The sequence below is a fragment of the Ixodes scapularis genome, unplaced genomic scaffold (assembly GCF_016920785.2).
Source record: "Ixodes scapularis isolate PalLabHiFi unplaced genomic scaffold, ASM1692078v2 PGA_scaffold13__105_contigs__length_92229423, whole genome shotgun sequence".
In the NCBI taxonomy this organism is placed as follows: domain Eukaryota; kingdom Metazoa; phylum Arthropoda; class Arachnida; order Ixodida; family Ixodidae; genus Ixodes; species Ixodes scapularis.
Window position 1 is genome coordinate 5,268,372 of NW_024609839.1, and position 71,388 is coordinate 5,339,759.

General features: G+C 47.2%; 2 protein-coding genes and 1 pseudogene across 2 annotated transcripts; 2 read left to right on the forward strand and 1 right to left on the reverse strand.

Moving 5' to 3' along the window:
- Positions 1-8,504: 8,504 nt before the first annotated feature.
- Positions 8,505-29,481, reverse strand: LOC120836044 (cysteine-rich hydrophobic domain-containing protein 2-like). Its single transcript, XM_040211847.3, has 6 exons — positions 29,314-29,481; positions 26,393-26,447; positions 22,785-22,940; positions 15,274-15,330; positions 10,958-11,017; positions 8,505-8,766 (listed from the first exon to the last, which is right to left on the reverse strand). Exons 1-6 carry the CDS (start codon positions 29,430-29,432, stop codon positions 8,716-8,718), a joined length of 498 nt encoding a protein of 165 aa, XP_040067781.1. The 5' UTR covers positions 29,433-29,481; the 3' UTR covers positions 8,505-8,715.
- A 732-nt stretch (positions 29,482-30,213) lies between these two features.
- On the forward strand, positions 30,214-30,894 carry LOC115325766 (annotated as a pseudogene).
- Positions 30,895-32,208: 1,314 nt separating this feature from the next.
- LOC115325794 (G2/mitotic-specific cyclin-A-like) lies at positions 32,209-54,370 on the forward strand. Its single transcript, XM_040211844.2, has 8 exons — positions 32,209-32,561; positions 36,117-36,363; positions 37,574-37,698; positions 40,180-40,403; positions 43,168-43,372; positions 45,672-45,785; positions 51,330-51,463; positions 54,322-54,370. Exons 1-8 carry the CDS (start codon positions 32,343-32,345, stop codon positions 54,368-54,370), a joined length of 1,317 nt encoding a protein of 438 aa, XP_040067778.1. The 5' UTR covers positions 32,209-32,342.
- The last annotated feature ends 17,018 nt before the right edge of the window (positions 54,371-71,388 follow it).

Consider the following 71,388-nt stretch of genomic DNA (forward strand, 5'->3'; position numbering starts at 1 on the left):
CTATGCTAGAATAGTCATGCGTTCTAACATTTCTCTAGGCTGCCATATCTCATCGCGAGACTGCTCTAAATACTGCACAAATTTACAATTGGGACATCTATGGCTAGTGTCGCGAACATCGCATTTCACCTGAAAGCTGAACTGTTTGGCATGGTATGCACGTGACGTCATCACACTATAGGCTGGTGGTCATTCTGATTTCTTCTTGCTGGAAAAGTCGAATTCGACGGTGCAAAAGGCACGCTGCAGGAGGCGCAAGCTTAGTGAAAGCCAAGTATTTGAAAGGCACGTATTATCATTCTTAGTGCACCGTCGTGAGGAACGGCGCGAGCGTCTGGCACGACAAAAACGTGCTTTTTGGCAAGAGAATTTTTCCAATCAAAGTAGTTTCCGGGGTCACGCCTTTTGGTCTGCGCCAAAGATGCAGGGAAGAGGAGCCTTTACAACACAGTATGTTTTTAAAACTCCCCCCTCCCCCCCGGCCCCACACACAGACGCACTTCTTTATACAGCGGTGCTGTTAAGGGCTAGTTCCCCCAGTGCCGTGTCCGTCAGCAAACAAATGATGACACTAAACTCTGGAGAGCTACCGCTATCTATAAATGACGACGGCAACCAGACAACCGGCTTGCCAGTTGTCTGGTTGCCGCCGTCGCTCTTAGATGGCGGCAACCTTTCCAGCCTTTCAACTCTGGGTTGCCCGACTTGCGGCTATAGTGTTAACAGTGCATGGGAAAGCCAAAACGACAGGTTCCTTGAAGAGTGCAAAAGCTGGAGACAACGCTTCACTATACGATTCGAACTGCTATTCGCACACCCCTAGTCTTTAGTCATTGGGTACGCGGGAATATTTTGTTTGCCTGTCTGGTCTTTTTTGTTCAAAACCCCTTATTATATTTTAGATTGCGTGTTTTCGTTGTTTACCATTAAAGTTTCCCTCTTTGAACATTGAACGAGCGAGATGTGGCAAAAAATATTGATTTTCTGTCTTTTTTAGAGACAGGAAAATAGTAACTAAAATAGTGATAGTGTAATTTATTTTTCTCTCTTTTTTGCATTTTGAATTGGTTGAGCAAGGAAAAACACGCGCCGGAAAAATTCCCTGGCTACGCCACTGCTATGTAGAACAAGTAACGAGCCCGCCAGTGCCTTGCCAGGCCACGTCGCGTGTCGTTTCCGCGGCTGAACAGTGAACATAGCGAGTAGTCGTCGGAAAGTTTAGTCGGATTCTCAAGTTCGAGCAGTGGCCATTTTGAACGGCAGGCCGTCTCCGACGAATCGTTCCAGAGATACGAGTCCATCTTCCGCTCGTCAATTTGGAGGGATTCCCACGAAGCGGATTTTCGCCTCTTTCACGGATTTCGAGAAGCGTTCCGGATCTGCCAGGGGGATTCACCGTTAGTTTATGGAAAAACGCAGGTGCTTTCTGTACTTATTTCGTACATTGAATGTAATCCCTTTAATGAGCCTAGGCATCAAGATATGAAGCGAAATGGTACGACAGTATGAGGACATGAAGAGACATAAGAGACATGGGTCCAGATTTAAAAAAAGCTAAAACTATATTTCGGCTTCGGCCAAATAGGAAGATCACGTATTCGCTCAGGCCACTTGACTAAGCGTATCCGGTTCTGCGCTCGCAGAACTCGCTTTTTCGTATTGGGGAGCGGTGGCGACTGCTTTTTCTAAGACTTCGATGGTTCAAGCTCGACACAATGTCGGGGAAGCCAACGTGATAATCCCAAGAGTGAACACTTCGACGCTGTCGCCGGGCACCGCCATGTTTCCGTGGATTTTGCCTACTATTGGTGAGCTGCTAGCGACGATAGTGCGCTCTTATTGGCACTTTAGTGCGATTGACTGCTTGTTAGCGCAACTGTGTGTACAAGCTCTGAGCAAGCGCTCTTCGTAACAGAACGGTGTCCGCTTGCCGCTACGGAACGCACCGCACTCAAACGCAAATGTGCGTAGAACCTCTTCTCGCGGCTTGCTTTGCAAACGCAGCCCACAAACCATGTGGCCCCGATCTAGCAGTTGGAAGCACTCAAATAAAGGCGCGCTAAGATTGAACACGAAGGGACTCCGAGCGTCGAGAGCGGCAACTAGAATCTGCGCAGTGGATGGATGCTTCAAAACACTACACCTGTCGGTCTCAACCACGCAGGAAAGAAGGGTCATTGGGTCGTCTTTTTTTCTAGATTTGGAGTCCAGATACTGTAAGTGAATTAATTTTTGCAAATACCTAATCCTCCTTTTGGCGAATATGTGCTGACCCCTAGACATGCGACTGGGTTCAAGACTATGTGGCTAGAAAACAATTCACACGAAGGCCTCTCCCACCCGTTATCAAAACCTCGGCCCCATCCTGTTCGCCCATTAAGCCACTGTGGCCTAGATACGGCTCCCCCAAACTCGCCTTAGTCCCCATCGTGGGTTATCGTCTGCCCAAAAGTCGACACAAAGCAACCATCTTCCCTCTCTATTTGGCCTGAAGGAAGAGAGAGAGGTTACTAGAAACATTTACTCTCGAACCAACGTTTCTACAAAAGGTCCATTTTCGCGAATCACCTACAATTCGCGAAATGTAGGTTCCCTTTGAGCAATGGACCTTTTATAGAAACATTGGTTTGAGAGTAAATGGTTTTAGCACCCTCTCTTCCTTCTGGCCGAGTAGAAAGGGAAGATGGTTGCTTTGTGTCGACTTGAGGCATAAGATAACCCGCGATGAGGGCAAAGGCGAGTTTGGGGCAGCCGTATCTAGGTCACAGCAGTTCAATGGGCAAACTGGATGGGGCTGAGATTTTGGGTGTCGAAAGGGTGGGAGAGGGTTTGCGCGCGCATTGTTTTCTAGCCACTTAGTCTCGAACCCAGTCGTGTGCTTAGGTGGCAGCACATGTTCGCCAAAAGGTGGATTCCGGTAAAATGTAAACACATTGGAATCTATATTGAGATCCCACCGCGTCGCGAAAATTAGAACCAGCGAATTATTCCAAAACTTCAGCTGTGATCTAAATCGGAAAAAACTGAACCCAAAAAAAGTATTTTTTTTTTTTTCTGGAATGATGAAACATGTTTTGTTTAAAAAGAAATCTGCACGTCCAACATGTTCCCAAACGTCTCATTAAATTTTCCGTTACTGCTTGCAGGTTGAGGCTACTAGTCCGTGGAGCGGAGGATACCAAGCGTTTTCGTCACATCAGCGGCAGTCGCCAGTTGTTTGTGAAGCACGTGTTGCTTTGTAATTATCTTCCCGATAGTGGTATAGTCTAGTTTAAACCTGTTGTTTCTTGCTGGAGTTGTGAGGAATGGCTAGAAGTTGATTTGCGCAGAATTATTTTGCAAACATGTTGCATTGTTGATGCAACATGTTTGTTGCATCAACGCCTGAAGTTAAAATAATATAACTATGAATGCTTTCACCGTTTATATATTTCTTATCTAATGTTAAGGTACACATTGTGTAGGCAGACCCCATTGAACTGTCAAATCTGAAGTTTAGATAAATATTTGTTTTGCTGGGACTACAGTACGTGATGCGAGAATGTCCTTATCATTGATAAGTTTGCTTTCTAAGACTATTTAAGCTCCTTTCCTGCGTATAAGTACTACTCTTGTCATCGAAAAATAAGGTGCCATCTGGGGACAATAAAAGGCCTGGACCTACCTGTTCAACTGTTTTGCTGGAACTAGGGTCTGATGTGAGAATGTCTTGATTGTTGAATAGTTGGCTTTCTAAAAACTTGAATACTTATCTTGCTATCAAGAAATGATTTGCTGTGTGTCCACAGTAAAAGGCCTGAACCCGTGTGCTTATCTCCTTTGCTGAAACTACAGTCTGATGCGAGAACGTCTTATCAGTGAAGATGGTTTTCAGAGACTATATAGGCTCATTTCTAAAAGAATATTGTTGTTGTAGGTCTACAATGAACAAACTTTCTGGATGTGTGTTGCCCAGTAAATGGCAAGAGTGCATTGCAAACTATCGGGACTTTTTTGTCTATCAAACAGTCACTACTGCCAAACCTAATGCAGTGATGTGATTGGCCTAAGCCATTTTGGAGCATCTCTTGGAGCAGCCAAAACAGTGTTTCGCAGCAGCAAAAGTGGTTTTTGAAATGAAAATTCTTAGAACATTTTTTTCTTTGAAGTGCTGGACTAACGAAGGGCGGTTTGTGCTGTGTCGTTACAGAACTTGCTTTTTGTGTTCCCGACGTGCCAGATTTTCGTCAAAAGTAAGCAAACATAAAACAATAATTTGCAAGAGTCCCTGCTGGTGCCTCTGCCGTGTAGTCATGTTCACATGCACGTGAGGGCAACATCAGCATGCTTTCACTGGTACGTGCTTCGTCGCGCAAGCGGAGGCAACGGCTGTTCAATCGAAATCGGAACAATGCCACTCCGCTCCATCGCCAACTGGTTCCCAAAATAGTATGCAAAATGTAACTGTCCAGCATACGACAAAACAACACTCCAGTGGCGCGTGCTTGCCAGACCGGCAGGTGAGATACAAGCTAAACACACAGGAGAAAAGAACTTGAGCGCATCGATGCAAGACATCGCGAGCCAGGGTAAAAAATTTGGAGCGCTTTGTGCAAAGACTAAACTCGAGAGAAGCAACCACGATGTGCGGGTGCAGCGTGCAGACATTGCCTTTTTCGCTTTAGCTCTCTCCCCTTCACCAACTTTCTTTTGCTGCAAATGTTTTATGTACCAATGTCCCTCTCAAAAGGAAGCCCACCGAGAGGAACCTAGGTAATCGTTATTTCGACAAGCAGTCTTTGAATTAAAGGGACACTTTAACAAAATTTGATAAATAGCAGTCGTGTTCAGAAACAGGTTGAATATGATCTTCAATACCCGTAAATGATAACTGCACGTCGGTATTTTGAGCCTGATCACTGTATTTTTGGTTATTAACGGCCCACTCTGGCAAGCGCTTGGAGAGCAGCCAGCGGAGAGCACGTGGCATTCACCGCAATCGTGACGTAGTTCATCTCGGAACGAGCAAAGCCTCGGCGAGGCTGATGCCGCGATGTCCTAACGGTTCCAGAAACCGAAGCGGCTGCTTTTGTATGAATTTTGAGTGACAGGTTAATCTTCTATAATCTTGTAGGGGGACAATAGCGAGTTCTGGGAGACACAAAGGATATTCACAGGGGGAGGGGAGCCCCTCCTTCCCCTTTTCTCTCGTGGTGGCCGGAGGCGAGGCAGTCATATTCACTAGCTCTCAAGGTTCCTAGACGGGCATTACAAACGAGGCGTTAGAGACATCCACCAGGTGCTCTTTGCTAATCGTTTAAAGGGGGATATTACCCAGAAAAAACAATTTCAGAAAAAAAAGTTGAGTTTGAAAAAATGCCATATTTACTTCCACCAACATCTAGACAATGTTCGCAGAATGTTTCATTAGCTTACACTGCATAGTGAATTTTTTATAAATTATTTTCGGTCCTCCGATGCTAAAGGAAAGCCAGGGGTTGGAACACTTTAAACACATTTTTCCCCGTTCCACTTTTTGGCATAAATTTCACTTTAGGAAAACTATCCTTTTCTTATTACGTAACTTGGATTAATTTTTATGAGTTCTTCTGGAGTTAAATTTAAAGGGGAAGATAGCTATCAGCTTGTATTTTTTATTTTTGTCATTTTCATGGTCAAGAATGAAAATCTTGGACAAAGAATGGAAATCTAAACAACAGTATTTGAGTTTATGTGGCCTTTTTGTCATGAAAGATGGTATAATATAGAAATATGGCTCGACTGTCCTAAAGGAATATAACACGTGAAAACGACAAATTTATAAGTATTTTCGAAACAATAGTTTTCCTACGCAGACACGCCCACTATCTTCTTTAAACATTTGCAATTTTTTTGTACTTTACCCAGGTTAAAAAGATTTGGCAGAAATATTCTCAACGTCAACAAAAATAAGCCCTGTAAATGTTATTTAAATCAGACAATTGGTTCAAAAATTCACTTTTTTGGGTAGTGTCCCCCCTTAGTTCGTTTTAAAATTCCTTTTCGTGCCTTTTTCAACAAGAGATTGATGTTGTCAGCAAAGCAACTCTCGTCGCGCAAAAACGTGGTTTTGTTTCACACCATGACGGCATGTCTGGCACCCGGCACACTAGCGTCGGGGCGTTCGCACACGCCCGCGCCTGTCGTTGAAGAAGTTTAAAAAAGACGCCAGACGAGATTCCCGAGACGACGAGGCACGGAACGCGAGACGGCGGCAAAAACCATGCAAGACCGGATGGATGCAGGGCACTTTGTGTCGGGCGGCCGCTTGCGCCACATAGCTCACGCATGCTCAATTACGTTCTTAGTTTAGGTTCGGTTTTGAAAGGCGACCAAAATTAATCCTTTGGAGCAGGCTTGGCGCAGAACACCCGTATTTTGTCAAAATGTAGCAGGGTTAGCCCCTTCGCGCAGTTTGGCACAGCAATCACATCACTGCTAATGTACACTTTCTATTAACTCAATTTAAAACTCTTGTCACCAGCATTTTACAACCAGTTCTAATTGAAAGCTGCAAGGTTTCCATATGTTATAAAAGACTATCCAGCGTAATTTTCTATGATCATGCCACGAAAAAAAAGTCAACCATTCTGTGGAATGCAATGTTTTTAAGTACAAGTTTTCCTTTTAATGTCCCACACTTCAGAGGTACACGACGTTACGCTGCCATTAATTAGGTGCACTTGTTTTTTTTACCTTTTGTGATATGCTTAGGTCAAAATGCGAGAGTTCGTAGCCAAAATAAATATGCCAATAATTCAGAACAAAAAAAAAACGTTTTAACATTTTGTACAGGTGCCTCGGGTTACAAGAATAATATATATGCGCCTCCAAGTACTGTCATCACAAAGGCTACCTACCCAACCGAACAAAAGCAATGTATGCACTTTTCAACCGTATTTAGATGTATGATACATGGCTCCCTCAAAAAAAAAGAAACGAAACAAAACTATATTTACTGGCCGACGAAATAAGTTTGAAGGGAGAGCACGTTTGTATTTTGCTTTTTCTTACCAAGGGCACCTGAAGGCAATGTAGTTATTCAAGCTGAGTTTGCATTCGTCGGCTGGTAGCGGCTACAGGCTTCCTAAGCTCTTGCACGGTGCTTTGCCAATTCCATATGTGGCGCACTTCAAACAACTACCAACTGCCTACTGTCACTTGACACGATACTGTACTCGCTGTGCAACATTGGTTTGCAAGGTTGCTTTCGTCAGCAGTAATAGTAGAGTAATAAAACGTGTGAACCTAGTTTGCTATTTATAATTCCGACAATACTTGTCCGCCGTTGGGGGCACTAGCCTCCCGCCATCTTGAAGTTTTCTTTCGAGCGTCGGTGCAGAAGAAATAGAAACCTCGACGAAGGTGTGCAGCGAAATTCTGTGGCCACCGCAGTATATTTTTGTTCTCATGGTGGTCGTGCATTGAGTTTCCTTATGTCATGGCACGTGTATGATACACAAAAAGAAGGTTTGTACAACAAACAATAGTCGAGATGAGGCGGAAACTCTGAAAGAAAATACTCTTTGAAACGAGTGCACAACCACAACAAAACATTAGGATATCGAGACATCTCAGAAAACAGACAATAAGAATCGCTCGGAACATTGCCATGTGCAGCTACATGCTCTCGGTATCGCAAAACTGAAGTCACCATTTTCCCGTTGGTAAGGAAATACATGCCCACCCTCTATTACAAAACGACTCTCATCTTTGGCCTCTCAAAGTTCACCATTCATATTGCATTGCCTTCCTCTCTGCAAGAAAAAAACAACAAAAAAAGGAGAAGAAAAAATTTCCTGGCTAGGGACTTCTGATGCGTCGCAAGAACAAGGAGAATGTACAATACTCGAGGTTTTCAAACACACTCTTCGTGGCATCCTTCTCTTACAGTTGGCTCGTATTCGTGAAAAGCGAACAATTGGCGCCGATTTGCAAAGCTCCGAGACACACAATGTCAAGTTTTGATGTGTGTACCCTTTCCTAACGTTTCTGAAACTGATTGCCCGGTTAAAAGGGTTTAGCCAACACAATCCAAGCCGACGATCATGATCAATGGCACGCCATAAAGTTCTAAACTTTGTCGGCAGTCAACGAGGAAGCAGTCTCAAATGCCAGGTGCACTCGTTACGGAGTTGATGACGCTAATTGTACGAGCACACTTGTCAACAACATTTGCGTATTTTAGATCGGAGCGCCCGCTAACAACTTTATTCCTACTGCTTCCGAGTTTACGCTCAGACAGCTTGCAACTGCTGAAATCTAAAAAGGATTGATAGCATCGAACAAGCAACAGGTCTTTGACGCTGCTTCCAGCAAACTCCAGTTTGTTAAGTCTAAGCGCGTCCTACGTACGTTTAAACACGGTAAATTAAAGGCACCTGTGCAATTCTCTTCTGTTTTTTGTTTGCGACCTATCTCTGGTCGCGCGTTTCTTTTAAACGACATATCAGATCTCTTGCGTCTCCACTTGGTACAGCAGTCTTGTGGTGTCGGCTAAGAACTCTTGCCTTGCGCCGTTTTCTTGTCTGTAAGACGGTCTCCAAAGAGACGCAGCAAATGCTCAGGGCGGGGCTGTCTTCGTTCCGCCGTGACAGAGATTCGCTGCGCTCTGGTCGTCCTCGAGAGCCCTCTTGCCGCCTCATTGGTCCGAGCGCCGCGGCAACACTTGAGAAAGGGGGACTGGCTCGTCGGCCTTTAGTCGGGCCGATGGATGGCCAACTTGGGGATGAATTCAATGAGCAGCAGCTGGTTTCAGAACCAGTGGTAAGGGACCGTCATAATTAGCAAACTTAACTATTTTTGTTTGTAAAAAAAATGGTTAGATAACAAGTCAAACAGTGAGCATAAGCAAAATTACATTGTTAATTTTGTCTTGCAAGAAAAGCCACTCTTTGAAAGTTGTGTACATTGATTGCAGAAACATTTCATCACGAAAACTGCAGCAATGGCTGTCGGCTACAGTTTGGCTTACTAAGAAAGCCAATAGCCGACACTGAACAATGGCTAACACAGTAAGAATGTGTAATGGCTAACACAGTAAGAATGTGTAAGCTTCAGACCATTTCATTCGTAATAAAAAGATTGATGTAATTGCCGTTAGACGAGAAGTATGTACATCCACAACGCATTGGTGTTTCTCGCTTTTTTTACTAACAAAAAAAGTTTTTATATTCGCGGTCCTCTGGTACGGTATGTCGTATAACATAAGCTATTAAAGAGACAGATATCTTTTGGCTATGTGAACATTTAAAATATTCCTCTTAGATGATCGTAACTACCACATAAAACAGTCGATTCCTCCCCTAAATAGCATATTTTCACACTAGATTAAAATCACAAATAAAATGATCCCTTAGGAGATTTATGTGCCTCTCTTAGCGTTATAAGCAGTAAACACATCTCTTACTTTTCTAGTTTCTGGAAAGTAATGTTTATTATTGTTTTGTAGCCCAAAGCGCGTGCTCAATCATGCCACGTCTTTTTTCTTTTTTCATTCGAGGCTCCGCTATACCATTTTTATTTTTTATCAGAGCCAAACACGTGTGTATAACGCCAGACCTTAAGTATAGTACATCAAATTAAACTAACTTCCTTAAAAAAGTGTCGTTCGGCGTTGTAAAATTTAATTTTCGTGGCGTAGGGGTCAGATTCTCAAATCTTGGACTGCAAATTTTGGTCACGGCATTGTTTTTTCTTTCGCGTTTTCGCGATAAAACACGTCAGCCTTGCCATGTGGGATCAAATACGCCAGCGTCGGCGGTCATTTACGAAGGATTGATCAACGCAAACATTTCCACTCGCTACACATGAATCGCCGCAGCTCGTCGGAATCTCAATCACAGTGAAAAAGGCAAAAAAAAATTAGAACGATGCCGGTCGGTAAACGGAAGTTCCCGGGGCTCGTCAGCCTGCGAACAGCAAAGCGCCGAGGCCGGCCAGTCACTGAACTTCCATGTAAATACTGCCCATCAAAGAAAGCAAAATACCGATGCCGCCCAGTTACGGAACTTCCATGTAAATACTGGCCATCAAAGACAGCAAAATACCGGTGCCGGTCAGTTACTGAACTTCCGTAAATACCGGTCATCAAAGACAGCAAAATACCGATGCCGGCCAGTTACTGGAACCTCGATGGAAAGACTAGCCAGCAAAGACAGCAAAAACCCGATGCCTGCCAGTCATTGTAACTTCTACGGCTGGACTGGCCAATGAGCAAGACGAAACCCGACGCCGGCCGGGGCCGGTAGCTCCCCGGTGCCCATGGCCAGGCGCTGCCATCCTGTTACCATTGGCGGGCCGGCGTAGTCCCGATGTCCCGATACCGGCCGAAGCGGAGTGCTACCTGTATCTGCATGTTGACTGGCACCATATAGTGCCATATACAGGAGTATCAGGCATCCTATACTGCTATATATAGCAGCCACTGGCACCATATATGACTTTATCTGGCATTATATGTTTTCATATATGGTGTTGCCTTACCATATCTGCCCTGATTTCAGCCCTTATATGGCGATATATGACCGTATATGACTAGTTATATGCCCATATACGGCCCTATATTAAACATATCTGCGCCATATATGACATTTCTGTAAGGGTTGTGTCGGATCAAAAGCCACTCTTGGAAATATATACAAGTTAATTAAAGAAACATTTGGTCGAGAAAACGGCAACAACAGCTGCCATTTCTTGACCATCGCCACGTTTGGCACCGGGCAATAGCGACATTCAGTGATCTCGCCAACTTTGCTGCCAACCTGCGCAACAGAAGCCTGAGAAACGGAAGAAGTGTCTCTACGTCTTCACTTTCTTATTTATAAGCTTTTTCTCTGAGCACTGCACAAGCTGTGCTAGCCTCGTAGCTGTAGCACGAACAAGCTGACGTAGAGTAGTTTCAATAACTGGAGCCCATTTTCGATAGGACGGTACTTACGTATTCCATCGTGCTGTTGGAATCGCACCACTTCTTTCCAAGCTTCCAATTTAGACCGAGCTGAAACAAAGCAACACGCTCGTTAACCGTTGAATAATCTGCAAGAGTTTGAGCAACAGTCCTGTGCCCCCCATGGGGGGTTTACGCCTAGGCTAAATAAATATGGCAGAAGCTTTTTTGGGTGGAACTTTCACGGGCGGTTTTTTATAGATATGCAACTGAAACTTCACCGTACCTTCAGAGTGGTCTTCTAGTCATACGATGGGTGGAATTCCCGTCAAGAGGGAGAGGCTTGTGTGATGACTCGGATTTCAGTATAAAGAGATTGTACTCTAGCATGAATCGCCTTGATATGATGATGACATGACATACTGATAATACATCATATCATCATATGATATGACGACTCTACAACCTGCTATCAGGTTGTGCGATTGCCGAAGGTGTATAGTGTGGATGCAAGACTGTCTGCAGCACTTACTTGCTGCAACGGAGCAAGCGTTTGCACAAAATTTCTCTACGTTTCTGAAAATCGGAGCAGTCAGCAGATGATGTTCCTGCTGTCATGACGAAACGAATGCAGTGTAGTGGACACCTCCCCCCCCCCCCTTTTGAATATTAAAAGGTGGAAGAAACCAAAATGACAGAAAAATGTTCACACTGTGGTGTCTCTAGTAATAGGTCGGCATTTTTATGAACAAAACCCGCACACTCACTTCCTCACCAAGAACTTGGAGGTTAATTGTTTGCACAAAATTAACGAGGCAAAGATCTGATTTAGAAAAAGGAGTGAAACCGCCGGAATGTTGAGCGTGATGTTCACATGGTCAGAACCTTGGCACAGATCACATTTTCTGCACTCCCTCTCTAAATCAGAGTGGCTAACTGTATGTGCTTGATGTGCAAAGCAGGCACGTCGAAGATGCGCGAGCCTTTCTATTAGAAGTCTACCCATTATCGAGTAAAGCCAGCACGAAGAAAGTGTGGCTCGGTTGACTACAGTGCAATCCACTTATAACGATAATGAAAAACCCCAAAATTCATTCGTCATAACTGATTATCGTTGTATCTGGACTAAAAGCTGGGCGTTTCTAGTCTTGAAACTCTAGAAACTGACCGTTATAAGCAGTACATCGTTATATCTGGTGTCGTTAGAAGTGGATTGCACTGTACTACACAGATTCTCCTACCTATTGCCTTTGTTTGCTGAACAGGAATTTGATGTTCGTTTGATTACAGAACGCATTTTTGCAGCCGAACTCTTAGGAGAAAACCGTCGTGAAGAGCAGTCATGAAGAAGTGTCACAAAGGACTGTGACGTCACCTGACGCCATGGCATGGTGATATCAAGACGGCGTCATTCTGTCACAGCTCGTAGCCTTTTGTGCCTACCCAGTCCTTGTCGGCATAATAAAGATATTCATTGTTTCACCTCAAGTGCAGACACATCCGACACTTTGGGCTGACGTGACCGATAAGGCAGTGTCAGACGCGCACCGTCATGGTGCTTCTCTTGTTTATGTGTGCGTTCTATCATCGCTGAACCAATTGCAGACAGACTAGTTCATCTTGTGGTTTTAAAGTTGCTTGATTGGTCCCAACTACCTTGTAGCAGCTTTCAAGTATCCTCATGGGTGCTGACAGAAAGTTTCACTCCCTTAACTGAAGTATTTTTTTCTGCAATAAATTACTTCCGACATGCAGGTGCCACCTGAAGTGTGGGTTTCTGAACTTTCAAACACAATTATCTCAGTTTCACTTTTCAGCATCAAATCTTGTTTCAGGAAAGCTACCATTTGATAATGAAATGATGTGTGGATCCAATTTCTGAAATTTCTGTACTGAAACTTTTGTAAAGAACATACTTTTCTATGAGCTTACTTTTTGCATTTTCATGGTCCTTTGTTATAAAAAAACTGCAATAACTTAAACCGAATGCAGGTAAAGAATTTTTTTAATTTTCACATTTTTACTTTTAATAGAAATGGTGTTTTGTCATTTCTTTACATAGCCGTGTGACAGAGATGTTATACTGCATGCTTGTTCAAAAGAACTGGCCATTATCATCTCCTTTTCGAAACGAGTTTTTCTGGGGGGGGGGGGGGGGGGGGGAGTGCATGTTCATTTTATGTACATTTATGTAACTTAAAAAAAATACTTATACTTTTAAAATTTAGCTTGTCATCCTCTTTACCAACTACCAATATGTTCTGCAAATTTTATACGACAAAGACTAACGATTAAAAAGTTTGCTTTCCTGAGTAGTATCCACTCTTAAATAAAAACACTAAACCTATGAAAAAAAACGTTTTTTATTTGGAAGGACAGGACCTCTCAAAATAAATACATCTCTCAAAATAAATGCATATAAAAATTTTTTTTGTTTTGTTTTGTACAGGGTGATTTAAGGAGACGCTCTTTAAATGAGCCACAAAATTCGGTTTCTTAACCTATCACGCTACGACTTTGTGCAGCGTTGCCCACAGATGGTGCATTTTTTTTTTGAATATTTGCAAAGACCGAAATTACCTGGGAAAAAAGTAAAGAAAGAAAAAGTCTTAGCTCCTATGGAAATGCAGCGAAGCCACCGGTCTTCAAACAACACGGCGCCGTTTCGCACTGGACACAAGAGATGGCGCAACGGACGAGCATACGGCGCCCAGAGCCGGCGTTTTTAGCAGAGAATCTTCTCGACTCAAAAGCGGCGCGCATTCCGCTGTCGGCGACAGTCGCAAAAGCAAAAACAGGCGCGGTAACAACAAAAAAACTGCAGTTTCTCGTCTGCTAAAGACGCCGGCTCTCAGCGTCGTATGCTCGTTTGTTGGCGGCAGTTGGCGTCGCGACCGCTTGCGCCATCTCTTGTCTCCCGTGCGAAACGGCGCCATGTTGTTTGAAGACCGGTGGCTTCGCTGCATTTCCATAGGAGCTAAGCCTTTTTCTTTCTTTACTTTTTCCTCAAGTAAGTTCGCTCTTTGCAAATTTTACAAAAAATGTACCATCTGTGAGCAACGCTGCACAAAGTCGTAGCGTGATAGGTTAAGAAACCGAATTTTGTGGCTGATCTAGAGAGCCTGGCGTCTCCTTGAATCACCCTGTTGTATTGATGATGCAGTACAAATTTTTCGATATGCGGTCAATACCAAACTGTACTCTAGGCCAGGTTTGTACGAAACTATTTATTGTCCATTCCAACTGAAGAAAGTTTTTGCTAATCTGGGGATAAAGAAAATATATAAATATTACAAATATAGACTTGCCATGAAATATAAACAAGAATATACCAAGAGTAAGAGATTTTTATTTGACTTGGCTTCCGTCAGAAAAAAACCGCAAACGCATACCCTTCGTCACCCTGACCCTCTGATAATAGATAGATACATCGCGTATACTGACTACGGCCTTCAGACGATTAGAAGAGCCCTGCCTCCGTTGCTCAACACTTTCTCGCATTCCAATGTTGATATAGTATATTTAACCCCACGTGACATCCATGAATATTTTCTTTGAAATAATGTCGTGTTAACTTTTTGTATTTTGCAAGTCCATTTCCTTCATTGTTGTGTGTGGCTGATATCTAGTTGGCATTTTCGGCCCAGTGTTTTGATTTTCTTCCCTTTGTTTTCTTATTCCTGTTTTGCATTGGTAGACTTCTTTGCTTTGTACAATTTTTGACACCGCTGTGTTCCTGTGAGGGGGCTGGGGACCAGTCAAGCTCTTTGTAAGCTTTCTTCCCCAGCTTTCACCATATAGCATACATGTATATGGTAAATAAACTATTATTATTATAAAAAAAAAAGTAGAGCGAGGGAAACGAGGGCTGGGGAGGAGGAGGCAGACGAAACGCAAAAGAAAGGAGGAAGTTTCCCCCTCTCCTCTCCAGCATACCGTCTGCTTGCTCCTCCCCAGCCTTCCTTCCCCTCGCCCCAACTTCTTGAGTTGAAATGGGCTATAGTGTTCGCTCGGAGGCAACTCGGAGGTCCAGCAAACTCAGAGCGGACACTAGTTGGTTACAAACGCTATCATTATCATCCCACAGGGGTACAGTTTCGGTTTCGTCTGCAAACCAAAACGTTTGTATTGTAGCATAAATATTAGTAAAAAAAAATGTTCTTTGTGACAGACAAATTTTGAGACATTCCTGTTCTCAAAAGATAGGGTACTAGGTGCAACGTTTTTTAAAGTTGAAATGAAGTAGAATAGTGTAATTTCGTGTTTGACTTCAGCCCAATCTTAGAATGAGACAGCCCTCTAACGGTTGCCTGCAGAAATGCGATGGGCACAAAAACAGGACCGCATGGCGTTAAAGGCACACTTACCTTGTGGTAAAGGTGACAACTCTCCCAGTCCAGGACTTTCTCTATCGAATGCCGCGTCTGCAAATAAGATAGATTCCAGTTTTCTATCCCGTTCCGACACAGTCTTCGAAGGTCTGTAGCCGTCTATACACGTTCAAAAGTGTACATTGGCGCTTTAGTATTTGCAAGATGCAATCATAAATGTGACGTTGCAGCGTCCAATTGTGTACAAGTTGTGGTCATACACCGAGCGTCTGTCAGCACCTGTTCTAGTGTGCTAACAAAAACAACAAAACAAATGTACAGCAGGGGCTTCAGAGTCTTCCCAAAATGATAAGCATGTAGTTCTTTCAGATTTGTTTCAAACAATGTGGAAAACACGACCGAAGGATACTTGATTTTTCTTGCCACGGGCACTAGTCGAAACTTGAAAGCTACAGTGGCCAGATTCACGAAGACTTTCTCAGGCTACGCAACTTAGCTATGTTCGCAAGTTGCACACATCGTACGAAGTGCGAAAGTTAATATTTACGAACTGAAGTTCTAGTCTTTTGGTGCCCTGCAAGCTCCCGATGCCAGCGAGAGCGTGGCTGTTGCTATGGCGTTAGTCCTTTCGGCAACACAAACAACCTATCAGGGCTCAACCCGCTTCGGAGCACGTGGATTCTGAATTACAACAAGCGCAGGTGGACTTTCCGCCAATGCTTGTCTGGAGATTGTTTCCGCGCAGTGAAATGACGACGCTATGATTTACATGGGCCCTAATATCGAGAGAGAATGCCGAAATAACTGCCTCGGTCGACTGCTGTAAACTCAATCACTACGAAGTCAACACAACTACCATCGTTGCTAAAAGAAGACGGCTTGCACTGTTCGTCTGCAAAAGCGGCGAACAGGGGAAAAAATTGCTGCAGCGTTTTTTCGCGGCCTCGGGGCTGTAGGAGCGAGCAGTCGTCCAAGAACATACATGTGAACTACAAAAGTGTCGGCAAGAGCCATGTCAATACCTATTTAATACACTAGAAGGGCACATGCGCCTGTTTGATCGAATCCCTGGAACAGCGCTGTTGGACTGCATCTCGGTCAGCGCCTCGGGACCAATCTTCTATTTATTTATTTATTTACTGAAATACCTTAAAGATCCACTGAAAATAAATGTTTTTAAACAGTCTGGTTGAAACACGCGTGTCAAAAAACTAACTTTGCGCAAAACCAAAATAAGTTTTAGAGCAATATTGACGGCGTGAGACGCGATTTAGTCGGTAGTAACCTCCTTTTTACTTGTTTTCTCTCTCGGCATTTCGGGTGCACGGAGGAGAGGTGGATCGGCTTGGCCCTCACGTTGAGGTGGCGAGAGTGTATGACCATTCTGTGACGTCATGGACATTCCACGCAGAAGTTTAAATAAATCTCGAGCCTTCAAAACTGCTCCAAAAATGTATTTTTTCGCGTAAAATTTATTTTTTGAGACGCGTGTCCCAACCAAACTGTTCAAAAAAACTTTTTTTTTTCGGTGGCCCTTTAAAGGTCTTCTCAACTGGATTACATAAAAGAAAAGGCACACACCTTACGAGAAAAAACTAACTAGAAACAACCAAAAGAATCGAAGCAAAAAAAAAGAATAAATAACTAAAGCAAGTCACACAGCCACCACTATTTTAAACAAGAAATGATAGAAGAGAAATCAGAACATTTCTAAATAAAAGAAATAAGAGTCTAAAAACATTTGGGGTTAGTTTTGGTGACAAAGGAATCGGAAAGGGCTTTCCACCAAACAACATATTTTTGAAAAGAAAAAAGGAAAGAAAAAGGAAGAGGTTTTTCAGGTGTAGTGATCAAGTTAGCACAAGTGGTGAACATGAGGCGATACATTGAGAAAGTGATTTTTGCGGGCCTTTGCGGCCCTTGGCCAAGACTCTCGGACGGACGGCGGCAAGGCGACGCCTGGAAGTAGTCGTTCTACCGCACACAAGTCTTCGTCGAAACCTGCCGTTACTGTGGTCTCCTCCGCACTGCCAGTCCAGGTGACGGACGAGGTAGCACTGAAAGACGCTGATGGATTTACGCCCGTCCAACGGAAGAAACACGTCAAGCCTTCTTCTGGAACTTGTGCAAGCAGTAAGCTGTCGTCAGTCCCTAGACGACCGAGGCTCGAGGCACTTTTTGTTTCCCGCCTTAGTCCAGACACTTCGTGCGATGATGTAGGAGCAGCTCTTACTGCCCTTCTGGAAGGGAAACCTTTTACCGGCATCCAGTTGAAAACAAAGCATGATAGCTACTCTTCTTTCCACATACCTGTGAATGAGGAAGACTTCAACAAAATTAATGTGGCGGACGTCTGGCCAATGGGCTCTCTTTTCAGACCATTTTTTTGGAGCGGTACGGGGTAATGATGATCGTGACACAATTACGACGAATTAGATCGCAGCATAAATTGTTCACTCTTTTACCAAAATGTACGCGGGTTGCGCGCAAAAGCTAATATATTTTTAACAACGTCGTTCTAAGTGATTTCGATATTATTTCACTAACTGAAATTTGGTTGAACAGCTCCTTCGCAACAAATGATTACTTTCCCCCCGAATACACAGTCTTCTGGCGGGACAGAGATTATGAAAATTTGACTGTAAACTTCGGTGGCGGAGTCCTCATTGCAGTTAAAAATCACTTGCATGCGGTTCGCAGGTTCGATTTTGAGTCAGACTGCGAATCCGTTTGGATTGAAATAACTCTCCGTGATAAGACTAGCCTTCTAATCGGCACATTTTATTTTCCTCCTAAATTTAATGCATCTATGCTTTCTGATCAGTTAGATACAGTCGGAGATAAGTTAGATGTAGACCGACACAGTATACTCATACTTGGTGATTTCAACATTCCTGATATAAATTGGAGCCCAGAACACTCAGCTCTGCCCACTCGTAATGCCTCACCAAAGGCAAATATCATTTTGTCTTTTATTAACTTTCAGGGACTGAACCAATGGAATAGTCTTAAAAACCATGCAGGAAAAATCCTAGATCTTGCTCTATCTAACTTTGCCATCGACAGCCTAGTGTGTGTCCTTAACCCATTGGTATCACCCGAAGTTTTGCACGTCCCATTCCTTGTCTCCCTTAAGCTTTTTGTGGGGAACGTGAAGCAAAAAACAAATCCTGTCTCGTTCTCCTTTTCAAGAGGCGATCTTTGGTCTCTTTCAATATTTGGATAACGTAAACTGGGCACACATATACAACATGACTGATGTAAACTGTGCGGTAGCAGCGTTTACTAAACATATCGTATCTGCACTTGAGCGCTTCGTTCCTAAGAAACGTCTCCAAACAACTCGGTATCCTCACTGGTATTCTTTCGAGCTGCGATCAGCCTTAAGATCCAAATTGCATTATCATATGAAATATAAGGCTTCTGACTCAGCGTTTTGGTACGCCAAGTTTTCCGAATCACGTGCGCAGGCAAAGTCGTTGTTGCAGCGCGATAAGAGAGTGCACCATGAGTCTGCAGAGCGCCGTTTATATCGTGACCCATTGCAGTTCTGGAGGCACGTCAAGAACCGTACAGCCACAACTGCATCGACAACAAACATCGCTGACTCATCTGGAATTCCGATAAGTGAACCCGAAGAAGTAGCGAACGTTTTTGCGAGCTATTTTGCCTCTGTATATTCTTGCAGCCGGAATGGTTTATCTGCGCCTGACGTTGGTGACAGTGGTAGCGATTGCCTATCAGTCCCATTATTTGAAATTGCTGACATTAAACTTGCAATCCAAAACTAAAACCTAAGTTATCGGTCGCATTTGACGGTATCCCGAGTTTTATTGTCAAAGGATGTTCTTCCATTTTCACACCCATTCTAACGCATATTTTTAACTTTTCTTTATCGACTTGCACTTATTCTTCGATTTGGAAAAACGCGATAACGGTGCCGATGCATAAGAAAGGAAGAACAGATGACCTAACAAAGTATAGACACATTTCATTATTATGTCCATTTGCAAAGGTTTACAAAACAGTACTTTCGGGACATATTTCGAGCTTTTTTAAACATAAAATCCTGCCCTCACAACACGGTTTTGTGCGCGGAAGATCAGTATAATCAAACTTGGTGTCTTTTCTTAATTTCGTTTCGCCTATCGTGTGTCAGCAGGGTCAGGTTGACAGTGTATATTTTGACATGTCCAAGGCATTTGATTTGGTTGACCACTCGTTACTTTCACAAAAGGTGATATCGTACGGTATGAGTACTACACTATGCACATTGCTTCACAATTATTTCTCCGATAGATAGAACTTTGTACGTATTCTCGGTCATCTCTCCCGGCCTTTTGTCACCCTGTCTGGTGTTCCCCTGGGGTACATTCTTGAACCAATGCTTTTTATTGTTTTCATAAACGACCTTCGTACACGTGTTCTACATTCAGAAATCCTGCAATACGCCGATGACATCAAGTTATTTAGGCAGATAGTATCTGTAGAGGACTGTGTGAAACTAATGGATGATGTAAAATCAGTGAGCGATTGGTGTAGTCTCAACAGGGTGACACTTAATCCCAATAAGACTGTTGTTATGTCATTTGCTAAGAAGCTAAGGCCTTTCATTTTTCTTACCAACTCGCCAATGCCCCATTGCAAAGGGTGGATTGCACTCGTGATATTGGAGTTTATATAGACTCTTCTCTGTCATTTAATACATATGTCAATAACATTGTCAACGCGTATTTTCGTACGTTAGGTGTCATATTCAGAATTACACGCGAGTTTTTCATGTAGGCCTGCATTATGCAGTTATACTTTTCATTAATTAGGTCTAAGCTAGAGTTTTCGTCAGTTGTGTGAAATTCTATTGGGCGTACGCACCAAGAGTCGATTGAAAATGTCCAGAAAAGTTTTTTCGAATTTTGTACGACCACTATGTTGTTTACATTGTTTACTTTGAATATAGAAGACTTTTAGAGCGATACAATTGTTCTACTTTGAGTGCCAGACGACGCAACAGAGATCTCATATGTTTGTTCAAATGCCTTCACGGAGTCAATGATTGCCCTGACCTAACTTTATCGATAAATATTCATGTCCTGAGAAGATTTTTGCGAATTTCTCTTCCATTTTATGTTAATGAATTTTTCCGAACCTGCCCCATGACACGTATTCAGACCTTGTATAATACTTTCAATGATTCTTGCATTGACATTTTAACCCATCTTTTGCAGCGTTCAAGTTTTCTCTTGCGAATCTATAACCATCTTTGTAGCGTTCAAGTTTTTTTTAGTCAATTTGTAGAATTATTCTTTTTTTGCTAAATGTTAATTGTGCATCATTATCAAGGCTTCAAGCGTTTCATGAGCACAAAAAATAAACAAATGAATGAATGAATAAATAAATGAATCTCTCTACATTCTGTAGAATCAACGAAAGTTTCCTTTTTCAACAAGAGCGTTTGCCGTCGCTGCCTCTGAAAACAAGGCAATGACAAGGGGAAGAGACTGACTTCTGAGCTGAAAATCGAGGTCAGAAATTAAACTATTTATACGGGAAGGGTCGACAGGGGTCGCGCGAGCACATTCTATTCAGCAGGCCAGGGACAGTCGGAACAACACAGCCTAGGACTGCCTTGCTAGGCTTAGTGTGCCGAACTAGCGCTTGGCAGCTGCTTGAATGGCGAAATTGCTGCCGTTGTAGCTTTTTTCGGATATCTTCGGATCCAGCGTTCGTCAGATTGTTTCATAAACCTGACCTCCGGTCTATAGCAGCTTCTACGTTGCTTGCACTCATGGAGAAACAAAGCGTACAGTGAAATACCACTTGAAGAAACTTGAATTGAAAAAACTATTCAGATGAACAAACTCAAATTCCCCAGCAAAGCCACACTGTGCATAAAGCATTTAATGAAGTGAACTTTCACCGATGTAAACTATTCTTTGAGGTGCATTGAAATTTGTTTGAGTTGTATTTCACTGTATCTCCCGAGATTCGACATGGTGGGGATCGAAGCACAATAGACCTTATTTTTCCTGGTGAAGTCGTGCAGGATTTTGAGGACTGTGTTGCGAGACTCAAAGATGGTGACACGTATGTGCTGTTTTAGTGTTCCTACGTTGTTCCAAATTGACTGAACAAAGAAAAAGAGATGAAAAACAAAGAACTGCAGCCTGCACTAGAGCCTTTTTTCTCAGACCTGTAGAGAACATTCAATATGAGAGGCGATAGAAGCATCGCTATCTTCAAGGACTATTGCTTCCCATTTTTGATAAGTGGCACCAAAAATAGAGAAGATCTGCACTCTGTAGGTGCCACAACCTGTTGCCCAATGAAAAAGGGTTCAGCCACATTTATCTACCTATGTTTTGGGCTCCTGTGAAACTGCACCGAACAATTCTTCCCAGTATGCCTCTGCTCCTACAGGGTGCAGCCTTAGGGATCAACACATCGGCTTGCATCGCAAAATTTCAAATTCTTGCATACCCGCAATTGGGACGCGAACATAGTCTCTCATGATGTATGTGTTTTTTTTCAAAGCTTAAGTCAGAGATGGTAATATATCAAAATTAAAGTACAAACGACGGCTGTGCATTTCCTATGGCATATACCGGATGTTTGTTGTCTGCACACTGGTTTTTGAGCTTTTCCACAGGTGGTCATTATTCATCATATATTGTTAAAAGTATTAATCAACGCGATTATCTCGCACATCGCCAGCCTCTACTATTGGCGCTTAGTGTTTTTGCGTATTGCGAGCCATGCGGGAGCGAACTTGTAAACCAGTGTGCAGACGACAAACAGGCTTTTATAGGACAAAAAAAAATACACGGCCACTGGTTTCGCTTTATTTCTAACATTTCACATCCTCCGAGTTGGGCTCTGAAAACAAGACAAAAAACTTCTTGCTAAACTATGTTTCCGTGCCCAATTTCTCGCATGCATGCTTGGAATTCGAATTTTGCAAGGCGTGCCAAATGTGGCGGTCCTTACTGCCCCACCTTGTACATACACCCTCTCCCTTGCCTTGCTTCCCGCTGTCGTTCTTTTCGAAGGGCAACGTCTCGCACGACCAACGTGGTCAGAACCCGTCTTTGCGCATATTTAGCCCTTTTCGGCGATTCTCTTTTGAGCAATGGTAGTATGCAGCATAAATATCAATAAAAACCGATACAATGCCAGCACGTTTTGACGGGCGGATGCTATGTTGGGCTGCACTTCGTTTGAAGTTCACAGGCAACCTTCTAGACTGTCCTTGTTACTTGAAAAGGGTTCATTAGTACAGTGGAATCTCGTTAATTCAAAGCCTCTATATTCAAACTCGTGGATAATTCAATCTAACACGCAGGTCCCGTCCCATGAGTTATAAGGGAGGAAACTCCCGGTAGTTCAAACTTTGCATTATTCGAAGAAAGTGTTGGTCCCCCTTGGGTTCAAATAATAGAGATTCCACTGTACTTCTTTTTAGCGCTTGGGCTAGATGCCCCCAAAGAGAACTTCGGGAAAAGATAAACGTTGGGAAAGGAGCTCAGTGTTCGAGAAAACGAACGACTCACCCGTTTGCTCAAGCAGGCGACGGGCCAGAGCGAGCATCCGAGGGTACAGCAACAACACAGGCAGCCGCAGAAAAGCCACTTGACGTTCGCGGGTAGAGTCTTGCGCAGGACGCTGTTGATGCGCACAATGGTAGCTTTGAATTCTTCTGGAGCTACCTGCCCTTAATTTTGCAGCTGGTTAAATTACAGCTACCACAGCACGCCACCTCGCACGAGAAACAACTTTCGGCCCTACGTGTAAACGAGGATGGCGCCACTTCCCATCCACTACGGTGGATGAAAAGTATGGGTGCGGCAACGGCATCTGCTCATAGTGCCCATTTGTTTCGCCTGCTCCGTTAGAGCCACTTGCTTGCCTCGTATACTGCCCAACGTATTTTTAATGCACGTTCCTAAAACTCGTTACACACTTCACTAATGCAAACCTCTATACTCGTGGACTGCATCCTGTGGCATTTCAGAAGTGAAAGGCGGTCGTGCGCGGCTCTGATGTTCGAGCGCCCATGGGCCGACAACTTTGACCGCACAGCGACAGCAAGGTGTCCTTGAGTACATACTCTGTTGCAGGTTAAGAAAAGGTTGACAAGCTTTGCCCAAAAAGCCCTCCAATCTTTCTACTTAAGCAGAGTGAATGCCAAAGAGGAGGTGAGTTCACCTGCCTCCTCTCCAGTGTTCGATCTGCTAAAATCGAAAGAATGTAGGGCTTCGCAGGCAGCGCTTGTCTCGCTTTTCTTAACCTGCAATAGAGTGTACACCTAGTGGTCGGTTTGCCTTGCTGCATGCCCGACCCGGAGAAATAACATGGAGCAAACCGGTTTCAACAACAAGAAACTACATTTAATTGGACGTGGACGGGACGAGGAAGAATACTAACAGAAAACCAACGAGCACTGGTGGTGCTTCAGTCCAGCCAGCGACTCGCTGACGGTCATCACAGTCCCTGGGAGGAGTGAGGCCGCGGCACAAATTCCATCGGTACTTCGAATCTAGCCGGAGCCCAACATCATGGAACCGCGCATGACGATTTCACTGCTTCATGTTCCCATTGCCATGCTTTAGGATTCTGAGGCCGCCATATCGCTTATAGATGATTTCTCTGCAAAGCATAGGAGACAAGCCTCCAGGAATGCAAAGACCTGTTTGCAGCTAGCTTCTGGTACAGCGATAACAGCTGCAGGAGCCGTGAGGCTGCGGACTCTGTTTAATGGAAAGAAGCGGCGTCAGCGATTTCTTTATCTGCCAGGACTCGCGGCACCCGTGATACTGGGCCGAGAATTTATTACAGGCGAAAGCATGACACTCGACTTTTCTGGAGGGGGATACCGGTCGGGACAGCAACCGAAACTGAGTATGTGTTATTCCTCCGGGTCGGGCATGCCCAGCCAGGGCCGACCAAACACAACCTTTCCGAAATAACGCTCCTAGGCCGCCACCATGCTGCTGATGATGAAAGCGTCTGGTGCGGTTCTCGCATGCCCTAATAGTTTTTCTGCCACTCTCCTGGATTGTTGAAACCTGCTCAGTGCAATCCCCCACTAATGTTTTGCGGTTTCGCATAGAAAGGTTTCCAGCCTCTCTTGGAAGTTTCTGTTTTATTTTCCTTGAGCATGCTCCGTGCCCTTTCTCTGTTGTCTTCCCCCGTTAAAATGAAGCTGGTAAGTGCACACCATTTCAGCGGTTCTGCTAGACATTCACAAGAAACAAAGCAAGGAAAGAACATCGAACGGCCCACGACACAATTCTTCAAACAAGGACAACTGTTCTTTCAAGTCCCAGAGATAATCTGCGTAGAGGTTTATCTTGGGGACTGGAGAGAACAGTTGTCTCTCTGCTTGGTGCTGGTATTGTGAAAAAAAGGAAGCTTTCCCCAAAACCAGGTCCTTTTGGATTACGGCCGACTGTAGAGGCGCGACTGTCGTCGACACTGCTGTGCCGCGTTATTAGAGCGCAGCTCTTAGGGGCCCGTTCCCGGCTTGAGCGGCGTCGGCGTCGGCGGCGGCGTAACCAAGGTCACCCCAAGGTCACGCGACCACCAAGGTCATCCCAAGGTCACGTGACCCCCAGAGGTCACGTGACCCCCAAGGTCACGTGACACCCAAAGTCACGTGACCCACGAGGTCACGTGCCCCCCAAGGCACGTGACACACCCCCCCCCCCCGAGGTCACGTGACCTCCCCGATGACGTCATCGTCACTGATGACGTCACCGGCATCCGCATCGTCATCATCACCGATGACGTCATCAGTGACGTCACTGATGACCTCACCGGCATCCGTATCGTCATCGTCATCATCACTGATGACGTCATCAGTGACGTCACTGATGACGTCACCGGCATCCGCATTGTCATCGTCATCATCACGAATGACGTCATCAGTGACGTCACTGATGACGTCACTGACATCCGCATCGTCATCGTCATCATCGCTGATGACGTCATCGGAGTCCGCATCGTCATCGTCACTGATGATGTCATCAGTGACGTCACTGATGACATCATCGGCATCGTCACGTGACCCCCAAGGTCACGTGACCCCCCAAGGTCACGTGACCCCCCCCAGTACCCTCCCTCCTCCTCCTCAAGAGCTGCGCTCTAATTCGGCGTTACAGGGATTTGTAAACGGCTTTCACTTTTTTTTTATCTTTCTCAGATAAATCCTTTTCGAATAATGGTGTACCGTGTGGTATGCGCAATATATTGTTTGAATGTTGACGCTTTCTAAGTTTGATGTCAGAGTCGTGCCGTGTAGATTGGTATCACATCATTTGTGCGCGTCAAATATGCGTGCCTTTCGGCCACCTTCTGTTGTCAATGATTTTCGACAGCTTTGTCGACTGACACTGCCGAGCAGGCGGCGCCAGCAAAACTCGTCGTAAGACAAAACAAACATACCAGCCACATTTGTTTAGTCGTGCACGTACCCAACAAAAATAGTCACCAGTTTCCTTTTTGCTTTAAATGCGGCAGAATGCTTCTTCAATGTCTTTGGGAAAGTACCTACAGCATTAAATGAAAAACAAAACAGTGAAAAAGGCGAGAGTTGAGCTGCCAGCTGTGTCTGAAGTTGCACCTACGCAGCCTGCACCTATTGAGATCAACGGTCAACTCAAATAGGGTTAGTGGGGACGCCGGTAAAAGACTAGCGCCAAACGCACTGAACAGTCTCACTGGTCCTGTTAAAGATTGTTTTCCTAGACAGGAACAGTTATCTCTCAGTGATAATAGGCAGTTATTATTAATTAAAACTAAAGTTATGAAAAAACTGGTGCAAGCCTCGCTCAAGGTTGCATTCATAGACAATAAAGAATGATTGTTTGCACACAGGAGCTTCTGCAAGCCAGCAACATGTATCACAGCCTATAATCAAGTTGGTTTGGCCATAAATGGACCAAAGTATGTTAGCGAGAAAAAGCAATTTTACGACAATTGAGCCGGCAAAATTTCATGGCCCCACATTGTGCGTCACCATATCACAGCCAGATTTGTGTTTAAATCTCAACCTTTTTTTTCTTAAGACTAGCATATCTCTAAAAGTGCGTCTCTTAAGATAACCACCGCGATTAAGGGTTGTCAGTGATTGGGTGCGGATTTCGAAGAGGGTATGTACCTTAGCAGATAGCGTTGGCGGGAATTCCGTGTCGAATTTATTGCTCAGGCCAAACCTGAAAGCACAAGAAAGCCACATTTCTAAACAAACTGCCTCCTTTCCAAAGATATCCATTGGACACTGGGAACGGTCCCACGCGTGGACCGCATAACGCGTTGAAGATAATGAAGATGTGATTGTTGTAACATGACAAGGGACCAGTCAAAGGAATTGTGTACACCCCTCCCCGCTTGGGTATACAAATATATTGTAAATCATATAAATATTTGAGCGCGGCACGGCTTCGCATTTAAAAGATACCGTGGTTTGCATCAAGGGTTTGAAAAGCACAACGATACGGGGGAACGATCAACACTGGAAAACATACATAGGGACACTTAGAAGTTGTCAGCTCAATGGTGACTTTTTTTTTAAACAGAAGGTACAACTGGTCACTGCTGCAGTGTGTTTTGCTTTGTCCCGTACCACGGCAGCCTGTTACTCCGGGAGTAGAGTCAATGAAGAAGCTTATTATGTGGATCTGGGTGTCTACCAAATTAGTATTTTGAACTTCCCTGACAATTTCAGGTGAAATTTTCTAACCACTGTAGAGGCGGTTAAATATATAAGCCCATTACAACCCAAGGCATTGAGCACTGAGCACTGTGAGAATAACTTTGCACGGGCTTAAATCAACTTGCATATTCCGAAATATTTGGGTTCGTCCAGTACGGATTAAATGAGCACTTTCTTGCTGCCAGCATCGTCAGTAAAGAGGCCACTTTCGGAGACACGATGAGAACACAACCCTCAACTACACACGTCAATAACCGAATGGCAGCATGGCCACCAGATGCACACTTTCGGATACTTTCGTTGTAAAGCTTGGGATGGGGTGTGCGGCTTTCCCCATTTGTTAGTAACTCTAGTAGCCCTAGCTGGGTCTAGTCTTGTGTCGCGCCCTCAATCCAATCCAATGCTTGGACTGGATTTGTCGGCTGTTCCCTTTGCATCGGGTAGCACACTCTACATCGGGTGAGCAGCGCCTGCGCTGTGCTCTAAGCAGAAGTTATTGCCCATTTTTCTTCCACCAAGTCCGCAAGTCTTTGCTCAGGGCACTGGTTGGCGTTTCCGGCTTATTTTCCCTGACTGGGCTCGATTTTTGACAATGTCCCTGACAATTCCGAGTAGTGCCTCCATGTCACACCACTCAAGAACAGTCGACTAAAGGGACTTAGTGGTAATGAACCAATGCATAGCATCTAAAAGAGAAGTATTAATAAAAATCTTTATTGGCTCATGAGAGCCACACAAAGGCAACAGTCCAAACTATAAAGACAAGAACGACAGTGCGTCTGTTTCAAAATCCCCTGCTCCAGCATGCACAGTGCTGGGGCTGCGCATTTCAGGCTTACAAGACGCCGAAGCGCTATCGAAAGTAGGAAGCCATCATTCTCATCTTGTCAGACTGCAACAACTGTGTTCATATCTGGTGATACAATATGCTAGGTGAGGACAACACTGTCATACAAATACAAATCGCACGCACACTCGCGGGCAGGAGATTTTTCGCCAGTATGGAGGAGTGAACGGGAAAGGGGGAAATCGTGGTCGAATCGAGAAAAGCAAAGACGGCTTTTACAAATAAATTATGCATCGCAGAAAGCTGAACCGTAGTGAGAATCTGATGCTAGCGGTGGTGATAAAATGTGAAAGTGTGAGCGCATGACGTTATCTGAATCAAAAGACACACCAAAATAAAAATACTTCTCAATGAGCCGATATCTACTTGAGCCTAATATTCATCGAGGAGTAATTTGAGATTGTAGGTACCTCTAGCCTTTATTTCAGTGAAAGAAACTGGTGGGCTATGTGCGACAAATATTTCGTTTCTCCTAAAAAGAAACGGAAGTTACGGAGCTGAAAACATGGCGTCTGATTGGTTAGAGGCTCAAATGACTAAAGTTCCCTCTTTCGTCATTTGAGCCTCTAACCAATCAGACGCCATGATGCCAGTTCAGTCACTTCCGTTTTGTTTTAGGAGCAACGAAACATTTGTTGAACATAGCCCCCCTGGCCACTTAGAAAGACAATACTGTCTTCTTTCATGCTGACAAGTTTCTTCACTGACATATTGCTGCAAGCACTGACAGTCTCACATTTTAATTTGGTGAACATTTGGCTCAGGTAAACGTCGGCCCATAGACTTTTTTTTTTCTGTAGTATGGCAACATTATGCGCTCAAACCTTCGCATTTTATCTCTACCGCAAGGGTCAGAATCTCACGGAGTTTCAGCCTTCTGCGAAGCGTATTTTCCTTATGAGAGCTAAAAAGCCGGGTTTACCTTTGAGGATCGGACTTCGCAGATCAGCCGATCGATAATGAAAACAAAATTCCGGGTCGACGAGCTGTTTAATGGTCGTGACGTGTGCGACACGTGAAGAGGGAGGGCGCGACACCACAAGAAACACGTGGGTGAGGCTGAATCGATGCTGGAAAAAGACCTCCCCTCCATTTCCCCACACACGCACGCCGTTACTATCTGGAAAAAGTTGCGGCACGCCAACAAAACACACTGGGCGATATCGTTCCCTTTGTTTGCCGTAACTACCACGAAAAATGCACAAACAAACAAAAAGCGCGTCGCTGGCAGCTCTCGCCACCTGCCTCTGTGCGTTTGGAGGGGATAAAAACCCAACGTTGTTTGTGTCGCTATTTATTTTCAAAGCGACCTGACGTTCAGAGACGCTGTCGGTCATACCGCGGAGGTCTTTTCCTTCTTTCGTAAGCAAGCACCGAAGCATGGTTTAAAAATAGACCATAGAAGTGCTCGCGCGAGCGCACGCATGCACGGTGGGGGGTGAAGAACTCTTGCAGCGCGTGACGTTGAGGCACATGGAGTATGCGCTAGCTCGTCCGGAGGAGATAGACCGTTACTTACACTGTCATGTTTCTGGCGCCTCGTATGACCATCGGTTCGGGTACGAGGCTCACCAACGAATCTTCGTTGGCCCTCAGGTCTTCGTCGTCCTCTTCGTAGATCGCGTCGAGATCTGCCATGTTTGACTATGGCGACGCCGCCATCCGGCTTCAGGGTCACGGGCACGCACTCGTCGCTCTCCTTGTTCCGTCTGTGCGCGAGAACTAAGCGTGGTACGACCTAATGCGACTTCAAGCGAGTCATGGCACCGCACGAGCCATAACAAAAGCGCTTAGCGTTCGTTCAGCTGTTGTGAAGATCTCTGCCAGTCTCTGTTTCGCTCTCCCCTGTTCCTCTATGATAGCTTCTTGCTTCTCTCACTGGTGACAGCACTAAAAAACATGTTTAAATATAATAATAATATTGGCAGATGGCGCGAGAAGCCGTCTAATTAAAAGTAAGATTGTTTTCTACATCTATAAATGTTTCTGTCACGGGATTTGTTTGAGTGCGTTCTTTTACTTATTTCAAGATTAAACAAATGCCAGAACGCTCGGCATGGCTGAAAATGATAAAAGTAGTAATAATGCATTAACGGTATAAAAGAGAAAATTATTGTTCACATCAGCTGATCATTGCAATGTTTGCTTCTTTCGGTCGGTTTATATCCTTTATATTAGAAATAAATTAACCAGCGCAACCCGTAACATTCGATACTAAATGACGTCACTGTTAAAATGAGACGGAAAAACTTGTGTTCTCGAGCGCGTCCATATCACTGCTCTTGTCGCTGGTTTCTGCGATCTTTTACGGCAGGGTGTGTTTCGTGTCACGTTTGCGTCTTGGAGCCGTTTTTCGCCATTCTTCACGTCCGTAAACGCCACCGGCTTTCCGCTGGACTTCTCAGCGATGCATCACGGCATGTCGTCCGAGAAGTTCGAAGACCTCGAAGAGGACCTCCGGGCCCTCCTCGACGACATCAAGCGCAAGTTGGACGGGACCAGCAATCGCCTTCAAACCGGCGACAGCAAAAAGACCCACCTACACGAAGTACAGCGTAAACTGGACCAGGCCAATGACGTCCTCCAAGAACTCCGGAACGAAGCCCACTCGGCGCCCAACCCGTACCGTATCAAGATGAACGCCAAGACCCCCAAGTAGCGGGCTGAACTCGACGACGTCAACAAGTCGGTTGTCACACTGGCGACTAGCATCAACGCCAGTGGCGCGAGGCAGGAACTCCTGAGCCCTTCAACCGTCATCGGTGACTTTGGGAACGATCCTCAGCGCAGTCGGCTGCTTTAGATGAACGAAACCTTGGGCAGGACCACCGATACCCTCGCGCGAACGTTTCAAGTCGCTGCCGAGACCGATCAAGTCGGGGTTGCCGTGGCCGAAGAGCTGCGCACGCAGCGCGAGTCTCTAGTACGGACCAAAGAGCGGCTCGAAGAGACCGATCAGAAATTGACGACGAGTCGCAAGATACTGCGCACCATGTACAAACGCGTGATCACCAAAAAACTCATTTTGATTTTGATCATCATCATGAAAATTATCAACTTCGGTGGCATCGTGTACTGGAAGTTCTTTATGAAAAAGTGATTTGGCGATGGCGAATTTGAAAGTCGTGTGTTGTTGCTTTGTTGTGTAGTGTTGTTTTGCCCAATAATTGTCAACGTTGAGAACCCGACGCTGCGCAGATTTTCCTACTGTGATTTTGCGTCGCGGACGACGGGCAATGAAAGCATGTGCCCATATTTAAGGATCAATATTATATTCGATAAGGGCGTCAAACAAATAGCTACACACTTTGTGAACGTGTACGGGTTCCGTACTCCTATTCTTCTGAGGGGATTTTTCGGCTATAATAAACGAGTAAAGCTATACGCACTCCGGAGTGCATTTTGGACGAAATGGGTATACGCACTCCGCGCAGCGCTCATGCCGCTCGGGCCACCCTTTTCGAACGGCGCGTGTATCGCTGGGGGCTCGTTAACACAGCCCCCCGCCTGCGTTCACGCCGCTTCGCGGCGACGGTATCGGCTGCTAATTACAAAACTTAAGCAGTATACGCCGCTTCGCGGAGTCCAGCCGGCAACCCAAGCCCCGCTGTCCCCGATCGCACCTCCGAAAAGGGAGACCCATTCCATTTAGTTCTGCGAAGTTTCGTCGACAACATCATCGCAAAAAAGAAATGTAAATATCGTCAATGCCTCGACGAAACAAAATGTTTTGAGAAAAAAAAATATGCTCATGGCGGATCGAACCCATTGCGGATCGAGTCCGCTTGCGTACAAAGCGGACTCCTTAACCTCTAGGCTACGCCATCGCTTAGAAAAAACGTTGTGGCCCTTCGTTTTATACGAGTTTAGCGGAGTGGGTATAGCCACTTCGACCGAAATCCACTCCAGAGTGCGTATAGCTTTCTTCATAATAAACTAGATATTAAATCGTTATTTATGACTTGCTTGAAGCTCATTGGGACGCCGCAGAGAAACAGCGATTAATAATTATAAAAAAAATGATTCATTTTTAAATTTTTCAGCACAGCGCACACCAAATATCTATTATTTTTGGACCAGATTTTGTGTTTCCAAATAAAGGTTCGAAGTGGCGCTGGTGGCGCCGTGATCGCGAAGGCGCGCGCGGTCGCGCAAACTTGCGCGATCAAAAAACATAAAAATAAGCGACGTATGGGCTTCACACGTGGCCTCACGTGACCCGAACCGGCGCATTTCGTTGGCCCGTTTGTGCGGAACCAACCCGTCACGGGGAATTTAGCGCTTTTTGACTCAGCAGCATCGCTGCATTTCTTTCAGTTGGGTTCTGATAGCGCGGTTGGCTCGGTTGTGGGAAACAAATCCACATTCGGACGTCAATACGAAGACCGCACACCGGCTCTGGTCAGTCACGAAGGTCACCGAAAGGAGCCCCCATGCAGCCGTGAGTCGGAACCACACCGAGAGACGCGAGATTTTCAAACTGACCCGTCTTTCTTTCTGCCCGTGAACGCAAGAAGCGAGCCGACCGTTTTTTTTTTTTTTTTAAACATGGCCAGGCGTCAAGCTCACGTTGCGTCCGTTGTCGACGCCGGCGACGAAAACTCCAGACCCTTCGGGGCTGCCCCTTCCAAGAGGTCCGAGAACCCCGACAGCAAGATGCAGACCCAGGCTTTGACCAAGAGTCCGGCGCTGACCAATTTGCAGCCCAATTTGGAGGTGGGCGGTGGCAAGCAGGCCAGGCCCACGAAGCGTGATTTGGTTCGACAGGTGCGTCTTTTCATGCATTGTCGCTTTGTTCCAGTCGTTGACGCCCCCCCGTTTTTTTTAATGGTTTCCGGAGAACCTTGCTCATTTCTTTTATGTTTTATGTTGTCCTTGTTCATAGATCTTCCCGTGCATGAATATGCCTGTTCATTACGTTGTATTGAACCATTTGTAAACCTAACGTGTTGTTCGTCGCTTCTCTGTTGTTCGCGAGATTTTGGGGGCGTCTTGGACCTGGGATCTTTGTCGTGAGAGCTTCGGTTTGCTGTAATTCTGCTTGTGTTTTTCGCGGTAACTCCGGATCATCTTCGCAACATTTATTAAGCATCCTCGTTTCGCTAGTTTGGTTGTGTGCCTTACATGCGGTTTCAAAAAGATTTCGTAGATTTTTGTTTTTCTTACCGAGTAAATTTGTTAACAGTTATGCTACTCTGTGAACTGGATAAAATATCTCGGGTAGTCTTGATTGCTGCAGGGGTGAACATGCTAGGTCGACGCAGCAAGTGTGCTTACATATCCAGCCTGGATCGACTTTTCCGAACGTTAGTGCTCGACGCCAGAATCTCAGTATTTTATTGTGAGAATGTATATTTTAAAAGCTATGGGAATTTTCAAGTACAGTGCTAATCATACTCGTCTCTAACGCGCGAGCGTGCATCTTTCTCCGGGGAGCGCTAGACTGCTGGCATTCGCGGAAGCTAAGCTAGGCACGTGGCGCAACATGGAACGGCCCGCTCGAGGCGTATCCTGCCCACTCGATCGCTTGATAAGCGATAAAAGTAGAGTGCTTGATGATGTTTTTCTTTTTTTTTTTTTTTTTTTTTATGACATCGTTGATATGCCTTCATGCTTCAGTTTGTTTATTGTTCGAGCAATGATAGTAAAAAGCGTGTGAGCATCCTTCCGTGTTCGCCGCCAGCTGATAGAGTGGGCAGGACACCCCTCGAGCGGGCCGTTCCATGTTGCGCCACGTGACTAGCTTAGTTTCCGCGAATGCCACCAGTCTAGCGCTCCCCGGAGAAAGCCGCACGCTCGCGCGTTATAGACAAGTGTGATTAGCACTGTACATGCATCATTTACATGCCGGTAGTGTTTGGTGCGAACTGCCTTTCCATTGTACTAACACTTCCATGCTAGTTTTCGTAAACTCATACCTTTTGGCAATGCAAAATTTGAACAATCGTCAGCTTTCCGGTCATAGTGATTTTCGCTGATATCTGTGACATTGGAATGAGTGGTTTTCTAAGTCGACCGTTTATTAAACTTTGTCTTTTCTTTTTTCTGGTTTAAGACATACATACAACAGCTCATGCAGCTTCTCAAGCAGTTTATCTATCGACATTGCCCAGTTTGTGAGGTAAAGAACCTTGCAGCTCACCTGGCCTCTTTTTGAATTCTGGTACAAATGCGACGTTGTGCTCTCATTTAAAGGGAGGAACTGAGTTTCTCCCTTGGCAAGAAACTGAGAGCTTGAAGAAGTTTCCTGCCCCTAGTATCCCCTCCCCCCCCTCCCCCCCTTTCTTTCTATTGCTATGTGACCTTGTTAACCTAATGCTGCAGAAGACTGCATGTGAGTATTATGATTACATCAACTAGAAATAGAGTAGTTTCCTCAATGTCAAAATGATACCACTTCTGGCTTGGTTAGAGTTCTCACGTGCCAAACACGAACAGTAAAAAAAGACTAGTTAGCAAATGTAGCTGGTGCAGTTTAGAGCCACTGAGTTTGGCAAAAGTACTGTATACCATGGCGTCGGATTCAGCAGGAAAAATTTAGCTTTAGATTTCGTTAGATAAGAAACCTTAAAGGCTGTCATTGGCCACCATCCTCAAGAAGCATGAAAGGCGTTTCCGAGATTGTCTGTTCTTGGTGATAACTCCTTCTACGAGAACTTGGTATCCCAAGAATTGGGAAATTATGCTTGTGCGACGTCAATTTCCCTGCTGAAAATGTGATCGAAGTTTGTGCCACGCCCCTTTCTGAGCGGCAAAATCTGGAGCACAGAGTTCAGCGGAGGTGCTGGCGGCGCATTTGTATGCGATTGGCTGGCGCCTCTGCTGAATTTTGTGCTCCACATTGTTCTGCTCAGAAAGAGAGGTGGCACGAACTTCGATAACATTTTTAGTAGGGAAATGGACTTTCCACGAGCATAATTTTTCGATTTTTGGGATGCTAAGTTCTCGTAGGAGTTATCATCGAGAACAGACAATCTCAGAAACGTCTCTAGTGCACCTTTAAATCCGGTGGGGAAAGGGGGGTTAAGCAAAATATTTCAACACTCTAAACAACCTGCGATTTCTGACTGTTCATAAGGTGCATGTGGGCATTTGAGTGTTAAATAAATGAAAAGGTTTTCTAGGGCTAGTGTTGAGTAGTCTACAGTCCGTGGGAGGTTGGGTCTTTGTTCTCTGACAAAGTTTGCCTATTCCAATGGCGCAATGCGGGCATTTTGAAACCACCGATGGTGTTGAGATGCACGTGTTTTGCTGCTCTTGAAACATGGTCGCTCTCGCGATGCCCGTGCTGAGTGTCTAAACCCGATGGCTGCTCCCTAAGAGCAGCCAACAAGGAGGATAGAAGGGTAGGAGAGGGCATGACCGCGTAGCCTCCACAAGCCATGCTCCCTTGACGCCTCTTTCTTCACTTTCCTACTTACTCTCCTCACTTATCAGCCCAACATGATCACGTGACCGTAGCTAGCCTTCGTCTAGAATTTGACAAAACTTACTGGACGGAGCGCGCACAAGCATGCAAGGAGTCTTTCTACAATCAACCGTCCATCTCACACGTGATAAACCACGCGCACCAATTGCCAGAGAGATCTACGATCACACTGCCCACAACATCGTTTAAACTTTTTATCACTAGGCTCCACCAATATTGCAACGTGCCCCCTCCTAGTACTTATAACCTCCTTGGCAGCCAACCTCCTTGTCTCTGCTCTCTGCTCCTTGCAATAATTAAGGAGCTTCTCTGATCTGCCGCCCAGACATCCCGTACACAGAATGCCTTAGTAATACATATGTGAATCTGGGCAGCACCACGTGGAGAAGTCGAGTCGTTGTGCAACATTGCACCGCGACTCAATCCCCAACGTCGCTCCAGTCGCTGGCAGATATAAAACGGCGTCTTTGAATTGCCAGTCCTCAAACACGTGCTTCATGCCTTCTGCGTGGCTGTGCACGCGTGCTGCAGGTGTACGAGTTGTCGAAGGTAAGGCAGTCGCGCTGGAGTCGGGACAACTGGAGCTTTTGATTGTTTACGACACGACTACACCCATTCCGTGTTGCGAGACACCGAGAAGTCGCATGCCCAGGTGATCCCCCGCGGCACCCCCACCAAACGTGGCGGAACGGTAGCCCAGGAAAGTTAGCCACCGTTCCGGAACGGCTGCACCAATCTCTACTCTGCCTCTTTTAAAATGCGTTCCGGATTAACGAAGGACGCCTGACTCTCCGAGTGGCTCTAAAGCGACTCCAGTCCGGGGTATACGGTGCCCTTCTTCGGTCGCTTTGTCGATCGATTGAATCGACGGTGTCAACGACGTTCGAACGCAGCAATCGAACGCCCGGCGGTCGGCCAGACTGAGCTGCAGAGGATCCAGTTTGTGCCCTGCTCCACCGAGCTTGGAGATCTACGCAGAGTCGTCTGGCGCACGGGGGTCGCAAGTCGACGTCAAAGCGGCTGTCCCCGCCGTTGCTTTTGACGAGTACGACAAGAAGGCTCTGCATTCCGATGATCGGGGGGCGTCCGGCGATGTCTGCTCAGACTCTCCAGACTGTGGGATGGAGTGCGAGGCCACGGGTGAGTCTGCCGCCGCGTCGCATACCAGCGGACCGTCCGTCGGCGTTGCGGCTTTTCGCACAACTCCTACACATCGTTTCACATCGTTTCACATCGTTTCACATCGTTTCACATCGTTTCACATCGTTTCACATCGTTTCACATCGTTTCACATCGTTTCACATAGTTTCACTTATTGCGCTGTGGTTAGCCCCATTGGCTCATGTCATAGGGAGCTTCCGTACTTAAAGCTGCCCTAAAGACGTTCCTGAGATCGTATGTTCCTGGTGACAACTCATACTACGGGATCGTAGCACCAGAGAAATTAAAAATTGTGCTCGGTCGACGTCCATTTTTCTACTAAAAATGTGATTGAAGTTAGTGAGATGCCCCTTTCTGAGTGTAAAACTCTGGAACACGGAATCCAGCGGAGGCAGCCGCGTGACGATGAGCGAGTGTCAGCCAGGCCCTGTGCCCGTTGTCACGCCTCCGCTGGATTCTGTGCTCCAGAGTTTTCCGCTCAGAAAGGGGCATATCACTAACTTCAATCACCTTTTTAGTAGGAAAATGGACGTCGCACGAGCCAACTTTTTAATTTTTGTGGTGCTAAGATCCTGTACAATCAGTTACCAACAAGAACAGACGGGCGGATGCAGGAATTTCCTGAGGGGGAGTCAGGCGTTGGTCAGCGTACCATATGTTTTGGAACCCCCTTTTCCTCGTTTCACGCCATAAATTTTACATATTCAGAAATCAAGGGGGGGGGGGGGGCGGGTCAGGGCATCCGGACCCCCCCCCCCCTCTGAATCCACCCCTGAAATCAGACGATCTCAGAAACGTCTTCAGTGCACCTTTAAAGTAAAAACAGCCTTGTTACCTCACGTGTGCAGTTTTTACGGATTGACAAGTGCCAGAGAGCCTCCTACCTGATGCACACCTGTTCGAACATTTGCATAGAGTGCGACAGACTGGGGCACGCGAGGCTTACTCGAGGAGTCGCGGCGTAGTTGGTCACACTGAAATTCAAATGCCCGAATCGACCTTTACTCGACGGCTCCTTCGACTCGCATCGTCGCCGCTCTGGAGATGGTGTAATGCGTGGGCGGAACAGGAGGCCGGGCGCTTCTGTCAAAACGTATTGGGGGCGGCACTTTGGTTGCACCGACGAGCGGACCCCCCACCGTCTTCCCCTCTCTCTCCAACCGGGGAACCCTGCCGACCCTGGACCCAGACTCCCCCATGGTCCGGGACGCGTCCCTGCACACCCTGGAGCCTATGTCCTACATGGAGATCCGGGACCTGGAGGCCAGCTCGGAGTACGCCCAGGACATCTACACCCACCTCAGGCAGCAGGAGGTGGGTGGGTTTCTTTTGTTCACGCCGCTGCTGATACGTCTTGCAAAAGGACGTGTTGGAAGCATACAGATGTATGAAGTAGACTCGCTCCATGCACGCACCATACCTCTTGTACGTTGTGCGGGCAGTGTGACTGCGGCCTTGCGGGACGGTGCCGCTGCTTCGTTTTGGAACGGCTTCACCGTGGCTGGCGTGGTAGAGCCGCCGAACGGGTCACTTTCTCCACCAGGGTCGGTTTGCTAGTGAATCTGGGTATCTCTGCCGGTGGTTCTACTGTCGCATGACCGGCTTCGTGGGGACGAAGTACCTACAAAAAAAACTCGACGTCTACTGTTTTCTGCTACGTTGTCGAGGCTGGGTCTCTTGTGTTGTGCTACAGCTCGGCACTGCTGCGAGAGTGCTTGGCTTTGTCTTGCATCTCGTTTTCACACGCTCTCATACGAAGGAGACCGTTTAGACACGTAAACGTAAATGAGGTGTAGTTGAATGTAAGATGAAGGAACGCCAATTTAGCTGTACGACTTTCGTCTTCCTTTATTTGATTTCTGTTTTTTTCTTTTTTTTTCTTTAGACGATACAGCTCTCGAGCGAATGGCTTTCACGGTGTGCGAGCACTGTGGGAGATGCGCCAGCCTCGACTCTGCAGCGCAGCATGGGTGACTGAGATTGGCAAAGGGCTGCCATAAATAGTATCAATAGTGAGAGATGGGCTAGTTGGTATGTCGTTCCTTTTGACAGAAGTGCCACGAGACATGGACAGAAGGGAAGACGTAGCACAAGCGCCCTTTTGCCACAATTCTGTCCCCACCTTTGCGCTTTTGCACGGGCGAGAAGATGAACAGGCTTGAAATGCGAGACTAACAGCGTTTGTCTGCTTTAGGAGTGGCATGTGAAGTTATCTCTGGGAATGAGTCTTGGCGTGAGAGTAAAAAAAAATCGGCAAGGGTCTGACGAGGGATATCGTCTGGAACGCTATTGCCTGTGTTACTAGTGTCATGCGGTTCAGGCAAAGGCAGCGCCAGTTGAGAAGGGGCAAGCACTAGGAAGGCTGGGGACGAGGAGAGAAACCTCCTTTCCTCTCCAAGGTTCGTAGCGCTCTGCCTTTTTCCCCTCACCTTCCTAGTCCTCGCCCTTTCTCTCTTTGCCTGGCGTTGCCTTCGTCTGCACTGCACACAACTAGTGACATGGAGTACAGGTACTTTCCGTTCTGAGCCAATCACGTCGCCAGAAAATCTCGCTGGGAGAAATACCTGCATTCACCAGCGAACCGCCCCAGGGAACATTCCACACTCGAGGAAACCCCAATCTGGAGATTGATGCAGTAAACTGGTCATCTACCAACCTGGGAACAGTGGAAGCCGTGAGTTGTCGGGAGAATTCAGTGATTCCGTAAAAGCCGGGGATTCTCCACCTCGATCGTCATCGGTCGGGGAAATTGTGCTTCCCTTTCTCCGAGTGACTGCAAGCAATGAGCGTCTGGTGCAGCACAGATTGCTCACGACTCCGGCTGAAAACTAGTCTTGGTGGAACCCTAATTCTTGCCTCTCGAAACTCTGGCACCAAGACTAACTTGTCTGGAAATAAACAGCGCGCAAAAAATACACAGGACGAAAGGAAGGTGTGAACGACACAAGCGCTGAGTCAGCGCTTGTGTCGTTCACACCTTCCTTTCGTCCTGTGTATTTTTTGCGCGCTGTTTATTTCCGTTACCATGAACCAACTCGCCTACATCACGACATTAACTTGTCTGCTTGCACTTGCACCAGTGGGCTTGCCCAGAGGTTTATTTAAAACTGGACATTTATTCTACAAAAAATGTCAGACTGATAAAGTAACAGGTTTTTTTTAGATGCCCCAGTGAGGAGGTTAAGGAGCCCCCGTTGCTCACAAGATGTGCAGAAAGTGTATGGCTTGTAGTTAAGCATTGGCAGAAGGCTTAGATCTGCTAAAATGGCACTTAAACCGAGGAAACGCTTCACTCTGGGGTGGGGACGTTCGAGGAAATTTGAGAGTTTGGAGAGTCTTGGAGGAACCCCCTACGTCCCCCAGAAAGGCAGTTTGGGAACCCAGACTTGTGACACCGCATTCCCCGATTGTTTCGCATAGCATAAGAGCAGTTGACTATAGCTACCACTCGCATTGGGACTTCGCGAACCTTGGGTACGGCGTCGAGAGGCTCCAGCAAATTCGTCTCGCTCAGTCGCGGAATCGCTTAAGCTGCTCCGCAACTTCAGACGAAACCTTGCTTAACCGTCAACGACGAGTTTGAGCAATTGAACGAAACTGCCCATCGTGCAGGGTTCCCACAAGTCCTTGAAAGTGTCCGAACTCTGAGCCGTCATTTTCAATGTCTCGTAAGTTGTTGAAAAAATATAAAATGTTGCGGCACTGTACGAGAACGGCAAAGGGTGCAGGACCTCAAGCACGCCTTCTCACGCGAGTCTCTCACGGCTTTCCTCTTCTCTCCCCGGGTGCGCGAAGGAGAAGCTGACCCCGAAGCCGACCTACATGAGCAAGCAGCCGGACATCACGTCCTCGATGCGCGCCATCCTCGTCGACTGGCTGGTGGAGGTTGCCGAGGAGTATCGCCTGCACCCGGAGACTCTCTTCCTCGGCGTCTCCTATGTGGACCGCTTCCTCTCCGCCATGTCGGTGATCCGCAACAAGCTGCAGCTCGTCGGCACAGCCGCCCTTTACATCGCTGCGTGAGTGGACTCTTCGTGGAGCGTGAGAGCGAAGGGGGTGACGTCACGCTCGTGCTCCGATCTTGAGTACACCCAACACTGACGCAGGTTCTTTCTTTTTTTATGGTTAGGGCAGCTTTTTATGGCACAAGGCCAATTTATGTGCCCCAAGCATCCGTGATGGAAGTGCTGCGCCAAACTGAACTATGAATCCTGGTACTTCTTGTGCCAGAATGCCATTTTTGCTAAGAATTGTGCCTCACATGTGCCTAGATGGGCCTAAATCAGGAAAATGTTGATGTTTTATTATTGGTCGACTTTAATATTTGAGGAAGTAGAGGAAAATAAATTTTACAAATGAGTTTCACGGCGTCTCTACACACCGTATAGTTTGCCTCGTCTTATGTCAGAGCACTGGCGAAGGCTCGAACACCCGCAATCAAAAACACTCGTATTACAAGTGCAAGGCACGGGGCTATTGATTGCGTTAACTGGTTTGGCCGATGAAAGCACAGGTACAAGGAGATGATGAACGCCACAATGTCGCGCTTTGAAACGGCAATTCAACTGGGCAGAGCCGTTGATGCTGGGCATCGACCGCTCTGGCCGCTTGATGCACTGGCTGGTTAATCGCCGACGTCTAAATTTCCAGTCGATTTCGGAGACAGTCTTGAGAAGCCTGTTTGCAAAATACTAAGATCGTTGATTGCAGCTACTCGTACTCCTGATAAGAGCGCCCGGTTATCGTGTGTGCCACATGCCTCCGTGCCGTGGCACTTGCACCGCTTGCGTCAGCCTTCACTGCCTGTCATCAGTGTGCGCACGTCGAGCTTCACCGCTTTGCACCAGAGTGCTACGAGCAGCGGCTGTTGTGGGGCAGCGCCTGGCCTAACTCGATGGGCATGCAAATTATGCTCCGATTTATTACAGGTTGAGCTTTGTCCTTATTGCAAATTAATCTCTTAAAAAAAAAAGCAGAGAAGGGAGAAAAAACAAGGGTATATGCCAGGGGTGGCCAAGCTACGGCTCGCGAGCCACAAGCGGCTCTTCGCATGTTAAAATGCGACTCGCGGCTCCCTCTCCTACACCCCCCCCCCCACACACACACACACACATATACAGACACACACACTTCCCAGAGACAGAAACAGAACGAGCTTTATATCGAAAGACAGATTGCGGTTTCGTAGTCTTGTCGGCTTTTGACAGGGATAGATTGAAAGTAGTTGGAGTTTCGTTTATTGCTCTCAACAAAAGGTGTGCCCCCCCACGGCTCTTGGAAGTTTCGTGGTTTTGTTTGCAGCTTTTAGGCCGGGCCAGCCTGGCCACCCCTGTAAACAGCTTAATTTTTGCAAAAACCTCATTTTGGCGAATCGCTTACAATTCGCGAAAATCGGGTCCCGCAAACAATTCCGGTAAAATGTAAACACACATTGGAATCTATATTGAGATCATCCCACCGCGTCACGAATCTTGAAACCCGCGAAATATTCCAAAACTTCAGCTTTGACCTAAATCGCGAAATATTGAGCCCGCGATAAATTAATCGTTTATAGTATATGCATTCGAATAAATACAATAGGCACGGTAGTTCCCATGCAGCTGTAGATCGAAAGAGCAGCAAACTGATCAATTCCGATTCCTATGCCGCTAAGAGCAGTGTCACTTTTAAAGCTCAAGTGTAGGCTTTTATAATATTTTTGGGTGGTTGTCTTTGCAGTTTAGGATATGTCTCTAGTTTGGTAGGTTCATTAAACTTGCGGGACAGATTTCTCTTGGTAGACGTGTTAGTGGATATGCCGTTTCTTGCTTGTATTTTAAATAAATTATATTTACAGGCTAAACAAACTACCTAGTATAAAAGGGAGAGAGGATTTATTCCAGCTGAGTGTGGCACTACGATTCACTTTTTAATCATACCCATTATGCGATAAACCTACTCTGACTAGAGCCTTATTTAGTACTATTCCCTTCACTCGATATCTGCTCTTATCACAAATGGTAATAAGTAATATGCTCGAGTGTCAGAGGAACCCTTTATCACTATCATAAATGAACTCGTTAAGATGCAATCTCGGAGTCGTCGAATATAGTTTGTCGGCAATTTCTAGATCTCGGCGTCCTCTTTGAAGTGCGAGGTTGACCTACAGATCTACCGTTCTGTAACAACGCAAGAGGACGATACCGAAACGGAAGTTGCTTAAAGAAAAGAAATTATCCGCCCACAAAAAGTGACACTACACAATAAAAGATTGTTTTCATCGCTTGCCCTTGCATGCTGCTACACGTTGAAAAAAAAAAAAGACTGCCCGGTTGGGTGGGCAGGCAGCAAACACAGACACCATATGGAAGCGCCCCCTGCTCTATTCGGGCGTGGCACTCGAAGCGTTAAGGCTTGCCCACGCATTTGCATCAACTGCGCTGCGTTGAGCAGCACAGCTGCTCCCCATTGGCTCCTCGTAGGGGTCACCATAGCAACAGCTCGACGCAAGCAGTCTTAACGAGGCGCAAATAGCGTCAGTCGTGTGGAGGTGCCTTTAAGCCATTCGTGACTTATTCGGTGCCTCCTCCTAGATGAGCTGCATTCGACAAACCCTTAGCAGAGTTGACACCATTTATTGTGTTTGGGTGTCGCCAACCGGTGGCTTACGAACGCTCTTCTGAACGAGCAGTTTTGGCAAGACCAGCTCGTACGGCCAGAAGACCGCTCTCGTTTCTCTCTTACCCTTAGTAAATGTGACAGTTGTCTGTAGACCAATTGGTGCGTCTGACGCGAGCGCTGCAGGAAGTTTGAGGAGATCTACCCGCCGGAGGTGTCGGAATTTGTCTTCATCACGGACGACACGTACACGAAGCAGCAGGTGCTCCGGATGGAACAGCTGGTGCTCAAGGTGCTCTCGTTCGACATGGCGGCCCCCACCATCTACTACTTCCTGCTCCGCTTCGCAGAAGTCGGCAAGGCCCCGGACACCGTCAAGCACCTGGCTCACGTGAGAGGCTTTCTTTGATTAGGTGCCGCCTTTGTCACCAAAGGCCGGTGCGCACTCTTGCGACCGCTTGCGACTTGATGCATTACGACCTTGCGCGATATCCTAAAGGGGAACTGAATGGGTTCTAAGATTGTCTGTTTATGACGACGACTCAATCTGCAGGCTCAAGTCATCCTAAAAAGACCTGAAATTACGCTCGTAGGTGGCAGATTTCTGTATTAAAAATCGAACCGAAGATTCTGACACACACTTGTTTCTGCGCGCTAAAAGCAGACAGTGGGGGCGCCTTCAGTTGGCATTTTCACTAGAGCCTGGATTGAAGAGAGGATCCATCTTAAACCATGGGGAGCGTTTACAATTTAATGGCGGACAGCTCCTGTGATGATCGGTTGCAAGCGTGCTGTGTTTGCTGGCGGCGAGGAGGAAAGGCGGAGATGTTTGCAGACGATCGACGCTTATGTCACCTCCTTGCAGCTCGTTTTGCCAATGTGGCCCATAAACCACGTCACCCCGATCGGGCACCCAGATATTTATTTCTTGTCGAAATATAATGCTTGATGCACTTAAAGAGCAATATTACAGATATTTGTGATTTCACGCAACTCCCTCTTTTCATTGGTCCAATTTTATGGAGGGGGTGGAGACCGGAAGATGCCCCTCCCTCCCCACTCCCCGAAGAGGAAGTAGTCGTGTATTTTTTGCTGTTAGTTTACTACGACATCTTGCCATCTAGAACTGGTCATTTTTATTGATCAAGGCCAATGAACAATAGGCTCATTAAAAACGAGCGTCTGCGAAAAGCACGGGAGTGCCCCTTTAAGACGAAAGAAAATACTGGCACAATCTATGAGACAACTTCGGAACTGCATTTCGCTACAGTGAAGGTTTTTCAGTATTTGCGCCTGTTTATGACATTATCGTAAAGTTCCGAAAAAACGCCCACCGAAAATGAAGAGATAAATGAGGAAAAACAGGGGGGCGTATCTTTGGGGACGCCATAGCAAAACTTTATCAAAAACTGGCTACAAACCACGTGATGCGGGAACTGGTAAGGCAGATCGTGAACACTGCGAATTCGAGTGTTTCAATGCGATAAACTCGCAGGAATTCGCTACAAACTCCTGTGTCCCGGGAAATGATGCCGCAGGTTGTGGACGCAGCAGATTCGCGTTTCACGGTGTTAAGGACCCGCGGAAATCTGCCGAGAACTCTCAAGGGAACGAATACCGCAAATCACGGACGTAGCAGATGGAAGTTTTATGGTGCGATAAACCCGGGGAACCCGCTACAAGCCTGTCTGTCACGGGAACCGATATAGCAGATCAAGGACAAAAAGGCAGGAGCTGATATCATATGCGCAGATCGCAGACGCGGGAACCCGTTATAAACTCGCACACAAACTATAAACCGCTATAACCTCGCTGGTGCAGCAAATTGCGCGGTTGATGCGATTCCCATCGGACATTGCGTTCGACGGGAATCGGGGGGTGGGCGGTGTTTTGGAATTTTTATGTTGCAGATATTTGGCCAGAAAAACGGGCGATTTCTCGGGGGTGGGCGTTCTCTCAGAATAGAAAGGTTTTCAAGAAAGTCTGCTTTTTGCATCTGCGGTGACGTCAGAACGACGCCGGGCTCTGATTGGCTTTGATTGAAAAAAGGTAGACCTCTATGCTAAGTGCCATCAGGTCTACCCACTATTTTTTCCATCAGCCAACAAGAGATCGTCTTTCTGACATTATTGACACCCCTGCAAAGAAGCAAACCAACTTGCGCTCTGCATAGCAAAAGAATGATGTGAATAAAAAATGGGAAATGTTCAGAAATCGCAAGACTTCTACAGCTGCCCGACAGATGGCGCCGAGGGTGCTCTTGCACGGTAAGGGACCGCAAGAGGCATGTGCTTTGCATAACGTGCTCTCCACATCAATACTTTGTGGACGCATTTTGCCGGTCTATGCAGTTGTCTGCTACGCATTTTATGACGTCGACTTTATGGAGATTTTGCCGGCAATGCCATGGAGCTGCGAAAAGCCATTTTCGACGTTTAGGAATCGGTGGAGTGTAGCAGTTCAGTCATTTCAGGAGTGAGAATGGGCTCTGTGTCTCCACTCCTGGGAGTTGAAGGGCATAAACTAATTCCCTGGAATTTGGGCGGGGCAGAGAGTGCTTGGTCCACAACACTGGCCTAAAGGGGCATCTACCCTTTCCATCAAGCGTGTTAATTATGACAAGTTTGGAAGTGCATTCTGTGTGCTTGTAAACCAGTTGCCACTCGAGTATAGCCCGGCATTTCTTCCAGTATCTGTGCGAGCTGACGTTCCTGGAGGACGACCCGTACCTTCAGTACCTGCCCAGCATCGTTGCCGGTGCGTCCTTGTGCCTGGCAAACCACATACTCAACCGATACCCGTGGGTGAGTCTGACTTATCAATCGGTTAGAGTTCTTATTCCTCGTGGTGAACGGGACTGAGGATGTGGCTAGAGAAGCAGCGGTGCTAACACTCCCCCACCTCTTAAAAGGCCGACTTCGCGCTTTCCACTTTTGCTGTCCTTTCCTATATGCTCTCCAGTTTTTTTCTCGCCCCAACTTGGCTCTTCTTGCAGCTTAGGAGAGGGGAAAGCTAAGAGGATATTCTTCCCTGCAGTAAACCGAGGTTGTACGTCGGCCTTTCAAGAGACAATGGCATCTCCGCAAAATTGCTTTTATTTTTTGCCAGGCGGTTTAATCTGGTGTCGGGAGACTACCAACCAGTTCAACGCGTGTTTCATAAGTTACGACAAATAACGAGTAATAGAGGTAGTACCGTCTGTAGCACAGCACGAAGAACGAAGGAGTATATTCACGGCGTAAGAAAAATGGGCAACGTTTCCAGTAAAATTTGTTGCACATCTCTCGTTTTGTTTTATATGAATTCATGAAAACTTAGTTTCAAACCGTGGAATTTGATTTCCGCAGTTTCAAAGCCTGAATTTCCATGAAATTCAAAGTTGGAATTTAAAATTCAACTTTAAAACCTTTCAGTGTTCAATTCAATGTTCAACATTCAAAATTTTCTTACTATCTATAAAAATATTTTGATATCTTCGGACTCTTAGAGGGACCATGAAGGCAATTTAATTTTTTTTTTAAAGGTGTTTCCGCAAGCATTGGGGTCCTGGCATGCCACACCATTTTTTCTAGAACTTTGTGACTCTTATTTCTGTACCTGCAAATAAATTTGCGAAACCGAAACAAACATTCAGATTTCTTCTCTTTTTCGCCTCTGGAAGGAAAAGTGACGTATGGAGCACTGTCGGCATCGGTAGGATTTAGTGCACACTCAGTGTGGTTCCCGTGGTTCGCTCTAGCGCACGGCGGTCTGTGAAGAAAACCTGGAAGAAATGGACGGCAACGCCGCGCTCGCAAAAGAGTTTGAGCTCCCGTTCAGCGACCTCACGCCGTTCTAAGGACGCAGAACTCTGGATTGGCGACCGATGCAGTATTGTATTTTCGGAGGTGGCCGGTGTTGGTAGTGAGGTGGTGGTTCAAGAGGTGCTGTCGTGTACCGGCGCAAGGCTACGTGGATGGCCTTGAATGCCGGTGGTGGCGATGTCTTGCCTTGCCAATGTCGGGAAAGGAGTGGAAGCCGCTGCTGCAGCCGTCGTCGATGCCGGGGAGTTGACGTTGGGCTCATCCGCGAAGGCGACCCGGTAGCGGCGGGGGCCCGCGTCCTCGCGGGCCCCGCCGATGGCGATGAAGGACACCGGCTACTGTCCGACTTCTTTATTCCAAATCTCAGGGTCAACTGTTCCAAAGCGATACTAGCACGAGCTGAGCACGCGACACTGCGTGTGGGGCACGCGCTTCTTTGGTTCAGAATTCAAGCCGTACGACCGCTCAACTCAGAATACTACATGCAGCAATGCTGCGCGTTGCTGCATCGGTCGGCAGCTTATTCAAACTAACGTCGCTCGATCGACCGCACGTCTTTAGCCGACCTTTCGCGCAACCTACTACTGCACATAAACGCTGCATGATTGGTGAGACACCAGTTCGCAAAGCAAACACAAGACGCCACACGAAACCAAAGCCAAAAGTCCGCCGCCCCCGGCGCTCGTACCTCGTTTTTTTTTTTTTTTTTTGTCCATGGTTGCTCGATGCTTGTTACGCGCCCGAGGTAGCAGTGCGGGATGCATTCAACCAGTGACAAACGGAGGGATGGCTTCAGATTATGCTTTCATACACGGTATGAAACTTATTAATTCCCAACTACAACTTCAAAATATTATTCAACGTTCAAATAAACTTTTTTCATCACATCTCACCACCAAAATCGAAACCAAGAGCGCGTCTATCGTTTGAACCAATCGCCAGACGAGGAGCCCGTTGTCGTCACTCTTCGACGGCGCACTTTAGTTCACCTTTTTGCCGCTGCCTCGGTGGGGTCTCTGGCATCGTTCCCGGCGCTATTATTACCGCGCCTGTTTGCTCGATTGGTGCGGCACCCAAACTTAAGCTCGGGCTAGAACTTGGCCAACAGTATCTGAGACGTGCATGACATCCATTTTAATCATCGAATAAAACTTCGAAACTGCCTTCATGGTCCCTTTAAGTTTCAGAAAGCTTAATATTTTCGAATTATTCAACACATTGAACCTTAGCAGAGTTATAATGTTGCAAACTTTTCAAATTCGGATCTAAGAGTGGTTTGAACATTTCGAAACCTTTAGAACTCGAACTTTGGGAGGTTCGCGGCATCCCTAAAAAACGTTTGCAAAGCTCTTGAGGGTAACATTAATTGGTTCGTACTTGTCGATGCGGACGTTCCCGTTGTAGGTCCTGCAACAGATGGTGCGATCTTAGACTTTGCGTGCGGCTGGGGCAAACAAGACGTGACGTTGGAGAGGCACTCAGGAAACGCCAACGACTGCGGAGATGCGAAACATCTTACAGCTACTTCAAAACAAAGTGGAGTGCGGTGGCGGTGACAGTGTTCTTGCAATGCCTGGAGCAATTCGAGGAGAACTCGTGCCAGGATGAAATCATCTGCAAACTCCCATTCAGTTATTCTTTTACTCTATAAATCGGCCGCAAGATGTTCATAACCAAGGTTGGTTTGATTAAATGTACGGTCAGAGTTTACCGTAGTCTTACCATCCGCCTTCAAGGTGTTGGCACTATTTTTTTGCACTATTTTTGAATGTCGACCTTCCGTTCCCTCAGTTCGTCTGCGGCGTCATGGCGTGGACAGCCAGGTTTTGCTTGCCGACGGCCGAGCACGCGCTCTCGTGAAGTGGCTGCGCTCAGCTCGGCCGTGCACCCTTTCTTGAGTTTGCCCGAGTAGGCTCTGCGGCCAGGTCCGCACCTCGCCGGGCCGCTGCGTACACTGCGCCACTATGGAGAGGGGTTCTCTGGTGGCGTCCCTCGGAACCTTGGAGCCAATGGGAGCCTCGTTCCTTAAAAACTATGACATGCGCCAGCCAATGGGCCGTCAGATTTCTGCTACATACGACATTTGGAAGGGGGAAGGTGCCGTTTGGCGCGGTTTCAATGCTGATGACTGCGGTTCGCTTCATGGGTCCAGTTAATGCTTTCGCATTAAAATTGTGTTATAGGTGGTTCGGCTCTTGTAGGTCATGGTAAATGAGAACCTCAGAGAGCATAGATACCCTGCCGCCCTCGTACAGTAGTTAGTTCTTCATTGTACAGACAGCAAGACTCCTTTTTTAATGTTCTAGTTTTGACGTTCAATGCGAGTGTTTGTTTTGCATGTTGTGTTACTGACACTCTAGTTTAGGTGGGCGGTTCCTTGCCGACTTGACCGATTGCGTAGCGGCCAAGCGGACCACTTGTGACTTTTTTTGCAGACCTTCATGAGCCATAGTTTGGGCCTAAAAGCCATTGAAGTCTGTCGTGCTTAAAGGGGACTCCCACAACATTTTTTTTTCACCCACCCCAACTCACTAAGCTCTTTGAATCGCCGGTTCTTTACTCCCTCTGGTATACTTTTTTGTATCGCAAAAGTCAGAATAGTTATTATGAAATGGGCAAATGAGGGTGATGTCAAACACAACATTCAAATATACCTGTGCTTTTCAGTGTCACATTACAGACGAGCAGGGAGTCTAAATACCGTATTTACACAATTGTATGTGCCCCCCCCCCCCCCCCTGAAAAAATTCCACAGCAGCAAAAAACAAAGTTGATAGTTTAGAGGCACATTCTATGGCAAACATGTGAGAACGGCAGGGCGTCTCTCAAAACCTCTGCCTCCAGCATGCATTCGATGCCTTCTGCCGTGCTTTGGTCGCTCAGGCACATGCGAGGCGCACGAGATGCCGGAGAGTTATCAAAGCTGGAGGCGGAACAACTGAAGCTGCCCCCTGTCCTTCTCACTCTTTGTCTGCTACTAAACACTGATTCGTCGGTATCATCCTACAAACTCTCGCACTTAGCAAATGACCGCATCTTCCGCGCTTCCTCTGTGATCGCGTCGCCCGTCACGGGCAGCAGCCGATCGCGCACTTCTGCGACGTACGTTGCAAGCCTACCTCTAATTTCGGAAAGCATCTGGACCTATCCAGACTTTGGCCCTCGGAAGCCACCCAGTTTGTTGCCATGATTAAGCCCCTCTGCCGTTGCAGACGCTGCTGGAGTACCGCCCGCTTTGACGGGTCCAACTTGCGTCCAGCAGCGCTGTTTGCGGTCGCATTCGGATGAAATGCGGGCCGTAAATGAGCACCGAAAACCGAAGCTGTCTGGATCACAAGTGTCGATAGAAACTTATTTGGCTTTCCAGCAAGCTTCCATGACCTCGACTTTCGATCAAACGAAATGCGACCGTGCATTTTGCGAAAAGCGGGGGAGTGAGGCTGTTCCATGGTCGTTCCGAAGGGGCTCTTGCGTCAAGTGCCGTAACCCCTGTGATACAGGCGCGTCAGTTCACAGCCAAACATTCAGGCTGGTTTGCGAATGGAAATAAATAATACTTTTTCGTGCAATAATAACGAGGTAAAGTTATAAAATGAACGTTCAGAATGGCGCAATGCTACAGGTTCAACCGGTTGAAATCGAGCAGAAGTGTTCTTGATGTCGCAGTTAGTTCATTTTTGTCGGCTGTGGAATGCTTTGTTTCTACGACTCGACCTACAATCGTGTAAATGCAGTACAGTATGCCAAGCATTTGTTTCATGCTGCAGCATGGGTGGTTGATCCAGCTTCCAGAACATTTATTCGATGCCATGAAACTGCTTGTAATCAGTGGGAACCTATTCTACATTCCAAAAATGAACCCCTACCTGCCGCTGGCGTCACTTTTTCATTGTTGCCAGTAGAAACTTTCAGTCTCAAAGAAAACCGAGGACCAACATTGTAAATTTAATAAATTGGCGGAAATGTTTTGGCCAAACAATTTGGTTAATTCGGCAGTGTTTTTTGTGGGGGGGCGGTGGTAGTCCCCAGGAAGAAAGAACAAGTTTAAAGATTAAGATGACTGTTTATTACGGAAAAGAAAGGTTTGTCTGAGTCAGTGTGACTGGCGGAAGCAACTGGAAAGAGAAGAACGTGGGCTTCGAGTACTTTGAGGCGATGGCAGCGGGCGAGGGCGAGGCTAGTTTATGAAGTGAGGGGTAAGGTTACAGCTGCGGCGAAGAAGTCTGCTGCCGGGGGTTGCAAGCAGAGTCGACTTGGCTGGTGTTTACATTTGGGCGATGGGTAGAACTGAGGGCAAGAAGAATGGACGGTGGGTTTGAACGGCGAGGGCTCGTTGGCTCTAGAGAACTCGGGTTGCGGGGAGCAATTCGGAAGGAAAGAACTGAGCGGGGGCGGCAGAGGGGATGGAAGAATAACAGATGGCTACGGTTAACATATGCTCCGAGTTGAGTCATTATTGAGGCATATCGGGGACTATGAAGAAAACGCAGGAGTGCCCCTTTAACTTCCGCAATCCGTATGTCTTTTCCTCCTCATTGCGTGCAGTCCTCGGACCTGGTCCTCTACTCTGGCTATAACGTGGAGGACTTCAAGGAGTGCATCCACAGCCTGCACAGCAGCTTCTGCAATGCTGGCACACAAGCACAGCAGGCCATCCAGGAGAAGTTTATGTCCTCCAAGTGAGTCGACTGCACTGCATGCCTTTTTGTTCTGTGCTCCCTTGTAAACCCTCGAATTCCATTGTCAAGACTCCTGTGACAAAAATGACCATGTAGGGAACATCGATTTAAAACTTGATATCTTGGGCGGCAGTGTCGTGGTTTTTACTATTTGTCTATCCAATGGCCATGGATCCAAAACCAATCCAAAGCCCAAAGGCTTTGTTCATGCGTTTGGCGGCGCACGTTGTTTCGACATGTTGTGCCTCGCTGTTTTGGCCAGTTTCGTGGCAAGCAGAGCGGCGTCTTTGTTGCACGTATATTCATAGCATTTCCCTAGTCGCGTTGGCTTTGCAGCCCAATGGCGAACCCCAAGCCTCAGAAGAGGTACTTTCAGGTGTTCCTGAAATCCTACATGTTGGAATTCCCGTGCTTCGTGCCGTCCAAGAAGGGAGAGAAGTTTGCATTCTGTCACACGTGCACGTGTGATGTAAGCGTTTCGCGCGGTCGCAAGGCTGACATTAAGCTGCACGTCGCTTCGCATAAACACCAGGGATAAGTGCCTGCCTCTTACAACTTCCCCGCGGCTGTGGGAGTTTTTCGAATTTGAAAGTCCACAGGTCGGCAAGTATGGTGTTCGCATTGCCAGTTTCTGGCTGGTGCGCACAGTTCACGGGGTGGTTCTCCTCCGGCAAGCACCGAAAACTTTCCGGCGCTTTTCCGCCCGAGCGGCCAGGCGAGAGGGCGCCAGACTGTGTCCGGTGTCGTCACCTCCGAAATGGGAGGGGTCAGCGAGAAAAACTGAGCAAAAGAACAATACAACTCCGAAGTCTCTATGTGGCAATTTGAGTTCGTTGGTTCAAGGTCGTAGACAAGCGCCGAAAAATAGGCAGGGACAAAAAGTTGACGTAAATACAGGCCCCGAGTTGCGCCAGTGTTCACGTCAACTTGTCCCTGTCTGTGATGTGAAGTCACTTGAGCAGCCAATACTCGACCCAGTTCAAGCCATTGGGACACGGGTGATGCGGCAGCAGCAGCCTCGCTAGCGGTGCCTTGCGGTCAAGCGGCGAAGTAAACTGCCACCGTCTGGCGTTTAATGTTCGGTTGCTGAGGGTCACGTGATGTACCGCCGGCACGTTTTTGGTTGCCGGTACTGCCGGCGATTGACCACCCGAATTCGCCGTTAGTGTGGACTCTTGGAGAGAGTGCAGTGACATACAGTAGGCTCGCAACAGTTTAAACTCGGATATGCCATACTTCTGGTTAGTTTGAACTAAATGTAAAAATTTGGGTCGTCTCACTCTGTTTAATGCAATTTTTTAATCAAATTTCATAAGCCGTTTAATTCTAACGGCATTTTCGTGTAATTCAGTATTTTTTGTCTCACTGCCCCCGTTGAGTGTGTTTCTATCCAAGCATCGGTGCCATGCGGAGAAGCAACACCTGCGGGGCTTGTATCTGCGGGTGTTGCTTCTCCTCAATGCTCCGGTGCTCGGTAAGAAGCACGCTCAATGGGGCTAAAGCAGGGGACACATGAGGAATGAAGGTGCAGCAGTTTCAATAGCAAAACATGCATGGACGCTGCCGTAGGTGCGGCGTCCACGCAAGTTGCCATGTAAATTGCAGTGCAGCGCCTGTTTTTATCGCTCATGCATCCCCTGCCTGACAGTCCACAACAGACACCTTTTTTGCTAGGTGAAAAAACTTAATATGCTGTCTAAACAGTCCACGATAAACATTTTTGAGGGGTGAATAAACTTGTGTTGTATGTTTCACCAATGTTTTATGCATGGCATACCTGTTTATGATTATAGTCCGCAGGTGGTCCGTACAGCTTAGCGGTTTGCCCGCGTTAATGTTCTCGGCTTCACGACTTCTCCTGGGCTAGCCCAACTGCACAGTTTTTGTGTGCTAGCTGGACACATTCTTTGTCTGGTCTTTGTCAGCGCAGCTGAGCTAGTGTAAATATGGCTTTATAAACAAGCTGTTAAGGTTGGCTTGCACTGCTTACGGACGAGTGACAGCTCTCGGGATCTGTTGCGACAAGTGAACACGCCAGTGCCGTCCTTTGAGTAGCTGCGGAATGCTTGCCGTTTGCATAAAGTTGCATTTTTTTTATTTGTGCATCATTTTTTTCTTTTCTGGCTCGAAAAACTTTTGGAGGTGTTACGAACGACCATCTCCCATTGGTGGTAACATCCATTTGACGTTGCAAATAGCACAAAATCTTCGCTCTAGTGAATTGCAGTTCTGGAGCTGCCTCATTAATGGCGCCAGCGTGCCAGTGCATTTAGCCGCCCCGTTCACCCGCTCTGTGTAGCTCAGTCGGTGTGGTGTCTGGCTGGGAATGGTTTGTTTCTTGTTCCATCCCCATCCGAGAGGAATCTTTCATTTGTGTTTTAATAACGGGCCTATACGGTTCATATAACTTCAACCTACGTGGAACAGTCGAGAGTTGGAGCAGTTCTAAAACAAAGTATAAACAGATTCTGCCTTAAAAATATGGAGCCCTACTCAGGCCTTCACCGTTTTGGTGCTGCCTGCCTTCCCGAGTACTAGCACGCTTACCGTTGAATGCACAAACCTTGCTCCAATCTAGGTGCCCCTTCACTTGCTCGAGGGAAGCGAGAGGGCCGGCGCTGGCCAATCGCGAGGGCGAATAAGCAGCCTAGGTCGCCTATTCGTCCTCCCGATTGGCCGGCGCCGGCCCTCGCGCCTTCCTCGAGGAAGTGGAGGTGCACCTCAATTGGGGCGAGGTTTGTGACTTCGGCGCCTAGTTCAGTGAACGTCCCTTGGATGTCCTAAGGAATTGCAGAACAAAGTGTGCTGCTAGGGTTCTTGTCGCTCACAAACCGCCTTTTGTTTTTCCTCCACACCAGGTTTCACTGCGTCGCAAATCTGAAGCCTGCGTGCACGCTGCCTTTCTAGCGGACGACTCCGCGTCAGCGCCACTGCCGCTCAACCCGAAGAAGTTTTTTAATTGCATGTGGGACAATAACGTACACCGATGGTCAAACTGTGCAATTTTATGTCTTGTGCCATTGTGAAAAGAATGAATGTCGCCACTGCTGTCGCAAGCATTTTAATGAAAGCCATTTTTTTATGTGGGGCGGGGGGAGGGGGGCTAATATTTCTTTGCTTTGTCTCTTCCTCCGACGGACTATAGGCAAAACTGTTGGCTTGGCTGCCAGGCCCAGTAACGAGAGTGTTAGAAATTATGCAACGCGTTGCAGTTTTTCTAACCGGAGACCTGCAACATCTCAAGCAACATGGCGCATGTTTTTTGGCTCGCTTGAGATTGATCTTGGTGGTTTGTAGCCTTGTCTGCAGTTCGCATCAAAATGAGGAAGTATACACGTTTGCAAGTCCGGTCTCGGGGCGCCGCCATCTTCCTCAGTGGGGTGCGCTCTTGGGCGCGGCCATAATCCTATTATGACGCCTTAGCAAGGCTTCGTAATCGGATTATTACTCGTCCGAGTGCACCCCAGCCAAGCAAGATGGCAGCGCCCTGAAGCCGGACTTGCAAACGTGTATAAAGCGCATCTCGCAGCCTTTACTTGCCCCTCCCCTTCAGTTTTTAATTTCCAAGGTCGGTCTCTAACATACTCATGTACAGTGCAGATATGATTCGGATGCATCATCCAGAGACAATACAATGTGTATGAAAGGGAGATATATTTATCCAATTTCCACATCCTTTATTTGTTTTTATTTTTTAACAAACTGACTCCATTTTAAGCCCTGTACATAACCGTCGAACAAAGTATTCTTTTTAAGCCAGTATCTGTCCTGTTCAATAAATGTCCTGAACCAGATTTTGTTGGTCTGCATTGGTGTGTTTTGAATGAATGTGACTGCTTCAGGAGAGTGTGCAAGTCTGTGGTTTACCTACTACCCAGCCGGCCTCTCACGAGGCTTACAAAAGAGGTATGTTTTTAGCTCGCAATTTGGGCGATGATGTTTGTACCCTGGCATGGGGCTAAACTGCCACTGTACTGTAAACGAGTCTACGGCAAATGCAAAATATCTCCAGGCAACGTATACTCCGGTTGACCTGAACTAAACATAACCGGTGACTTGTCTTGCGATCAGCCCAAATGAGTCAACCAGAGTGAAAATGTCATCTTTGAATCTGGCGTGTTTTAAGGTAAGATGTTTACGGGGAAAGGGGGAGTGGAGAAGATGAGATGTAACACCTAGTAGCCATGGTAGGTTTATTGACTTGTAAACAGTTAAACGAATCTGGCATGAAATTCCGCTACTGCAAAAGGGCAGATGCCTCAAAGGCTTGCAGATTGCGAAGTCTTGGCGAAACTGCGTCCCAGGAGCACCCGAGAGATCCGCAAAAAAGAACTGAACAAAACTGGGTAAAAAAAAGTAACTATGAAAGAAACTGAAGAGCAAATAATGCGGACATCCCTCTTGCCTCCTATTTAGTATAGCGATCTGCAAGGGACTAATGAGCAGGACTCTTAGCCTGCTCGGTCTCGCAACGAAACTGGTATATGCGAGTCAGAAAGTCAATTGAAACTTATTATTGACTCACCACCCTTCAGGCATGCATCTATTGTACATCTTTCCCAGTTTTCGAAAAACAAACATTTCAATACAATGCCTTGAAGTAGTAACGTGTGTTGTGGTCACTCGTAGGCTGGATCGCGTATTGGGAGCCAGACGGTGACAGCACCGGCAGCCATTGCTTGACCCCAGGCAAAACTCTGAAGCTTGTGTGAAGTGTCTTGTAAAGCAACTTTAAGGCTTTCCCGGAATAATAAGACAGAATTTGCCGGTGTGAGTAACTCTTCAGAAAGTTACACGAACATGCCAATCTCTGTCATCTGTTCAACCTTTTCGAATCTTAGTCCTGCTTCAGATAACTCGACAGGGTATCATTGATGATGAAGAGGCTGTAGACAGGATCGTGTGCAGGGCAACAAGAACATAGTTTAATGGATGTCGGCGGTATTTATCGGATAGCGCCGGGCGCACTGCGCATGACTAGTGCCTTGTCATGCGAGGCGTTGTACACAAGCCCGATACATCTCTTTACGGGTAACAAAAGACAGAGTACAAGTTTATGCCACTTGATTGAAGTCGCACTCCTAATGGAGGTGCTCTGGAGGCTTCACCGTGCGAGTCGACTTCCTGGCTTGTGACCCTGACCCGCCATCGCCTGAAGCTTGTTTTTGGCGTGACGGTTCTAAGAGCTGCGTTGTCGTAACTGTGGCCACGTTTCTGTCGGCCGTAGGTGCTGCATCGAAGTTTTGAGTTTCCTGGATCTCCTACGTTGCCTCGCTGCTCGGCGTCGACTCTGTCCGGACTGGAAGCTCAGTGCCATTCTTGTCTGGACCGGGTGTACTCCAGTCGTCGTCACTCGCTTCCGCATAGTGCTGCCAGTTACGTCTCGGTTTTCGGTGATCTTCTGTCAACACACGGCAAGACCTGGGAGTGGCTGTGTCAATCACCTTGGCTTTCCGCGACCATGCAGTGTGTCTAAGCCTCCCGACGTGCAGACTTCGAGCTTTCCGCTCGAAGTCTGCACCGACAATGGACCGCAGTTTTTGCAGCTTCACTTCTCGGACGTTCTTTCGATGCTGTAGCCTTCAGGAACGGCTCGACCTTCTGCTTGAAGCGCTTCCAGTTTTCGAAGAGGTGTTCCGACGGTTGTAAGGGCTCCGGCGTTTTGAGCAGATTCATCGTCATCACTGCGTCGCCCGACTACGCTTGGGCCCGCACCGGCCACTTCTGACACCATGTATCATTGATGATAAAGAGGCAGTCGACAGGATCGTGTGCTGAGCAATCAGATAGCGCCGGGCGCACTGCGCATGACTATAGTTCCTTGTCATGCTATCTGCTGTACATGATAAGCCCGATACAGACAGGAACCCAGTTTCTTTCGAGAATGTTTTAAAAAAAGTTACGTTAGCGAGCACGAGTCTATTTGCCCTCGGCCATCCCCTACTTTGATTTCAAAACTAAAGTGCTTCAAATGCAATTTGAAACCCTCCGTCGGTAGAAATGTAATAATAAACATTGCATTGAAGCAAACCTTTCTGGCCGATTCCATGACTGTCTAGCTCCCACTGGCTGCTCCTGCCTGGTGGGGCCCGTGCAGGTTATAAATAATTTTTCCCCCTAAATCCTTCCTGTCGGAAGTATTGACATCGCACCACAAAAATTCCCTACCATTCCCGAAAGCTTCCTCAAAGTCCGGTTGTTCAAAATTTAATACATAAAAGAGAAATCGCGCGTTTTCACGTTTTTCGCATTCTCAACTTCAGCCCGGCTCTCGCGAACGAACGAAGAACCAGAGGAGCTAGGACAGAGGCAGGGCCTTGGTGCTTGTATTACCGCACGATTCTGGGTGTGTTTGTGCGTGAAGCCGTTTTAAGGAAAAAAGTGAGATTCTTATTATGGGAATTCCCATGTACCGCCTCGCCACTGCATTGCATGAAGGAACCGGGATGTCTAATTTCATTAGGGACTTTTTTTTTTGTATAGCAGATGCCCTGGGAACTTCTGGTCTTGTGGCCGCCAGCTCAATCTGTGCTCACCGTGGTGGCAAATGCTCCCGCTAGTAGTGTAGAGCAACGGTATGTCGAGCGAACCAAGTCTGAATATTTAAACTGGACTGTGAATCAAAATAAAGTTGTTTTTAGAGTGCAGCTCTCTTGAGCATATGCGTCAGCATAACCACACGCGTAGCGTTATGGGATGTTTCCCCGCTACATTTAGAGAAATAATTTCCCCGCTAAATTTAGCGGAAATTTTTTTACTAAATTTAGCGGATCAATTTTCCCGCTAAACATAGCGGGAAAATCATTCTCGCCACATTTAGCGTGAAAATTTCCCAGCTAAATGTAGAGGGAAAATGTTCCCGCTACCTTTAGCGTGGAAACGCACCATAATGCAACACGCGCCATTACGCCGACGGCGCCGCCGCTCGAGTCGGAAACGGTCACCTAAGAGCTGCGCTCTAAAAACAACTTTATTTTGATTGACGGTCAAGTTTAAATATTCATATTTAGTTCACAGTATGAACTTTTACATTTCCATACCTTTAATTAAAGCACTAGATGTCTTATTGCTAGAATGATTATACTCTTTTTGGAAAGAGATTTTCTTCAATATCAGTACATTAAATATTTTTGTTTGAGAGTAAACTCTATTCGGGCACGAACACCATAGAAGTTCAGCTTTCACGTGGAAGAGGGTATACATATGTTTAAGAGTCGAAAAGCCTGCTCTGATTGAACACAAAACTGACTAAAACCATCATTTTGTTTATAGAAAGTCACATGGGTTTGTCTGGCTGTGTATTTCGATGATGGTTGGCCCGCCCATTCTTGCTGATGTTGGTTTGTGTATTGCAACCATAGCGAATTCCTCACTCCTTTCACAATCAATGTCCACATGCTGACAACAAAACGACACTCGAAGAAAGCATTGTAAGCTCGGACTCACTCAGCAAAACCGTGCCGGAGATTGGGTGAGAGCGGAAGGCACCACTATGCACTTATGGCGAATTCGGGTGGTAAGTCGCCGGCGAGGACGAGCCGGCGGAGCCGGCAACCAGAAACGCGCCGGCGGCACACCACGTGGCCCTCACCACCCGAACACGAAACGCCAGACGGTGGCAGTTTACTTCGCCTCTTGCCCGCGCGACACCGCTAGTGAGAGCCTGTCGCACCTGTCGCCGCCGTCACTCATGTCCCAACGACTTGGATTGACTTTCGTAGCGGCTGCTAAAGTTACTTCAAATCAGTTTCCTTCTTTCGTTCATTTTTTTTCTCACTGACCTTCTCTCTCATTTCGGAAGTGACAACACCGGATACAGTCTGGCGCCTACTCGCCTGGCCGTTCGGAGCTCGGGCGGAAAAAGCGCCGGAAAGTTGCCGGTGCTTCCTGGAGAACCACCACCCGAACGGTGCGCGCCAGCCGGAAACTGACCACGCGAACACTATTGCCGGTTTTCCGGCAAAATAAGTTGCCGACGATTGACCACGCGAATTCGCCATTAGTGTCTTTTGTTGCCACCACCACCAGTAAAATCAAATGGAGTGGTGTGGAAACTTCTGTAAGGAGCCGCATCGCGGGGGTGCGGGCCGATGGCGGCGCGGGGTCGACCTTGAGAACAGGTCTCGGCGGGTTGAAGTGGCGAAATGTGTCGTCACGGGGAAAAGGCGGTGACATCATCAGGGTCACCGGTGGAGAGGGCCTCGGAGGAAACAGGGCGAAAGTGAGCGTGACCGTGGCAGGCGAGGGCAAGGGAAAAAAGAAAAAACGGACGGGTGGCACGCGGGAGCGGGCACTTGGTCCCGAGCACGAACGGACGAGCCACCCCCAAAGACGCTGCCTGCCTTGGACGGCGGGTGCCCGGGAACGCTACCAGCGAGCTGCTCGACAGCCGCCGCCAGCCCGTAACATGCCCGAGAGCTGCCAGCCCTGGACCTGCCCATGACAGACGAGAACGACGCAGCCCTGGACCTGCTCATGACAGACGAGAACGACGCAGCCCGTCGACCTGTGCAACAACCCCCTCAGTAAGCGACCCGACGACGGCGACCAGTTCAGCCAGCAGTATTAAATTCTTAAAAGTATTTCCTGTCTCCTGCTTGCTCTCCACCGAGGGAGGAACCCCGTCAACTGAGTTTCGCATCGAAACTTTACATTGGTGGCAGCGGTGGCATCCTAACTCCTTCGGGATTTGACGGGACAGAAACACCCCCGTCTAAGGAGAGAGCAGGCTGGAGACGGGATCGTGAGCATTTTGGTGCGGGATGAGCATAGAACAGGCAGCCGCGATGGGACCCAGTGTGCTGGCTCTGAATACTATGTTGCCAGTATTCTCCGGGGATGGAAAGGGAGTTAACGTCCACGATTTCTTGGATACCATTGAGCAGGTTGCGTTGATGGGAGCGTGGGAGGACAAACATAAGCTTGGAGTGGCGAGGTGCCGCGTCTCGGTGGGCGCATACGACTTTGTTTGGCGAGATGAAAAGGCTAAGGAAGCGAAAACGTTCGATGCGCTCAGGGGCGTCCTCACGGCGAGATATGACACCGAGCCGCTCAACATAAAGCTAAAGCGTTTCGCAGAGGCTTCTCAAAAACATGATGAAGACGTTCGCCACGCCTATACAGGCGCTTGGTTCGGATACACTGCGTAGGAAATGGGAAGGCAGTACGGCAGCTAAGGATGAACAGAGAGCAAAAATTGCTCGAGAGATGATGAGGGAACAGTTGTGTTCACAGTTTGTACAGGGGCTTCGTGATCCTGTTCGCCGGCTGGTGCTGTCGCATCGGCCTAAAGATTTTGAGGAAGCGGTTGAAATAGCGTCAGAGGAAGAGGCAAATGAAAATCTGGTCAATCAGGTTCAACACGTGAGACTTGTGGAGACGGACGAACTAACGCAGCTTAAAGAAAGTTTGGCGGGTCTAGAAAAGCTCCTCACTGAGAAGGAAGAACGTGAACAAAGGTTGCAGAGAGCTCCTAGGCGTCGCTACACGGGCTGCTTTGCCTGCGGGGGAAGCGGCCATTTTGCTCGTGAATGCCGTTCCCGGAAATCGGGGAGTGGCCTTGAGGGCGCGTCGATGGCGGACACGGCGCCAAAAAACGTGTAGCTCCCCCTCATTCTTCGGTCCCAAGCTCGAAGGATGGGGAGGGAAAGAGGGTGGGGGAAAGAAGGCAAGCGGCGTCGAAGAGGAATGGAAGGTCGGGTGCCGGTCCCAAGGTCGAAGGGTAGACAGAGACGATTATTCTGAGGTACTCCGAGGAAACGAGCCCCGTTGTGGAATGTGAGATTAACGGGACGAACATGCGACTTTTGGTTGACACCGGCTCCCGCGTCACGTTGCTCAAAGCCGTGGGGCTCGGAAAAATGAAAGACAAAAACTTGAGACCCTGCCCCGAGCATGCAAACAAGAGGTTTCATGGCATTTCGGGAGGACAGATTGACGTTCGGGGATGCTATCGGTTGAAACTTGCTCTGGAAAGGCACCGCTTTGAGCACCCCTGTTTCATAATTTCTGACGACACCGCCTTGCCGCTCGATGGCATCCTGGGTCAAGATGTTCTGTCGGAGCACAACATCGACGTGCTCGTCAGCCGAGGTGCTCTCTCGGTGCGGGGTGACGAAGTCCCATTTTGGCGGGAGAACAAAGGAGCCGGGGGCGCGGCGCAACGACTGTTTTCTGGCGTTCCTGTCCGTTTGAGTGCACCTTGTGTGCTGCCGCCCTTGTCGGAGATAATCTGCTGGGTAAAAGTGGATCTACCAGAGGAAGAACTGGGGGTTTTGGAGGAGACTAGTCTCCACACCCACGGGGTGACAGCTAAGGGGGCACTGGTTACGGTTGACCAGCACTCAAGGGTCCCTGTGTCGCTCATAAACTTCAGCCGCGAGCCGTTGTCGTTGCCCAGAAACAAGACGGTTGGGAGGATCCACAGCGCGAGGGAGGCGGAAGTTAATTCAGTCCGCGGAGTGGCTGAGTCCGGGAGTGACCAAGAGAATGTCGCCTCGTTGTTCGAATTAAGCCACATACAGGCAGAAGAAAGGAGGCGCCTAGAGTCGTTGCTAAACGGGTATAGCGCTGTTTTTGCGAGGAGCAAGCTAGACTTGAACCGGTGTGATGTCATCAAGCACAGAATCAACACGACAAGCGATGCTCCTGTATATCAGCGGGCTTACCGAATTCCTTATTCACAGCGAGACGAGATGGCAAAGCAGATTCGGGACCTTGAGGAGGAAGGCATTGTCGAACCGTCTAAGTCGCCTTGGGGTGCGCCGGCCCTTTTGGTTGAAAAGCCGGATGGCTCTTCCAGACTCGTGGTAGACTACCGCAGGCTCAATGCGGTCACACGGGTCGATCCGTATCCAATTCCTGACATACAGGAGACCCTTGCCCAGCTTGGGTCTGCCCGGTACTTCAGCGTCGTGGATCTAGCAGTCGGCTTCTGGCAGATAGAAATGGACCCCAGGGACAAAAACAAAACGGCCTTCAATACCCCTTCCGGCCACTACGAATGGAACCGAATGCCGATGGGACTGGTTAACAGTCCGGCCGTCTGGTAGAGGACCGCCGACGTCATCCTCGAGGGACTAATTGGGCAGAGTTGTCATGTGTATATGGACGACATAGTTATATACAGCCGGGACTTTGACAGCCATCTGAGGGACATCGAGCGAGTATTGAAGAGACTGCGGGCGGCCGGGCTGAAGTTAAAGCCATCAAAATGACAGTTCCTCAGATCACAGGTTAAATACCTGGGTCACATCGTTTCTGCGGATGGGGTAAGGCCCGACCCAGAGAAGGAGGAGGCAATTCGGAACTTTCCCAAACCGACAAAAGTTAGGGAGATAAGAGAGTTTTTGGGCCTCGTGGGGTACTACAGGAGATTTATTGACAATTTCGCCAAAATTTCCAAACCTCTGACCGCACTGACATCGAAGTACGCCACATTCCGGTGGGGGGACAGCGAAGAAGGCGCTTATTGCAAACTCAGAGATAAGCTACTCACCGCTCCAGTTCTCGGGTACCCGGACTTCGGGAGCCCTTTTATTTTGGCCACGGATGCTTCCCAGTACGCATTGGGGGCCGTCCTCTCTCAGGTAAAGGACGGTATAGAAAGACCGATAGCGTTCGCGAGCCGACAGTTGAACAAGGCTGAAGTTAACTACAGCGCCACCGAAAAGGAATGTTTGGCGGCGATTTGGGCTACACGGCACTTCAGGTGCTATCTGTACGGTCGCCGGTTCAAAATAATCACGGACTGCAGACCCCTGCGCTGGTTGATGAATGTAAGAGACCCGGGATCACGCCTCGCCCGATGGAACCTGGAACCTGGAACTGCAGGAGTACGACTATGAGATCATCCACAAGCCCGGAAGTGGTCACACCAACGCCGACGCCCTCAGTCGTGCCCGAGATCCCCCCTCCACCGTTGGCGCCGTCTTGAATTTTGTACCCGTTTTTGAGGACGGTACTATTAGGGACGAACAAGAAAAGGACCCAGAGCTAAGGAAAATATCTGACAGACTGGCAGGCAATTATAGTGACGATCAGGGCTACTTTCGGGACAGGATGGGTCTACTGCGCAAAGGAGGAACCGGACAGGAGGAGGGCAGAACACGGGAACGAACTGTAATTCCAAAGAGCCTGGTCGAGAAGGTCCTGTATGCCTATCACAACACCCCTTATTCGGGGCACTTCGGCTTCAAAAAGACTCTCAGAAAAATCACGGCGAAATATGTGTGGAGAGGGATGCACCGCGACGTGAAGAGCTATTGCGCTTCCTGTGAGTCGTGCCAGCTGCGAAAGTCGGGTCAGAGACGACGAGCGCCCCTGGAGCTTTTCGGTGAGGTCAATGAGCCTTTTGAGAGAACGGCCCTCGACGTAGTTGGCCCGCTGCCCATCACCACTGAGGGAAATAAGTACGTCCTGGTATTCGTGGATCATTTTACTAAATTTGCGGAAGCCTTGCCTTTGAGAGATCAGAAGGCGGAGACTGTGGCTCGGGCATTTGTGGGGCGGATTGCTCTAAGGCACGGTGTACCTCAGCAGCTTCTAACAGATCAGGGCACGAATTTTGTTTCCGGTCTAATGAAAGAGACGTGCAGACTGCCCGGTATTAAGAAGCTCACAACTACAGCTTACCACCCCGGATCGAACGGGGCGGTGGAGAGACTAAACAAAACCATCAAGGGACTGCTCTCCCATCTCGTCGCACGAGACCAGAGGGATTGGGATCTGTGGATGCCCTACGTGCTGTTTTCATATAACACTGCAGTTCACGAAAGCACCGAAGAGACACCCTTCTATCTGTGCCATGGGAGAGACCCGGGGCTCCCTCACGAGATCCTTGACGCTCCAAGTGTCCCTAAGTGTGCCTGTTTGGAGGACTATCGAGCAGAATTGACACTGAGAATGAGGGCGGCTCACGAGGTCACGGGGGAGGCTCTGCGAAAGTCTCAGGCTTGCAGAAAGACCCAGTACGACCGGAAGACGAAAAGCCCAGAATTTCGGGAGGGCGACCGAGTGTATGTAGACGTCCGTTACCCGGGGAAAGGGCTATCACAGAAACTATGCCAGAAGTGGAAAGGCCCATACCGAATCACTAGACTGGTAACGCCGGTAGTGGCTCAGGTAACGGAGATAAAAAGGGGGTCGGTTACTGTGGTGATTTGGGGTGAGCGTGGTGATTTCCACGGGCAAGAAAGAAAGCCTTCACTGAGTTAGAAGAAAAAAAAGGAGGTCGAAAAAGAAGAAGTGTGGAACTCGACGGGACAGCATCAGGCCGGCGGGCTGTGCCTTGCAACTTTCCGCAAGGTCGTCCGTCGACAGGTCGACGGAGTCTTGCAGCTACACGCAAGACCCGACTACGAAGACGCCGCCTCCTAGCCACACGTCAACAGACGGGCTGAGACATCCAACCAAGCCATCGCTGCAACGTTTACCAGGCTTCGAACACTGTCGCATCGCTCCCCGGCAAGGCCTGTAACACTCTTATTCAATACTGTCAGTGACATTCATTTGTGCGGTTTTTGTAATAATCTGTATATAATGTCTTAAATCTTTAATCATATTTATCGTATCCAACCACATTGTCTTCGTGTTCCGTCTCACTGTGTCACACACCTGCGAGCGTGAACTAGTCCACCACAGTTACCACAGTGCATGTCAACCGCTTGAAAAGGCCGGCACCCGAGGGGCCCTGTCCCACCAAGGACGGGAGCGCCTCTCTGGTGCAGGCTGATGCGACAGAACCTCTGGCGGTACCAGAAACCAGTAGAATAGATGAGAACGATGCTGCAGTAATGTGGGAGGCAGCTGAGCACTATGAGCGCCGAGAATTGCCACCCGACAGTGCGCATTCGGGACCAGCAGCCGCGTCGACCCCACCTGCGCAGTTTACACTTTCTCCGAGCGCCGTAATTGAGATTGACGAGAGAGTTTAGGGAATGTCGTATGCACCTCCGAGTAGCGAAGGAACCTAGGAAAGGCAGGAACTAGGTCATGTTGAAAATGAAACTGTATTGTGTCTCTATTTTCGTTCAGGTGTGTGTGCGCGTGCAAAGGGGGGGGGGGGGGGGGTCATAGAAGGATCGCCTGTCGCTCATCCCCTCCCAAATGTTGGCTAACGTCGTAGGTACCTCGTTTGGAGCAAAAAAGGCTGGACTGTGTTGTTGTCGGGGAGCTTAGGAATGGGCTTTTGTGGTGCGAAGCATGACGATCAAACATTGAGAGCAAGGTGTCAGTGCTGTGTCGCGGGAACGTGCATACCGGTCGAAAGTTAAGACCAGTGCATGAAGGTGAACGTGCTGTGTCTCGTGATTTTCTAGCACAGGACAAAACTGACTCACTAATCTCGAAAAAAAATATGGGCGAGTGTAAGGAGCCGCATCGCGGGGGTGCGGGCCGATGGCGGCGCGGGGTCGACCTTGAGAACAGGTCTCGGCGGGTTGAAGTGCACTGTTAAAAAATTCCATCAATCTACGTGGAAAAACCGAATAGAACATGTCCCGTTTTCTGGAAATGCATACAATGTGCTGTTTGCTTTCAAAAACAGGAACTGTACCATATGCATTGAAATGTGCTATTTAGGCAATAAGTATGAGCTTATCCGTATAAATAAAAAAAGCCTTACAAGACTACAGTTTATAGTCGGTTCAACTGGTATAAGCGGATTGAACGCGCCCGAAAGTGCCGGATATCCAGCAATTTTTATGGAACTCTATCAGACCGCGGAAGCACAGTGCCCGTGAGCCGTGTTACGCCACGCGCAGGAAGACATCTCTCACCCGCGCATGCGCAAGCCGCTGCCGGCCGGTGTGGGCCCGCGAGCTGCGGAGTGCTGCTGCCCGTTCGGAAGGCGAGTTCGACGTTGTTATCGCGTCGTCAGAGGCGTTCAGCGGTGCGTAGACGGCTTTGTTTTCCAAGGTACGTATACGTTAAGTTGTTCCTAACGCAGTGTTATTTTACTATCTCTAAGGGTGTCGTATATTCCAAGTTCGTGATGCCCAGCGTGTAGCGTCTCGTCTTCCCAGCTGCATAAAGCTAGGCCTTTTATAGTTCCTGATTCGGGGCGGCATACTGCCCGACCCTACTTAGTATTGATGGTATGCTGCGCTGCGTAGTTACGCGGAAGAAAAAACTAGAGAAATGAAGTTAATGCGGAAGGACAGACAAAAACATGCATGAATTGGCGCAGACTAACAACTGTTTAATTTCTTTCTCTTTTTTCTCCCCCGACCCGTATTTCCAAAATTGCGGCTAAGAAAACGAATGGTTGATGTCTTGAATTTGTTGGCTTCTGAACTTGATGGTGTTTGCTGTAGCTGCCTCTTTGAAATACGAACTGGATGGTGTGTTTTTTGTAGCGTTTACCTGGGGCCTGATGTTTGCTCCGACAAGTTTGGTATCTTATTGAGTAGATCTATTTCTTCTTGTCGCAAAGCTAGTGATAGCTCACTGACGCACGCTCCGTGTCTACCCGAGGACATGTGAAAAGCCTCGATTATTTCACGCTTTGTTCTGTCCTTTGATCTGGCCAAGATGGAAGTAGTGTCAAGGAGAGCTTTGCAGTTGCATTTTGAACAACGCGCTGCAAGGTTGCCAGGTGCTTGCAGTTTTCCGCATGCATGGTTGTGCTCCCTTAGTCTCTCGTTAAAGCATCACCCAGTCTGCCCGACGTAGGATCTTCCACACGACAGTGGTATTTTGTATACGACACCTTCGACACATTCAACAAATTTGCTCCTGTGTTTCACTTGACACAGTGCCTTGCTGTTAGTCTCGTCCACTTCATTGTTGACCCTCCTGCATAATCCTTTGAGCCTGAAAGGGGCAGATAGTGACACTCTGACTTCGTACCTTGCGGCGATGTTTTTTATCCTGTGTGAAAAATTGTGTATATATGGCAGTACCACCATTGGTCTTTTATCCAAGATCTTCTCCTTGGTTTTGCACTTTCCTGTGAGTGTGGAAATGCATTTTTCTGCGACAGCTACCAGTATGGGTTCAGGATAATCGCTTGCGTGTAGTCTGCTTGTCTGCCTCAGTAAACTTTCTGAGACTTTGTGGTGACACGATTTTTGAATTGCTCGCCACATGCATCCTCGCCACATGCATCCTCCTCTTTACTAACTTTGTGTGTCCAGAGTCATACGGCAGAATTCGTTTTTTTCTTCTAGTTTTGTACATCCAGCATGTGTGTCTGTAATCAAAAGTCATGTGGATGTCCAAGAACTGAAGGCTGCTTTTCTCAGGTAACTCAAAAGTAAAATCCAGTCCTCTGTGCGCTTCTCGAAACTTCTCCATGATCTTTGAACGTACCTTGTCTGTTAGTTTGTGTATTGGAAAACACACCAACAAATCGTCTACATATCTAAAGCACTTGCTGACTCCATTTTTCTGGAAAAAACCCTGTAGTTCTCTATTTCCTTTTGCCGTGTACAGGTGGTACTGCCATATATACACAATTTTTTACACAGGATAAAAAACATCGCCGCAAGGTACGAAGTCAGAGTGTCACTATCTGCCCCTTTCAGGCTCAAAGGATTATGCAGGAAGGTCAACAATGAAGTGGACGAGACTAACAGCAAGGCACTGTGTCAAGTGAAACACAGGAGCAAATTTGTTGAATGTGTCGAAGGTGTGGTATCCAAAATACCACTGTCGTGTGGAAGATCCTACGTCGGGCAGACTGGGAGATGCCTTAACGAGAGACTAAGGGAGCACAACCATGCATGCGGACAACTGCAAGCACCTGGCAACCTTGCAGCGCATTGTTCAAAATGCAACTGCAAAGCTCTCCTTGACACTACTTCCATCTTGGCCAGATCAAAGGACAGAACAAAGCGTGAAATAATCGAGGCTTTTCACATGGCCTCGGGTAGACACGGAGCGTGCGTCAGTGAGCCATCACTAGCTTTGCGATTAGATGAAATAGATCTACTCAATAAGATGAACCAACTAGCCCATCAAAGCACAATACCAAACTTGTCGGAGCAAACATCAGGCCCCAGGTAAACGCTACAAAAAACACACCATCCAGTTCGTATATCAAAGAGACAGCTACAGCAAACACCATCAAGTTCAGAAGCCAACAAATTCAAGACATCAACCATTCGTTTTCTTAGCCGCAATTTTGGAAATACGGGTCGGGGGAGAAAAAAGAGAAAGAAATTAAACAGTTGTTAGTCTGCGCCGATCCATGCATGTTTTTGTCTGTCCTTCTGCATTAACTTCATTTCTCCAGTTTTTTTCCGCGTAACTACGCAGCGCAGCATACCATCAATGTCAAACCAACTAGCCCAACTCCAAGCATTCATTATTCCTACTTAGTAGTTGGGCACTAGGAGGGCACAGTTTTCGCAGTACTCCCGCATTATTATGCCAAGCCGCTGTCAACATGCGTGCTTCAGCGCGTCGAATTAAACTTGTTTCGCCGCCAAGTTCAACCTCACATGGTTCAAAGTTTAGCGCTTGATCGGGGAGGGGGATGGGGCAATATGAGGATGAGGGAAGATTGGATTAGAAGGCGTGAACATTGGTCAGTTATGTTTTAAGGAACGAAGCATATTCATAAGGTCGTAAGCGTAATATATTCTCAATACACCGTTTGAGAAACGGAGCTTGTTTTTAACTTTATTTTTTAAATGCGTCTGAAAGCATAATGGAGCACTGCGTTCCTCTGCTACTCGACCGTGTGAGCGATCTTGGCAGCTTGCTAAATATGCGGTGAAATAAGGGTGGCACCTGCTTGATGCAGAGAAATAGTGCAGGCTTTTGCATCTTAGGAATAGTAACGCATTATCGTGCGATATTTTGAGTCGCCCAGTAAACTTATCCGCGCTGAGCCAGTAATCAATCATCGTCGTGGTAATACTCGTGTGCGTGCCGTAGATGCTCCGGGCGTTTTGCGTACTAAATTAATGCCATTTTTTCAGGACTGATATTTCCTAAATAACTTGAGCTTCTGATAAACGAATTTACTTCGAAATTACCCCGGTCGAGTTGAAACCTTTATTGTAATAGGTGGTATTCACTGGACGCCACATCGGAGCTCTCTGAACGCTGCGCATGCTCAGAGTGAACTCCCGCTTATGGCCTGAGGACACCCTTTTTATGTAGAGTAATGCTACATGCACGACGTCGTGCAGCTCAACCGGAAGTGGCTGTACGCACGACGCGCGTTGATGTTCTTTGATTGGACGACCCGAATCGTGGCCATAGTGGCAGAGCTTCGCTCTGCCAATAAAAATTACTGTAGAGCCCCTCAAACAAATATTTTCGCCCCATCATGAACTAATCAACCTCGCAGTTCACGAGCTTGCTCGTGAATATGCGACCAGAGTCGCACATTATGCATGCAGCCTCACACATTCAGGAGCATGCTCGTGAATTGTAATTAAGTTTTAAATGTCAAGTTCACTTTTTTTTTTTTTGAGGATGGGATTTGGCTTGTTTTCATCGCTTATCAAGTTCATTCACCTCAACGGAGTGCGATTTCTCCTTGTGAATTAAAGGAAAATACTGTATATATCACCGGAATAAAGCGATAAAACTCATGGATATATACCGGAAGAAACTGAGAATCTCCTCCCCAGATAAAAACTGAAAAGGTGTGCCATGGTTGAAAACAATTATAACTCCCAAAGTCCTAGGTCTTCTCAAACACAGTTAAAATCATAAACGTTCGGTTCAGCGTTCCTTTATGACTAAAAAAATCGACTTTTTTCAGGCAGAAGCATCTTCGACTGCCACTGGATGGCACCAGGTGCTTCGAAGGAGTCAGCTTCCTCTCTGCCATGGAGCTGATGTACGCCACATACCTAAAGTACCCTGCTGAGTTGCTAGCAGCGTTGAAGTTCGTTTAGAGGTAACTATAGATGTGCCTTTCAGTTATGAAAATGTGCGCTGTGAATTTGCTTTGGAAAAATGTATCGTATGGACAGTTCTAATTCCTTCAGGTGGTAGAATTGTCTAGTGGATATTGCATTTCATGAAGAAAGAAATAGGCGATTTTTTTTGTCTGGGAAGCAGCGATAACTGCTAAATACTTTTTGACAGCGTTAATGACATAATAGGCCGTTAGCAATAAATTATGTAGCTAATCTGTTATCGTGTCCTTGCCAACATCCTAAGCAGTTTGGCATACTTTTGAATGATGGTGTGCTCTTCAACGTATTTCCGGCAAAGCCAATTTGGCTCAAAATTAGAAATTTCGAAGACTATAATCGACTTATTTTTCGCAAGAACCTAATTTTCGCAAATCGCCTACAATTTGAAAAAAAAGGTGCCGTGAACAATTCTGGTAAAATATAAACACATTGGAAACTATATTGAGATACCACCGCATCGTGAAAATTAGAACCCGCAAATTATTCCAAAACTTCAACTTTGACCTCAATCGGGAAATATTTAGCCCTCGAAACATATTTCGTTTACATTATATAATATAGTACAAGTCAAAAAAGTTCAAATTCTGTTTTCATTTGGCAATGTGCAATGTTTCCGAAACTTATAGGAACACACCAACTGTTCATTACCTCATAAAAGTGCTAACTTGTCGGTGGCCGAACGACAACTATAACATGTTGCTTAATGCAACAATTTTGTGCGCTACGTCATGGATTGATGTAATCTCCAGAGGTAATACAGTAGCGTGTTCCTTTGGTGAGTACTGTACATACACAGGGCGTTTTTTTTTTTATTCTTACAGATTAGTTTAAAGAAAGCCATGAAAGCTACACTTATGCGGTTTGTGCGAGCGAGTTATACGCCAATGGGGACATTATGTGGGTGGCTAATCTTTGCGATTAGTCGGCTAATTAATTAAAATTTGTTAAATAACTTTTTAATTAGTGAAAATAGACATATGGCTCCAATTAGAAACTTGCTGAGCGTTATCAAAAACCACTAAATCAGTTATTTTTAGAAAGACT

Excerpts from the sequence above, each read along its gene's own strand:
- LOC120836044 (XM_040211847.3), bottom strand. The coding sequence starts at position 29,432 with ATGGCAGATCTCGACGCGATCTACGAAGAGGACGACGAAGACCTGAGG. Across the intron at positions 15,331-22,784 it reads TCGCCTGCTTGAGCAAACGG|ACGCGGCATTCGATAGAGAA; the intron begins GTGAGTCGTTCG and ends TCTTATTTGCAG. Across the intron at positions 8,767-10,957 it reads CCAACAGCACGATGGAATAC|CTGCTGCTCATTGAATTCAT; the intron begins GTAAGTACCGTC and ends TTCTGAAACCAG.
- LOC115325794 (XM_040211844.2), top strand. The coding sequence starts at position 32,343 with ATGGCCAGGCGTCAAGCTCACGTTGCGTCCGTTGTCGACGCCGGCGAC. Across the intron at positions 32,562-36,116 it reads AGCGTGATTTGGTTCGACAG|CAATCGAACGCCCGGCGGTC; the intron begins GTGCGTCTTTTC and ends GTTCGAACGCAG. Across the intron at positions 51,464-54,321 it reads GAGAAGTTTATGTCCTCCAA|GTTTCACTGCGTCGCAAATC; the intron begins GTGAGTCGACTG and ends CCTCCACACCAG.